Source organism: Glandiceps talaboti, chromosome 2 (genome assembly GCF_964340395.1).
Source record: "Glandiceps talaboti chromosome 2, keGlaTala1.1, whole genome shotgun sequence".
NCBI classification, from domain to species: domain Eukaryota; kingdom Metazoa; phylum Hemichordata; class Enteropneusta; family Spengelidae; genus Glandiceps; species Glandiceps talaboti.
Genome location: NC_135550.1, coordinates 31,835,305 through 31,907,393, shown reverse-complemented (window position 1 = coordinate 31,907,393; position 72,089 = coordinate 31,835,305). Strand labels below are relative to the sequence as shown.

The following is a 72,089-nucleotide window of genomic DNA, read 5'->3' as shown; positions in this document are numbered from 1 at the left end:
TGTTGGTTTAAAGTCAATAGTTGAAGCCCTCCCAAAACAACTAAACTCTGATATCAGAAGACATTTACAACTTCAACCTTATCAGAAGTATCTTATGTCACTAGCAAGGGGAATTCTGACCAACAAAAAGCTTGTCATCATCAGTGATTTCTATCCATCAACTGAAGCAAGCAGAACCCTGATTCGCAGTACTATTAAGGACAAGTTTGCCAACAGTACTGTGGTGTTTATCACCAGCAAACCATGTGCAGATCTAATGGTGGAGTTTGACAACATATATTGCCTTGTCAGAGGTGTCCTTCAGAAGCTTGGTTGATGGCAGTACTTCATTTTAGTGAGTGAACTCTATGCAAAGTGCCAATGCTTTTTTTGCCATGGTCCACATTGTTATTTTGACAATTTGGCAAATTAACCCTTTAAAGCCTGACGCCTTATATTTAGGGTGTAATTACATAGAGTTACAGAAACCAAGTCATTAAAACCTGATACCCTATATGTAGGGATAGAGTTACAGAAACCAAGACTTTAAAGCCTAACACCCAGGATGTAATTACAAAGTTACAGAAACAAGTCATTAAAGATTTTTAAGAAACCAGAAGTTCCAAATTATCATTATGAATGAAAAAACTAATTTTTTTTTACTATAAGTGATGTTCGATGTGCTAAGTTCTAAATAATCACATTTTTGGAAGATGCAAACTTTGGTTAAACATACATGCCATGTATATCTCTGTTTCCTGTATGAACATCACCATCAATCACCAAAGTAATTACCAACAAAGTTGCCACACAGTACACAGCTTTGTTTTCAAGATTAAACACTTCAAAACATATGTTAAACATCTCAAATAATTGAGATTATTTGTATTTCGAAGGCCATTTCTCATTTTTCAAATTTGACTGACCAATACTTAAACCACATATGGTTGACATTGGTGAAAAAAATGAAGATTTGGTTGAGGTTTTTTGTTACAATTAGTAGTACTTGCATGATGTATAAGACTGCTGATGATAAGTGCTGACTGTGCAATTTTTATGTCATTGGAGTCAACAATGCATACAATATTGGTTGTTTCTGAGATGCAAAAGTGATTCTTCATTCTGAAAAAAGTGCATACTTTACCATTGAATACTGTTTTCAATGAAAAGAGTATTCTTTTCAGTGGCTTTTATTTGTAATGGAAACAGAAATAGGTTATTTTGCCTGAACCTGATCTTTCTGACTTGGAAGGTATGCATGGTAACTCTTGAGTACAATGTGTTTTTTTCTTTGCTAACTTAACAAGATATGCATGGTAACTTTGAGTAAAATGTGTTTTTTCTTTGCTAACTTAACAAGATATGCATGGTAACTCTGAGTAAAAGGTGTTTTTGCTTTGCTAACTTAACAAGATATGCATGGTAACTCCAAGTAAAATGTGTTTTTTCTTTGCTAACTTAACAAGATATGCATGGTAACTCCAGTAAAAGGTGTTTTTTCTTTGCTAACTTAGCAAGAAATGCATGGTAACTACAAGTAAAAGGTGTTTTTTCTTTGCTAACTTAGCAAGATACACATAGTAACTTCAATTAAAAGGCACTTTTAGTAGGATTTCGTTTGAACAGGAAGAATATACTGAATGAAAATTGTTTAAATAATGAAAAGTGTGGTAAGATCATACCAAAGTGTGGCAAACGTAAATATTGTTTGAAATTGATAATACAGTGGTTTACACTGTTGTAGAACATGTTATGACATAGTTAATTGGATAACTACCAGTGTGCCCGTTAAGGTTTTTGAAGTTGCACAGATTCAACAATGAAGATTGCATGACAGCTAATGCTGACAATGGTGATACTGTCATGGGTAGTTCAGAAAAATGGAGGGTGTTGTTGTCTTTTTATAAAGTAATTTTCAAAATTATTAGTTAATTGATCAAAGAAGATGTCTACGTATGCATGTCCAAATCAAATAAAATTATTTTTTGGACCCTGAACCTTTATTTCTGAATTAGACATAATTTTATTACACTGACAAGGATTTCTTTGTACATAAATGTACAGTTTAATAAGTTCTACAAAACACCTATTGCAATAGTACATAATGTGCCCAAGATGGAACACTGTGCTAGGCACAGAGGATGTTATAACACCAGTATTTGGTTGTTGTTTTTTCTACTTATTGCATCATGTGCTTGAAATTGAATATTTAATATCAAAAAGTGATAAATCATTTACTTACAAAATGTGTGCTATCTACTTACTATGGACGTATCGTGTTCCCCTATGTGTGGAAAGTAACAATGTAGAGTTCAACCAAAGAAATGGTGTGTTAGATGTAATGAATCAGATAGTCTTTGATGTAGAATCAGATGTTATATGAAATGAATAATCCATAAAGGAACCAATGAAAGTGTTTTAGATGCAACACAAGCATGTTCTATAAAATTGTTTATTTGTATCAGAAGACCCAATGACAACATAACATAACATACAACAAAATATAATTTAGTTTGATGTTTTCTTTTATAACTGGTGTGACAATTATTGTTTTTGTAATATTTTAATATGATGACTGAAGTTCTGTGTAACTTTTTTATATCAATGTTGAAGGGCATTTGGCAATAAAATACAAGCTTCAGTGAATAACTTGTATTTTGTAAAGACTGTTCTATGTATAAAGATAGGCTGTACTCTGTGTGTAGTGGTACTGTTAGTTCTCTTCTTATTCCATATGCACCTCCATTCCATCTTCATGTATGCAGCCTGTCTTGACATGGCCAAATAAAAGTGCCCATGGCACCAAAGCAAAACTGATGAATAATTGTATTCCATGTCTACATGCAATGTTGAATTTGTTGGATGTACACATGAGTATGTACCAGTATATAAGTCATCATACCCACTTCACTTGCATAAAATAACTGTCTGTCACATGTATCTACTTGTCGCGTATCAAAGGTCAGGATTTAAACACTTTCCAAATGTCATATTTTGAGCCAAGTCTGATTTGTGATGAAAATGTAAGAGTCAAAATATAATATATGAAATGCATCTTCTACTGAAAAAGTCAAGTCATTGCAATAATGGAAGAAGTGAGGAAAGTTGAGCCCTTTCTTTTAGTTGAAGACTACAAAAATTATATCAAAATCATCTGGCAGAGAATGTTCTGACTGCAGATTTCCATAAATTATCCCATTTACACCTTTGTCAAACATGCTTTTATGTAAAAGTTTACCATTCATTGCAAATAGAGGTAACACACACACATACACACACAAAATAAATTTTGGAAAGCTTTAATGCCAATTTCTACATCTTAAATTAATAATAATGCATATAGTGTACTAAAGAAATGAGAATAGAACAAAGTTTGGCATGCTTGTTGTCTACTTTATTATATATACAAGTACTACGAATAGTAGCGTCACATACTAATATGTCATACATTGACACTTTCATCTATATACAACTCACAGGAATGTCATTGTCTTACTCAATTCTATCAAATAATACAATGTAACATTGTATTATGTTAGACTACAATACATCGCTTTGTTAACCTTATCAGGCTTGTCAAATCATAGCTGATAGTGTGGCATCACATGCAGTGTGCCCTCTAAGCCAATTTGATGTACCACTGACGCACACAATTTCTAGTGATGCACCAATATTTGGTGTTCCCCTATCTCTTACAATTTGGTGACTCACAAGAAATGCCGTTTTTTTCTCATTTTGACTCACAACAACAAAATATGGCTATCATTAGAGGACACACTGACACATGTCATACCTAACAGACTCTTCCAGTGTGAATACATAGACAACCCACCTTACTTTTTGGTCAATCTTACTTCTTGTGAGTGATTAATGGAGCTGTCACAATTTTATTACATAGGTGGCTTATTAGGCTTGCGTGTCCATAAGGTCACATGTACTGAATAGTGGGTCAATCTGTTGACAATGACTGAAGTGTGCAGTTGAAAATTTCAGGTAAAATGTTCAAAGTTGTGTTTGGAACAAAAGTTAGATTGAATACTATGCTTTACCAAGACAGATGAATTTCCATTTGAAGAAAAGATGTAGTCCTGCCTTACTGACAATAACAATGGATCTAGTTTATTATTTACAACTGTATCACTAAAAACTTGAAATATTCTAACACTTGGATGAAATATATTTCACTATACACAATAATGAAAACTCTCTGAACCTACCCTGACATTGTAAAACTTTTGTGGAGTACAATATATATGGAAACATTACAACTGATAACCAGCTAAACATACATAAAGACATTTTAGTTGATCTACAGTCATGTAACTGATAACCAGCTAAACATGAGTTAGTAATGATATTTTTAGTTGATTTAAAGTCATACAATTTATACCTAAAAAGTATCAGACACTTATGAATACAAAACGTATAATTATTAAACCTCGTCATACACTAGCTGATTCACATGGTTCCTTGATTTACAAAACTTGGCAGATACTATAGTATCTACTGTAGACACAACTCTATATGTTCTATCACTGGGACTGCTGCATCTACTGTAGACACAACTCTGTGTGTTCTACCACTGGGACTGCTGCATCTACCGTAGACACAACTCTGTGTGTTCTGTCACTGGGACTGCTGCATCTACTGTAGACACAACTCTGTGTGTTCTGTCACTGGGACTGCTGCATCTACTGTAGACACAACTCTGTGTGTTCTATTACTGGGACTGCTGCATCTACTGTAGACACAACTCTGTGTGTTCTATCACTGGGACTGCTGCATCTACTGTAGACACAACTCTGTGTGTTCTATCAATGGGACTGCTGCATCTACTGTAGACACAACTCTGTGTGTTCTATCAATGGGACAGCTGCATCTACTGTAGACACAACTCTGTGTGTTCTATCAATGGGACTGCTGCATCTACTGTAGACACAACTCTGTGTGTTCTATCAATGGGACTGCTGCATCTACTGTAGACACAACTCTGTGTGTTCTATCACTGGGACAGCTTCATCTGCTGTACACACAACTCTGTGTGTTCTATCACTGGGACAGCTGCATCTACTGTAGACACAACTCGGTGTGTTATATCACTGGGACTGCTGCATCTGCTGTAGACACAACTCTGTGTGTTCTATCACTGGGACAGCTTCATCTACTGTAGACACAACTCGGTGTGTTATATCACTGGGACTGCTGCATCTGCTGTAGACACAACTCTGTGTTCTATCACTGGGACAGCTGCATCTACTGTAGACACAACTCTGTGTGTTCTATCAATGAGACAGCTGCATCTACTGTAGACACAACTCGGTGTGTTATATCACTGGGACTGCTGCATCTGCTGTAGACACAACTCTGTGTGTTCTATCACTGGGACAGCTGCATCTACTGTAGACACAACTCTGTGTGTTCTATCACTGGGACAGCTTCATCTACTGTAGACACAACTCGGTGTGTTATATCACTGGGACTGCTGCATCTGCTGTAGACACAACTCTGTGTTCTATCACTGGGACAGCTGCATCTACTGTAGACACAACTTTGTGTGTTCTATCACTGGGACTGCTGCATCTACTGTAGACACAACTGTGTGTGTTCTATCACTGGGACTGCTGCATCTACTGTAGACACAACTCTGTGTGTTCTATCACTGGGACTGCTGCATCTACTGTAGATACAACTCTGTGTGTTCTATCAATGGGACTGCTGCATCTACTGTAGATACAACTCTGTGTGTTCTATCAATGGGACTGCTGCATCTACTGTAGATACAACTCTGTGTGTTCTATCAATGGGACTGCTGCATCTACTGTAGACACAACTCTGTGTGTTATATCACTGGGACTGTATCTGTACTAGTTATACCCTTAACTCATCATTTCTTAAATATAGTTGGTGCACATCGAAACATTTCATAGTCCAAAGTCAATACATTGTCAATTCATAGTTGTGTTGATTTACATTAAAGCACCCAGTTTTGTAACAATCAACTTGTAATTTATAAGTTGTTACACATCCTCTCTGGCAAACAAGTAACACTCACTGTTTCTACATTGTACAATTTAACAATAAATGATAAAAACTAGCCCTACCCTTAAAATTAAAAAAAAAAAAAAGTGGCAGTAGGGTAATTAGCATCTTTTCAGTAATCAAACATCAGTACATTGAGACAACAGATCCTATGAAATCTGTTCTTCAATCTTTGCTGCAATTTAACACCAATCCTTGGATGACTACATCAATGTCCTGTGTCATTTTATTTATGATGTAGACAAGACTTGAAGCTCTCACAAAACACTCCTACAGTCTAGTGGAAGAGAGTGGCTTTGTGGATAAAGATAATTCCTCCATACTAACTCAGCTGTGATATCCACAGTGCACTGACTACCTGAATGGACATCCATTTGCCCAATGGCCTCTCCTGCCTAGAAATGGAAAATATAAATGACAGTATTTATATTGATACTGAAGTCTGTCCAGTATTTTATAATATAGAGAATGTATGGTCCACAAATCATGGTAAAGTTAAAACTGCTGATATTTGATATGTTAGATATTTGACCTTGAAGTTCAAGGTCAAGTCTATTGATACCAGTGGATAGATCATATTTGATAACATGTGCTTGATGACACTTGCAACAAGACTCTACAATGTATGTATTATAGTTCCTTAGTTTTTGTGCAAGTTGACTTTTAACAACAAATAATAGTCTATATTCAACATTTTATTACTTACCACAGTTAAAACACCTTCCATGTCCGCCATAGTATGGTTCATCTTCCATCTCATCAGAGTCATCTTCCATCTCATCAGAGTCGTCACTATTTTCATCATCTACACTATCATCAGACTCCAAATCACTGGAGAGCTCAATGGGAATACCAAGATCATCATCTGAAACACTGTCATCAATAACAACTATGTGTGATCGTGTACGTGTTGCGGGACCTGTGATGTCATCAGCAGCATTAGATGTCCCTGCTCCTCCATCACCACCATCCTGTCTCCCTGTTCCTCTTCCTTGTTTCCTTGGAGATGTTCTCTTTCCTCCATTCCTTTCTGTGAGTTGCTCTGAATAACAAAAGAGACTTATCACCCACTAACCATAGTGAAAACACTAATCTTGTGAGGATACAACCCCATCCATGATGATGTGCCACATCCATTATTTGGAGACAAAGGGTACATTACTTTTAGCAAAATTGCAGTGTTAGCATCAGTGAAAGGAAAGTTAAAATTCCAGTGTTAACATCAGTGAAAGGAAGGTTAAAATTGCAGTGTTTTTATCACAATAATACTGAAAATCTTTCTTTCCTAGTTTTATCATTATGATTCCTTGTTATTGTTTTCTCTTTATGTATCTTTCATTCATGACGATATACATGTATCTTATAGTTACATGTATTCACCAACACTTGATGACTCACAATCACTCTATAGATATCACAATAAATACACAAGCAATACTAACAAACAATGAAACATAAATTCTAATATTGAAAAAATAAATAAATAAATAAATAAATAAATAAATAAATAAATAAAAGACAAACTTACTTTTCCGTTCTTCCACCAGTTCAACTCTCCTCTGTTTGAGTTCATCATTAAGATTCTCTACCATTTTGTCGATGTAACTATCAAGAACTATAGATTTATTTTTACTGGTAATTTGGGCTCTGCACACGGGACAATCTTTATGCTTTTTTCGCTCTGTCCATTCAGTGATGCACCAATAACAGAATGAGTGAGAGCAATTCAGTGTTGTAGCCTGAAAATAGGATAAATGTTGATAAGAACAGCCCATATGTACTTTTTGATGTCCATGTTGATGACAGAGTGAGAATCAACAACACTTTGATACATGTCCATGATTTGATTTTCTCTGACAAATGGTGCCAAATTTATGGAAAGAAGTGTGGAATAGGCAGACCACAACTAAGCTGTAAGTCAGGGGGTTCAACACAAAATAGAATCATCTTCATGAGTGAGAAACAGCTGATACTTTCAATAACCAGAAATGCACAATGATAACAACATTTGTACAGAAAACTTGTCCATGTAATTAATGTTTACATGTTACATGTAGGACATTGTACTGTCAATATACTCACTTCCATAATTCATCAACTTTACCTGTACAAAAAACTCATAATAAGTCATTGAGAATGACATAGTTCCCGCTATGATTGGGTTTTAAGAAACTGGCAGTTTATGTTGTCATTTTCTTGATACCACTACTCTGATCACGCAACAACACTTGTGAACCTAAATCAAACAGACTTAGATATGTTGTGTCTGCTCGTTGGACATGGAGTATGCCTACTCATGTTGTATCTCCTCGTTGGACATGGGACATCCCTACTCTTCAAGATGACGTGATGGAATAATACAATAAAGGATGGGTCGGGTATGGGGGGACCTGTTCAAGCATGTCTGAGTTATGGCGTTGGACATGGAAAATTCGCAAACAAAATGGCTGCCAGGCAGCCATATTGGATCGTATCACAACAAAAATGGATATGCACATGTATGTCATAGAACACTGTCCTAATGCCAGGCATCTCCAAGAAACAGCTCTGGACGGACACACAGACGCACGGACAGATGGAACCCAATCCATAAGTCCCCGTTCCGGATTTCGTCCGGCGGGGACTAACAAAGACTACATTATAATTCATCAACTTTACCTGTACAAATAACTCATAACAAAGACTACACTGTAATTCATCAACTTTACCTGTACAAATAACTCATAACAAAGACTACACTGTAATTCATCAACTTTACCTGTACAAATAACTTATAACAAAGATTACACTGTAATTCATCAACTTTACCTGTACAAATAACTCATAACAAAGACTACACTGTAATTCATCAACTTTACCTGTACAAATAACTCATAACAAAGACTACACTGTAATTCATCAACTTTACCTGTACAAATAACTCATAACAAAGACTACACTGTAATTCATCAACTTTACCTGTACAAATAACTCATAACAAAGACTACACTGTAATTCATCAACGTTACCTGTACAAATAACTCATAACAAAGACAACACTGTAATTCATCTTCCATGACCTCAGCTACATTCTGTATGGCTTCCTCTTTAGCTTTCTGTATGAAAATCTCTTGTTGTTCCCTTTCAATGTTACTTTCTTTTAACTGAAATGAACAATCAAGTTGACAGAAAAACATGATGTTACTTCTGAGTTTCTTTGTATGCAAAAGAATGAAAACAAAGCAACTGTGATATCTTGTATGATGATCAGATTTATCTTATAAGGCACAAAAGTGTTCAATATTTGCAAATGTACATGTAAATTATGGAAAGAAAGGGTGACTACTTTCAAGTACACGGCACAAAATACGAAAATGTCATTGCACCACAAAACATGAACTAATGTGATAGATCCTTCTCATCTGATACACATCATGTAAATAGTTTTATATATGGACACATGTCAAAATGCAACATGTATATTTTATTATACTTACCTCATTTTCTAGAGCACAGAACTCCAATTCTTTCTTACTAATTATGTCTTCCAACTTTTCCTTCTCTCTTTCCAACTCTGCCTGTAAGTTCTTGTCCTTCTCTTGTAGTTTAGTTTGTAATTCTTTCTGTAAACTTTCTTCAACTTTCTTTTTCTCACTTATGAGCGCTTCCTTTTGTTGTTTGAGTTCTGTTAACATTTTTTCTTCCTTCTCTCTCAATTGTTTCTCCATGAATTCTCTCATCTGTATTTGTAGAAGTTGCTTTTCGGCTTGCAATCTTTCCTGCTGCTTTTCCATTTCTTTCAACATTTGTTTTTCTTTCTGTTTTAACTGTTCTTCTAGGTGTTCCTTGACACACTCATTAGCAGCAAGTACTGTCTGCATGTCATCAAGTTGCTGCTGTGCTTCCTGGACTCTTATCTCTGCTAACTTTTCTTGTTCCTTTAACTTTTCTTTCAATTCATTCACTTGTTTGGCAGACAAATCTGGTTTTGGCAATACTGGTTTTTGAGGACTCCTTGAAATGCTACAAGTACTTTTTGTATCTGTTTCTCCTTCTGAAGGTCCAGCTTCTTGACTGTCATGAACCTTACATTTCTTAGTCTTTGGCTCGACTTTGATAGTGACTTTGCTTTTCTCACCTTCCTTATTTGAAATTCCTTCCTCTTTCACATATGGACTGTTTGTTTCACTGTGTTTCCTTTTCACTCCATTTTTCTGATTAGCAGGCCGTGTCCTTTTCTTTTTAGCAAATACTGCCTGGACCTCTTTCTCTGTGTGTTCTTCTTTTATCAATTTGAAAACAAATTCTGCAGGTGTGTTTTCATTGGGAGATATGCCAAGTTGAATGACATCACCTTCTTTCAGTTCATGCTGTCTGTTTGCTCTGATTTTCTTTGAATTCACATAGATTCCATTTGTACTCTGTCAAGACAAAGAAACTGGTTATGTGTTTGTATTGTATTTACTGTCAAAATCTACTATTGCAGAATGTGCTGCATACAAAATTGTATTTTGATATCCTATAAAAGAAGTTCTTAGTCTCTGGTACAGGTAAAACAAACATGCACACACACACACACACGCACACACACACACACATACATACATTTACATATGCATGCATGCATGTGCACACACACACACACACATGCATGCATACATACATACATACATACATACATGCATATATACATACATGATGCGTGCATGCAAGCATGCACGCATGTACACACACATACATACACAAATACATACATACATACATACATACATACATACATACATACATACATACATACATACATACATACATATGTATGTATGTATATGCGTACATACATACCTTGTGATCTTTCACTGTCCATGTATTCTCACTTGTTTCTTGGAAAGTTGCATGGGTCCTAGAAATCATTAATGGGTTACTTTCTGACAGTAGTTGGATATTTACATCTAAACCTCTACCCAAGGTTACCTAAAAGTGCAGAGAGGATAGAAATTGTACACTTACTACATTTGTAGTTTGGTATATGTCCAAAGTTTAAATTGTTCACTCTAATCTTATTACAAAGAAAACCCTTTGCACAATAATTTGAAACTGCAAACTTTAACAAGTTCAGCTATAAATCATAATGCATTACAGATTACACAGTAAATATTCACATGAACTGAAATACATTGTACAAATTGTAAGCTAACAAAATATATCATTCATACATGCAGCAAGGCTCGAGATTACATTACTAGAGAATACAACAAATAGAGAGAATTAAAAACCAGATATTTCTAGACTCTTATGAACACCTGGATCATAAACTCTTGAGTTCACTATGGGATCTATGTTTGGATTAAATATTGTTTTATTACCCACTAAGTATAGGAGTTGGATTAAATGAAAAGTGCTCAGCCTCTTTTTGACTTAGTATGTTGCTTACTTACATGCATCAGCCCACACAAACTTTTTTTTCTATTATTTCACAGGTTCACATTTCCAAACAAAATTTCCCAAATTTTGCTTTCACAGAATTAATAACAGATACCACAATTTATACCATGGACAAGCCAAGTTGAACAAAAAGTATGGAATTTATACCATGGGCGTTCTACAGCATGACAACGCTTATCTATGTCACTGGACTGGTTCTGCTATGTTTGGATTATGAGTCAAAACCTTCAGAATTGTCATTATTTTCCATGATTTTTCATTGATATCACTGGCGCTGGTATAATTATGTTATTCTCCAATATTTTTCTTCATTCTGCTGGAAAATACTTGTGACCTAAGGGTTGACACTTCTTGTGTAGCGACTCGTAGTGTCAAAGGCCCCTTAGGTCACTCATATTTTCCTAGGCTGAATGAAGATAAACATTGAGGAATAACATCTAATTATTTATCAAACCTACACTTTAAAATTCACTAGAACTTGTCTCCATATCAGTATATGGCCTATCGTCCTCCAAATAAAATAGTAAAACCATCAATTGTGATGTATGGATATTGGCACATAATGTGCCATTAGACATAGATCTGCTTGCAGCTGGAGTATTGTCCCTCTACCCTCTCCTTTGTGTGAGGGGCACTGTAGTGACACCCCTACCTACCCCACCTACTCTAAAATTGAACGTAATCAGAACCATACACTCTCCCCTAATACATCCATGGCCTAACTAAGGCAAGGAATGTCATTTTTATGATCTACTGTATATAACCTCTCATACTTGCTGAGAGCATAGAGTCACAGACTGCACTGCCCCCAGATGCAGATTGTAAAGTGAAAGTTAGTGTTGATTTTGAGTTTTTTCTCTTTTTTGAGCTGTTTTTTCGTACATTAGTTTTGCATTTAAAGCCCAGAACGGAAAAAAATAAGAAAATCAAAATCAAAACAAATGCTACAATTATTCAGCTACGTAGGGACACTTTCTTATACTATTACTAACTCAGATCAGAAAGTTAGCCTCCCTGTAGTAGTAGACTTGAGAACCTGTGCTACACTATCATGACTATTCCGCTAGCCTGACATTTTTGAATTTCCGCTACGTTCGAGGGAAATGTAGCTGAAATTAAAAAATTCAAAATACAATAGGATAGCGGAATAGTGTTACTGTGTGGCAATAGCCGTTCTCAAGTCTACATGTAGGCTCTCAGAAAGTTTGACTCTGAGGACCTTTCTAAAACCGTGAAACTTCTATAGTTCTAGCACAGTAAGGTCTTTACTGCAATGATCAGTCACAACACATATCTCGAAGAAATCTATGCCAAAAATAAAACATTTTCGAACTGTTCGATTATCAAGAAAATGGTACATGGTGTCATATCACAGACAACTCAGTTCTACAAGACTGTATATTGTATCTCACTGATCTGAGACTCTAGTCTAGTTCTCAGTGACCTGGGATTGAACTGAGGCGCCCATGCCACCAGCCACTGCTCCCTTTCATGCGCATAATACAATTCATTACAGTTTTAGAACGACATGTACAATTTAGTTCGAGGACTTACCTCTCGCCCTGTTGACAACGGTATGTGTTGCAGAGCGCAAACTTTGTCATCGGAACGTTTCAAACACCAAAAACTGGCCGCCATTTTGGCGAACATACATTTGTTATGACGTCACTATTCTATGTGTATACACACATGTGTAACAGTTGTCATCGTTTTCGGCTGGTTTTCGACACTGCGGACATATGTGGAGAGGCTACTAAAACATAACATATTTACAAAAGTTCTAAGTTGGAGAAGCTTACAAACAATAAGACAACAATAGATATGCAAACGAAATTCTGTGGAAGCATGCAGAGCATGCTCTGGAAGCATGGATCTATTAGGGGAGAACCATTTGATTTCTGGGGGGGGGGGTATGGAGGAAGTAGGTATGGGAGCAATTTTTTTTCCAGTCAGAATGACAGCAATTTTTTTTTCTACTGTCAGTCCTGCATCAATTTTTTTTTACAAATGGAGTAGTAGTGCAAATTTTTTTTTAAATTAGTCATTAAGTTTGTAATCTCCCACCTATACCACGTCACAATGGTTCACAACTGTACCTCTAAATAACTTGTTCTGCGCAAGTAGAAGAATTAGTAGTTAGTATGAAAGACGTCTGTCTACCGACCATACTTCTGCTACTTAAATTTGTATGTACCAAAGATGACTGGTAAAATATCCCTGTCTTGTTTTTTAAATTGTCTTAATTTACAGAAGCCAAATAGTCCCCTTCAGATATTGACTGTGTCATTGAGATATTACAACAAAAATCCTGAAATATGTTTTCTTGGGTCAGAAAAGGAAAGGAAAACTTTGTGTGCAGAGCTATATAGTGCATGCTTTAATGATAAGTGCTGGAAAAAAAACAGGAATTTATACTTGTATTAAAAACATTTGCGCCGCCTATGGCGACGCGCTGCCAAAGAATACATGAGAATAAGGTTTCCAAATTTGCTCATTTCTGGTGCATTGTGACAATTTTTTTTTTCACTTCTGTCTGTTATGACAATTTTTTTTCTCAAGCCATTACAGGATCAAATCTTTTTTTTCTGGTTCACCTGGAAACAAATTTTCTTTTCTCAAAATCCTCCATAACCCCCCCCCCCCAGAAATCAAATGGTTCTCCCCTTATCATAGATCATTGGTGGAAGCGTCATGCTTTGTTTCTTTTCGTTATATTTGTGTTGTTGTTTACCTTTCTGTATTCTCTGATGATGCAGTTGTGTATAAATTTGTTATTATTTAATACATGCCCCAAAGTGTACCATACATAACCTGTGGAGGAGGGGGCCCGAGGAGGGGACAACCAACATATTTGCACGTACATCACTAGTGCTGTAGATGTTATGATGAACATTTCAACCTCAGCTTGAATAAAGACAGTCTTAAGTCAAAAGTATGGTTGTTGTTGTTGTTTTCTGGGGAGTGGGGGCTATTGAGCAGCCAAAGCTCAAAACCCAGCAATCACAGAAATGTGAAATTACCCCAAAAAGCTCAGAGCTCAGACATTTATGGGTCTCAATTGACTGATAAGCAGGGGTGATGTTGACCATAGCATGACACCATAGACTATTTGTGGGTGGAGGGTTTCTGGTGACACTTAAGTAAAATTCAATCCAGGGCCAATGAGTTGAGCAACAGTGTGTAACCATGGTAACAGAGTATTTATAACTGCTTAAATCTCAGACAACTTTTTTGTCCAAGTTTGAATGAATAACCCCTGTCAACTAGTCTAGTTCCCGACGACATTGTTCCTTTTTTACACTACGTTATCTTTGGGAAGATGATGTAGTGTGAAATCAGAACACAGTCGTCAGGAACTAGACTACCGGTCAATAGTGATGCATCATCAATACTATGAAATAACCACAGGTCAATATGTGATGTATCATCAATGCTACACCTTGTTACATCATAGCCTCTGGAGTTCAGAAGTCTCGTAGAGTCTTGGTGTTAATGACAGTATGATTGTGAATGTCAAGTCAGGACAAATAAAAGACCAAAACAGGACCACTAGTCACAAATAATGCAGTTCTTCAAATTCTTAGCACTGAAGTGTTTGTTAACTGATTGAGAGATACCAGTACATTTCACACAATCATTTTTATCATAGTGTTGTTTATTCAAACCTGTACATACAATTGACATGGAGTCAGATTATGATACATTGCTTCATTCAAAGTATTGTCTTCAACTTTACAGATATTGTTAGATAATTCTTGTTTTGACAAATATTGCAAATTTCAAAATAATATCAGTTCTTGAACTGAAGAATGTATCCAGCTATGTGGAAAGTTCTTTCAGTGTAACTGTTACAAATCACTCTACTAAAAACCCATGCAAAACAAGACAGTCCACTTTATCTTGCCACTGGTATTGGTCTTCAAAACAGACTTACTGCACCCCTCCATGTATTAGCTGATTATATTTCATTACACTTCACTCTCAGTTCATAACTATTTCTCCTAGTGTCATTAACCGGACCAGAGTTTTCAGAAGAATTCAAGTCACTTTCCATCAATAAAAATATTTCACACAATATGAAAACTCTGTATTTGAAATTTGCTAGCCTTATAGTTTCAACATTTAGCCAGTTTAAATTGTCATACTTGTGGTACTTTTAAGATGGTAATGTTTTGTATGTTGAATCAGTATCCTACCAAGTAATCATACACAGACCACATTCTTTGAACCCTTCCACAAACCATTACTTGCGTTGAAATGTACATGTATGTAATATCTTTGACACTCATTACAATGTAAGATTTTGTCAAAACATACAGAAGTCAATTTGGCTACCCTGTAATATCAGTATGTAGCTGTTGTGTATATATACACTAAGAATACCTTGTATATATGATAATGAGAAACTTATCTATTAGTATTACCTGTATATATTTTGTAGCCATCATTTTCTGATTAGTCCACAATGAACTTGTGCTTGTACAGGTGTTATACTTCACATTTAAAACACTGGATCAGAAAGGAGCAAAACGTTTACCCCTTATAATTCTCAAAATTTCTGAAACATTTTCTGTTACAAAGAACTCAACTTACTGCAGGTTTATGACTCGGGGGAAAACTTAACTCTTGAAACAAAAGTTCTATATCACTATGTAAAAAAAAAAGCAAATATGGTTGCCGAATATGTATGACATTAAGTTGTAAATTTCAGGTCAGATTACTATTGCTATCTCTACACATAACTTTCAAACCTTTCATACAACAAGTTGACTATCTGTTTTCCAATTCATCATTTCTTGAGAACTCATCAGTCTCGACCTAGCTGTCAGAGAACTTTTTTTCCGTCAATTCAAATTCAAACACAGAGAAGGACATTCTTGTTTTCATTCTGTGAGTAAATCATGACAAAAGTCTGGTTCCAATGATGACATCACAGAAGTTTTAAAAGTACTAAAATTGGTCATATGAAGGGAATATAGCAATGTATTCATGTATGATTGCATTTATCTCATCTTGGAGGCAACGTAGGTGTATCGTAAATTTTGTCATACTACAGCATAACTTATTGGTGCTTAAAATTATTAATAAAGTGTCCACTCCAGTGTTTTTAGTTTAGGCAAACAATCAAATATATCTATCTTATAGTTCACATGGATAAACAATGTCTTCTTCTCCATCATAAAGTGGATTTGCTGTATTTGAAACATATCTAATTGATTACAAAAACAAGTCTGTGATTTTAATAAAGTTTGTCACGGGAAATGAAAAACTGAATGTCTGCTTAAACCTTGTTCCCTAAGAGATGGACTTTTCAGAAAATTACCCCACCAACCTACGTCTAAGATTTCTAGATTTTGCCTTATGCATATAACTGGATAAAACTTTGTGGTAAATGTCTCTTGTTAATTAAAATGTATATAATATAAATAGCAGCAAAAGATTGTGAAAGTGATAAAATCTTCTGTCATGTGCGACAAAGTTCTCAGTAATCATTTCGATAAAGCTCTCTCACACGCTCTCACACTTCAATGAAGGAACCTGATGCTCATCTTCTGTTCAACATCTGTTCTTTCCATTGCCTACAAGATACAGACAAGAAAAATAATTTGATGTTTTTCTATTTAAAAATCCTATTCGATCACAATATTTTCCTTCTGTTCATTTACCACAAAAGAGGAGAACTTTCCTTGCTGACAGTCACAAGGTCCTAAAGAAATTAAGACAGGTTATTTATCTAACAAGTCTACTTTACCAAGCATATATCCGTATCAAAGACCAAACTCCGGTTTCCTTGCCAATCTTCTGGTTTGTAACTAATAAATGAATGACATGATTACATATACCAGATCAAATTAGTGAAGCATAACGCCCAGAAAAATAGCGTCTGTAGGTTTCAGACTACTCAATGAATGAATTGAATTGAATTGAATTGTTTATTCACCAGATATAAAACAGGATAACATTTTTATGTACATTTCAAAAAGGAGGTTGATTTGATAATATATCTGGTGAGGGCCACAGATATACTTCGATCTGAACTAGTCTAGTCTGTGACCCTGACAAAATAAATATAGAAGAGAAGAAAAAAATGAATGATGGTATGAAGAATCCCCTACTTCTCACAATCTATAATAAATTGACTCAATTACATGAATGTATGGCTATATAAAGTATACATATCAACTTACAGTCATGAACTCTTCAAAAGAAATAAGTCCATCATTGTCGACATCAGCTTCTTGTATAGTTCTATCTGCAATACAGCCAAGTTGTTCTTCAGAAATATTAGCACCAACCATCATCTGTAACACCAGTAACAACTCATCTTTTGAAATTTTATCATTGCCATCCACATCATACATCTTGAATGCAACTGCAAAGAGTAAAACAGAATAACAATACTGTAAGATTTACATTTTGTCAATCACAATGTAGTGTGACTCTAGAAGTCTTGTGTCTTTTCCTTCACGAACACATCTCATCTACAGAAGAGTCAACTTTCATGACCTTTGTTTACATGTATGAAATTTTAGATGTGAAGTGTTTCACTTGACCATAGCCTTAAATTTCTTATACTTACCTCTACAGTTCCTGCTTTATAACACTTTACTTGATAAAGAATCAAGTACTAGTAAGAGTGAAAACAAAACAATTCTGTAATGTCATACTAGTATTAGAGTATAATGTTGTCCATCATTCATGTTGCCTTTTGACTTTAAGTTGTTTACACACCCGCATGCACACACACATCCAGACACTTTTCCATGCCTATAGCACTACTGAACCAGTTCAGTTGTGGTTAAAATCAATCAAAACTGTATTTCTGATATAAAACTGAAAGGTCCATACAGCATACATGTACGTTGCACATTCTTCACTAAAATTTGTATAAAATTATTCCACTTCTGAATTTACACTTTACCTACATTTTAGTTTTTCTTCTCTGCTATTCAATCTATTGTCACTGCCATCTTGGACTGGTCTGAAAGTTGCAAGTGCTTTAACAAACTGCTTAAAGTTTAGAGTTTGATCATGACTCTCTCCAAAGAAAGCATGAATGATTCTGTCACCCAGTGGGTTAATTGCCAATTCTGGTATTCTTAGAAAGTCTTCTCGACTGCAAAAATGAGAACAAAATTGTTCTTAATGAAAATATGGAAAATTCTGTGTTATAGAGGATATTAGCATGGGATTTCAGAAGGCTTTACAGTGCAACAGGACGGAACCACATAGCTTTTACTAACTGAACTAAACACACAGTGTTAGATTTTAACTGTGTATCTTCAATTCTAATAAGTTCTAACAAGGAATAGCAAATCAGACATACATGTATACACAGATGCAAAGTGAAAAAAGCGAAACACTTCTACATGTATACTGAACACTCACCTCAAAAAACCATTGTTACCCTTATCAAGACTATTGAACCGGTGATACAGTCTTATTATTTGGTTGTGTGAAACTGTAAATAGATAATACAAGAATACAATCAGATTTTTTGACATGTGCAAATATTGGAAATACATGTAGTTTGAACATAAACCATGAAGTGAATGAAGGGCATGGTATTGAAACACAACAGAACTTTAATCCCACAACATGTTACTACATTTATACCGATTCACTGGACACCAAGCAACAGTAAATGGTCCAGTTTTAAACAGTTTTCATTTTCATTTGAAAAGTTAAGAAAAAAATGTTTACAAGTGCATGCTTACATACTTTAAACAAATGGCCACGGACAAAATACTGAAATTCTGATTACGATTAAAGTTTCAAATACATAATGGAAGACAAAATTCATTGAGTCAATGTACATACAGTAAAACACAGATCTGACTTGATGGCAACAGTAGTAATACACCACAACATTTTCAAACAGGTAGTATGAGTATGTCTATGATGTTGACATCTTGCTCACATTGTCAGCGTGATCTCTCTGTACTACCCATCATACTACCCATTTGAAAATGTTGTGGTGTGCTGCTACTGTGGCCATTTTTGACAGAATTTGAACATTTCTTGGGTCTTGAAGTCTCCATTTATTGTTGGAGTTTGGAAATGTCCGATTTTTTGGCTGGAAAGGCTTTAATTTAGCCAAAAACTCCACCCAACTTTGTGAGGCATAGATGCAGTACTGTAGTGGTTTCGCTACATCACTTTTGGTCCTATGCTATAAACCCATAAAAAAAACATAAAAACGAAAAATGGTGAGTAAATAAAAACAAAGCTACAATTGTTGCAGCTATGTGAGGCAGATCTGTATTGCACCGTGATCTATTTGAATAAACCCAGCAGAAATTGTAGCGTTTGTTTCACGGTAAAACGATGGAACAAAAAAAGCTCAAAAACGTACAGAAGGAAAAACAACTCAAAACCAAATCTAATGCTACAATTATTGCTAGATTATATCATCATCATCATCATTATCATCATGGCCATCTACATGTTACATGTTAGATACCGCTAGTCTAGTGATTACCTACCCTGGTGAGGATTACAGATAGAATACAGTATTAGTATTTGGCCATTTTGGAATGACTATGAAGTTTCTGATTTTGTGCCTTTATGCCGTTATGGTAAAGCCTGCCGACAACAAGAAACACTTCGAGTCGAATGTATCATTATTGTACCCTATCTTAGAATGACTAGTCAGCAGCGGCTCACTTGGTCACATTTACAACTACCTAATACCATCTCCCCTTATACCTCCATGCTAATACCTATTCACATCGTCATGTCCACGACCAATGACCGGGTTACATGCATACGTGGAAGGACGTAGACGGAAATCTACCGTCAACATTTCACAGTATAAAATCGCCATGACGTAACGAACAACAGTAACAGTGTAACACTCGGGTCAACGCAAGCAAATATTCGAAACGAATACGTACATCCAGTGTTTTTTCGTATTTGTTCAATTTCTTCGTCCCTTAGGAGGATAGAGGATCTAGAACCCATGATGAAGTAAAGATGTTGGGCCAAACAAAAGGCCGTGAACAGCTTCTACGAAAAAGAAATTTGTGAATGTCTTTCAGACCTTCCGTTCCATATCACTTTTGAAACGTACGACACTTCCTGTTTGAAAGTATACCTTTGACCCCTGCTCCTCTAGCTTGATAATTATTATATCAGTAAATTTGTCTGGTTGTACAGAATATTTTGTGTAATATACCCTGAAGGCAAATTACATTGGAAGTTTAGATGTGTTAATATTTTATTTATTAATATACGAGAAATATTGTCAAATGTGATGAATCTTTTCCATCTAATCAATATAATCTTAGGGAGACTTGTTTGCACTGCACTATGGGATGGGGCCTCCTAGCCCATTATGGTCACACTTTAGCAGCATGATGCACAGGTAAAATCAAAGCTCAAAACTTGTTTGGTGATCGTGATCCAGGCTTCACTAGCCTGCTTCATTGGTTATGCCATAGACGTTGGAGACAGCTCTCCAACGTCTTTGGTTATGCACAATTTTATCATGAACATAATTTATTGGCTATGTCAGTTTCTTGTAACTAGCTACTAGTAGTAGTACTATAGTACTAACTTAGTATGAAACCAGTGGGACTACTACTAGAAGTACTACCAGTGTATGTATGTGTACTGCATTGACATACATGTGCAATCGTGTCATCATTCTTTTGCAGGAATGATGGTTACTTTTGTTACTGTTTTTAACAGTAGATGTGTTGTTGTTAGCATTTTTATTGTTGTTGTTTTTTACCATACTGTATCCAAAGGTATAGTACTATTATTAGTGTAATACTTAGTAATAAAGTATTATTCAATCATTTCAATCTTTATTACGTTACACACACTACCAGAGAGTGTGCCACAAATGTGTATGTGTTGTACAAATTTTGAAAAACAAAATGAAATATAAAAGGTTCACAATTGATAAAAAGTATAGTCATAAATCTCATTCCTCAACTTTTTAGTCTGATGTGTACTCTTGACCAGGAATGGTATATTTTGTTGTTATAGATTTATTATACATTAGCACAAAAGTGAAGAGCTATGTGTTAATAATTATTCATGTAAATGTTTTCATTGATGAAATGTTTTGGTATTAACTGCTTACAATTTGACCTCCATTTTGTGCTAAATGTGAGTGCTATGCAACAACAACCACTTCTGTTGTATTAAATTGCACTGAAATCTCAGAGGTTTAGGCTAGACATTGGCCTATGTAGTGATATGTGTATCATACACAGTATTATTAAATTGGAGAGAACAACAATGAATTGAGTCCAATGATAATTATCAAATCATATTTTTTTTCCTGCAGGAATGTACAGGTGTGAAATGGTGCTTATGAACTGAATAAATCAAAGTGGTAGTAAATCAAATTTTTAACACGCATCTCCTTAAAACTGATCGTGAATTTCCCATTGCTTAGCTTAGCTTTAAAAAAATTATCAGGGCGTCAGACATCAAAATGCTTGCTGCACGTATCTGCAGGATTGCAAGGACTCGGTCCTGTCTAGTTCGACAGTTATTCAATGTTAATGTGAAGTCGACAGTCATCCCATGTGCTCACAAGTCAGACTTCTCAAATCTGGGTGTGCAGTTAGACAAGCTATGGAAGGAAATGGTGGTAAAATTAAAATCACCAGAATTAGGACTTATAACAAATCGATACAGAACTCTGTGGAAATTTGAAGACCAAGAAAGTTTGAGTACATTCGTTGTGGCTACTGACAAGGATCAAGGTGGGAAAAGCACAGCTGAGTTCACTCTTAGTAAGAACAATAAAGGTCTCTTTCATGGAGTTTTGTGCACCGAAGTACCAAGAGATGGCGAAACTGAGTATAGTGGTTATTGCACCATTAAATCAAAACAGTTGTATGTAAGTATAGATATGAAACATCATAAATGTACTAGCATCTTTATGATGGCCAGTGGGAAATAAACCCAGACCTGCGAGCCTCATATTACTATTAGGGAGTGTGATTTGATATGAAGAAGGTTCAGTAGATTGAAAATTGTATAAAAACAGGTATCTCCCTCAGCTGTGTTTTCTGTACTCTTTGTTTTATTGAGACTTTCAAAGCAAGATTTTTACATACAAAAAATGAAGACGTTAGACATACACTAATTGTAGGAATAAAGAAGCTTTTATAGTTGTTAAGACTTCACTTTCATCATAAACATAATTACATTCTTTTCTCAAGTAAATGGCTTTGAACAATGTTGATATTAATGAAGATATGAAAATGTACTTTTAACATTGTAGTACAATGACATACATATACTCCTCCAGTAGTGTGGTAACCACATGATCCCCAGGCCCCTTTATCAAATACTGTCAAAATAACATGTGCATATGCAGAGGGAACTCTTTCTTTCATGATTTATGTGCAGGGCTGCAATATTTTTGGTTATGAGGGAACATTTTAGGTATGTACCATAGAGTCAGTGACATAAATTAGATTGCTCCATTAATTCTGACATGGTTCAATTTCTTATACTGTATTCTTTCTTGCAGCGATCATTTGATAGGAAGATACAGCTGGATCTGTCACCATTCAACATCTTGAGGATGAGAGTCCGAGGCGATGGCAGGTCATATATGATAAATCTTATCACTGAGAGTTTCTTCAGCGACAACAAAGATGACATGTGGAATTTTTTCCTTTTTACCAAAGGTGGACCTTATTGGCAGGATGTCAAAGTAAGTCACACATCGCATGATTGGCTATGGGCAACTGATTGCTATGTAGTTTTAAAATGAAGTCCTACATGTGAGAATAGACTTATACAGGAGAAACTTTTTTTTTCTTCTTTAAATAAATTTTTGTGCTGGGAATTACTCCCAGCGATTTCCTGTTAATGTTATCCAGACAAAAACACACAAACACACAAATGCTACTGAGATCCATTCAGGTTTGGTACTATATATCATGTTGCTGTGGAACTGTCAAGGCTTTCCCAGTCATTTCACAGGCTATCCAAGAGTCACCCAGGCCCGGCAAGCATAGCACCTGCGGGCGCTGTGTGAAGGAGAAACTTGTGTATCAACAGATGGTTTAGAAAATTCAGTGGTGACTTGTCACCAGCCCTTGATATCAGACGATGTAATGTGTGTGTGTGTATTTGTAAAAAATGAAAGAATACGAGTCTGTTATTTCAGTTTTAATAACAGACACGTCTTCTTTCATTTTTACGTATGTATTGTGCTCCCCCAGCTGATTGAGCACTCTACTTGGTGAAAGAAGAATGAAAATGTGTGTGTGTGTGTGTGTGTGTGTGTGTCCTTACAGTGAGACAATCAAGGCATTATTAAGATTTTTCACTTTTCACTTTTGTGACAAAATTTTTAGGTAACCATTTTCTGAAAATTTGCACTGCCCAATCCAAAATATGTCATGCATAATGTTCCTTTTATCCATTTTTTTCAGATACCATTTTCAAAGTTCTTTCTTACACATAAGGGTCGTATTCAAGACAGGCAAGTGTATGCAGACTTAGAGAGAGTGAATGCCATTTCCTTTACAATTGCTGATGCTATAGATGGTGAATTTGCTTTGGAAATTGACCACATAAGTGTAGACTTTGATCCTGTGCATCAAGAGGAATTTGCATATGAACTCTATCAACGCAATCCAAAAGCAAAGCGTAAAGGACTCTAATTTTTTTGAAAATGTACAAGCTGTGGTAAAGGAGAAACTAGAATAATTGTAATGCTTTACCCAATCATATTTGCATAATCATGTGTTGTATGGGTAATGCTTTAGCCATTGTTCTACTATTGCACCCACCCTCCTACAGGATATTATCATTTTATACTTTAGGGTTTGAAGATCTCATAATATGAACTTGCTGTAATAAGTGACAACATTGTCTCCCAACAAGTGTGCCCTCTACGCCAATTTGACGTGCCACTGACACACATAATTTCTAGTAACGCACCAAAATTTGGTGTTCTCCTATCTCTTACTATGTGCTGACTCACAAGAAATCCCAGTTTTTCTCAATTTGATTCAAAACAACCAAATTTGGCTATCATCAGAGGGCACACTGCCCCAACTATTTCTTTGACCAATTAATTGAAGCATCCTTTGAAAGGATGAATTCACTTAGGAGTGTTGGTATGATAGAAAACATACATTTTATTGAACTGAACATAGGTTTAGATTTTGGAGTGTTCACTTTCAATACATATGACTGTGATTGCAAAATCTAATGTATGTAGATTCAAGATGGATATTTGACATTTCTAATGGTTTTAATAAAATTGCATGTTTTGACATGAGTAATTCAACCTCTCTCCTTCAACAAGACACATTATACACACATACAAATAATTTCTTGAAAAGTGTCGCATGTCATATTACTGAAATGAATAAGGTGAATTTATTCAAAAATAGTTAAAAACTTTACATTTGAAATGATATATTGAAAATACTGACTAACAATTTATTGCACCGTAACAATTCTTGTATGTGCCCTTTTTGATTGTTGTTAGAGGCTATGGAATGTGAAACCTGAAATTCCCAGCACTTGATATATCTGCCTGCACAGTAAAATGTGCCTGTATGGAAGACTGACTTTAAATTACTGTAAAATTTGTATCCTATAAAGTGTTTTGGTGGAATGATAGTCTTGCAGAGGTATATCAGTGTTGAATCAACTAGTGACAATTTGAGTCGATACTTAATATGAATGCAAAGTACTAGAAATTTGGATATTTATGTACAATAGTAATCCCATGGCATACTTTCAATTTTCATAACAATACAACATAATTCCATGTCTTGCAAAACAAGAAAGGCTCCATGTATATGTAGGTACAAATATACTTCAATATGCAGGACATCATTTCTTTCATCAAACTCAAGTGTATCTGAAATTTGGAGCCCAGAAAGATTGGCACATTTGTACCTGGTCTACATTCCATAATATCACACATTTAAAATACAATGACAAGATTAAAGAAATGTTAAGAGAGTGGATCATTGGCGGTATTTTTTAATTAAACTTGTTGTGCAACATGAATTCTAGTTAGTGGAAAGAATATTATTTTAAAATAAATTATTTCTTAGCGTGTGTAGACTTGGGTAAATACTGTTGAGATTCTGTACATCTGTTGAACTGGTCAGGCTCATAACATGAAGTTAATAGGATAATCTTATTTGAATGCCAAAGTTAGAATTATTTGTAAGTTGCAACCACACCAAAATAAATGCATAATTAATGATTTCATATGTTGAAAATAAAAGAATATGTTTTAAGAAAATACAATTTTGCTTAATATTAATATGCTGAATGATTGACTTAATTTAATAATGTTAATAAAATTATATTTAAAATATTCTAAAAAAAAAGTAAGACATTCATTAAAACTTTTTTGTAATGTCAATATTAGAAAATATGCTTCTGGAAACAACACTTCAAAGAGTCGGGTCTGAAGCTCATTAAATATTAGGAAAATCAAAGTTTGTACAGTATTATTGTCTGCACCATGTAACAACTGCCCTTTGAGTTTATATTATAGACATCATTGCTGACATGATGAAGAGTAATGAATTGGATAGCCACATGATTATAATATTGTTAGTCTGATGTCATACACTTTGATGAGAGGATAATTGACCACAGTATACAAGAATCATATATGCATATTTGAACACTACAGTGTTGTTATTGGTAGCACTATGTGATTGTGTACCATTCACAGGGAATAAATATTGGATGCTGATGTTAATATGTACATGTATAGATACAAAATCTATTGGATTTCATTGATTGATTTATACACCAGTCTTGTGTCAACATGTAAAAGTTGCAGTAAAATACATTCCATACATTCACACAATCAAGATGTTCTGCATTGGAAAATAAGCAATGAATGTGATACCAAATCCACCACAGCTTGCAAAAGCAGTGTAACATGTCATTCCCTTGGAAAATCAAGAGATAATATATGACAAGTGTCCCTGTCTACTATGGTCTATTGGAAATCATACATTCACAGATAGAGATGCCTGTCCTTTCAGAACATCATAGATCCAAAACACACAGTATCTATATTTTTAATTATTTTCGACTCAGAATCAAAATTAATTGCAGTGTCCATTATCATCATATCCAGACTTCTTAGAACATTGTCAATATGTCTTCTTCTCAACATTAGCCAACCAATTCTTGTGAGATATTTTGACAGCACCAGATTTACGTTATATTTGTACATTTGTATTCCTCTTTTTAAAATCTGTATTGCATAAAGCTCTCTGGGTCCACTTTAAAACCAAATTTTTCATAAAAAGCAATGTTCTCTGGCTTGCATGTAAGTGAGCACTTGTAGCAGTCAATTTCGTTGGCAAGGAGAAAGAGTGTCTCGAATAATCTAGAAAAATGAAAAGTCATCAAAATACATTTTTATGTAATAGTTATTGATACAGTTGAACTTAAGGTTAACATATAAATTTAACAAGTCATTGAGAGTGACACAGTCCCCGCTATGATTGGGTTTTAAGGAATTATCACTACTCTGATCACGCAACAACACTTGTGAACCTAAATCAAACAAACTTAGATATGTTGTGTCTGCTTGTTGGACATGGAACATGCCTACAACAATAAAGGATGGGTCGGGTATGGGGATCGTATCACGATGAAAATGGATATGCACATGTATGTCATAGAACACTGTCCTAATACCAACTTTGAATGAGATCTGTTCAAGCATGTCTGAATTGTGGCTTTGGACATAGAAAAATCGCAAACAAAATGGCTGCCAGGCGGCCATATTGGATCATATCACAACAACAATGAATATGCACATGTATGTCATAGAACACTGTCCTAATACCAACTTTAAATGAGATCTGTTCAAGCATGTCCGAGTTATGGCTTTGGACATGGAAAATTCACAAACAAAATGGCTGCTAGGCGGCCATATTGGATCGTATCATAACAACAATGAATGTGCATATGTATGTCATAGAACACTGTCCTAATACAAACTTTGAATGAGATCTGCTCAAGCATGTATGAGTTATGGCTTTAGACAGGGAAAATTTGCAAACAAAATGGCTGCTAGGCGGCCATATTGGATCGTATCATGAAACAAATTGACGTGCATATGTATGCCATTGTATGTTGTCCCTGTACCAAGTTTGAAAAAAAATCGGTCCAGGCATCTCCAAGAAACGGCTGCGGACGGACGGACGCATGGACGCACGGACAGACGGAACCCAATCCATAAGTCCCCGCCCCGGACTTCGTCCGGCGGGGACTCACAAATTGCAACAAAAGAAATAAGAAGATAGCAAGAATGATTCACTATCAAGACATGAAAGGGTTATGTGGGGCCCAATCTTGTGATTCACTATCAAGACACGAAAGATTTGCATGGGGTCTCATCTTCAAAGCATGTCAAATATGTTGATATTGTGAAACAAACTAAGCAAAATCTACACCATAACCATATCTCCAAAATTTTGAAATGGGATTCTAAGGTGGTGACAATAAATCCTGAAATTACACTTTTGAAACATTTTGCAAAGTCCGAGATTTGTCTGACAAACCTTTCATTAAGGGGTTTCATTTTTATAAGAATCAGGAACAAGCTTTCATATGGTAAAGTAAGAGAGATTTTAAGAACTTTGAGTTACAGGGAAGTTGGTCCCCAAGGCACATGCTGCCATAAGTTGATCCCCAAGGCACATTCTGCCATAAGATCACTGATTTCAACACCATGTTATTTGATTTTCAGGGAAGTTGGTCCCCAAGGCACATGCTGCCATAAGATCACTGATTTCAACACCATGTTATTTGATTTACTTACAATTTTCCAAGTTGTTTTCCCCTGTATGCACTATCCACAACAAATTCCTCCATTTTGCCCCTCTAAAACAAAGCAAAATAAAATATAACAGTTACTATCATAATGCTATTGCTTCAAGGGGACGGCCTTTATTAACTGATTGGCCGTTATTTATATTCCTGGAATGTGGAGATGACTTTAGCTAGACCTCGGGTGTGCCATCCTTCATGAAGATTGCATCGGAAGAAAACTCAAGGTCTAGCAGCTAGACTACTAAATATTACATGTAATTTCACAAATATTGTAAAAGTTTATGTGCCTGATGAATTTACAATATTTTGGACTGGCAAGTAGTTGTAAAAAAATTACTTTAAAAAAGTGAAAAATACAGAGTCTGACAATACGAAAAGGTCAATGTTACTAAGGCTATCACTGAAACACCACACTGAAATCTCACTCTTTCTGTGCCAACCAACAGCATAACAATGTTTACAGTGTGGATAGATGTTAAAGAGTTGTGGCAATTCTAACTCTCTATCCATGCAATCCTAAAGTGGTACAGAAAATGCCAGTTTCCTGTGTAATTTCTAAAGCTGTTTTTGTCATGGAAAAACTACATACCGCTCCACATGCCCTGATGAATTTTTGTTCTTTGATAACACTTCCTGTTCCAACAATCTTTCCTGTTGATGTGTCTTCTATAACAACAATATAGTATGTATCTGGACAGGCCTTCATTTGATTATACCTAGCTGTAGAACACAAGAAAGGTCATCAAGAAGCCATTTTACCACATGGAATATCACTTGGGAACCTGCATGTGTCATGTTACATATACTACACTAACTTAGTGTGGTCACATGATGAAGATCACGCTGACATGTAATATGGCTACCAGTAGTTATGACATCATTTGCCAAGAATTTCAATATTCTATAGTGTACAATATTGAATTTGAAAATGAAGCACTGCATTTTCTGAAGTTTCAGTGAATTCAACAGTTATTCAAGGCATTCCAATGACACTTTCATCAATTGATTTATGTGTGAATATCATTTCATAATGAGACTGTTGGATCAAACAATAAATTCTCAATTTTTTTTTTTACTTTGGACACTTTTGGATCAGGCAAGATAGTTGTTTTTGTTCATTTACTTTTAGTTGAGGCAAGAAGCACAAACATCCCAACTTGATACTGCATACACTCATCATAATTCACTTATGATAACTTTAATACAAGATCCACCTTGGGTTTTACATACATGTTTCCTTTAGAAATACACCAATTATTCTATGTTGTACCATCAAATGCAAAGAATCAAAATAACAACAACTTACCTAAGAATTGTTCTCTTGAGACATCACCAACTACTGTCAGTTGTGTAAGTAAAGTCATAAACCCTGCAACATAACATGTAACCTTTAAGTATGGATATATGCATGTTTTTACATAATATTGACCAGTGTGATTAAAATCTGATGTGGAGAATACAGTTCCATTTCTTTATTTACCTATATTTCCTTCATTTAGTGTCGTTTGTTTTTTATTTTGTTGTTCCTTGAGTGATTGTCACAATCCCAATGACAGTAAGCAAACTTGATTGCTTAATAAAATCAAGTTGACTAATCTAAACTAGTAATCAAGAAACAACTACTACTTGTGGATTATTAGTAATCAAGTAACATAGTGACACATCTACCACTTGTAGATTAGTAATCAAGTAACATGGTGACATAACTACCACTTGTAGACTAGTAATCAAGTAACATGGTGACACAACTACCACTTGTAGACTCGTAATCAAGTAACATGGTGACATACATGTAACTACCACTTGTAGATTGAGGTACCTTTAGACAATTGTATGTGTCTGCCAATAGTCAACACCTATGATTGGTCAACTCACCTTTATCAAAGTCTGCAGGACATAGTGGTCTCATTACCAAATCTTCTCCAGGATTGGTAGGTGATACAGGTGGCTTGAATTTGGCATGGACTTTACTGAAATCAATCTCCTTCAGGAGACCTGGTCTAAAAAGTGGTGTTTCATCCAGTGGACCATTCTACCATAATAAAATATTACAGACAATGTTATGAAGAATGAACAAAAGATGTTGTATGGGTTAACCCTCCACCACTGTAAGAAAGTTACCACAGTAAACCTTATCACCAGCTATGGCATCAGACTAACGGTAATGGATGTTACATGTCTCCAATACTGCAATGTCATCACACAAATGTACATATATGGGGCTCACATCAATTGCTACTTTTACATTTGGTCAGAAGTTGAAACAACAACATATTCAATAAATAACTGTACAAACTTTAATGTTGAACATCAACACTGGAATCATGGTGACCGATACAAATGAGAAAACTTAATTTAGATGCATGAACTTCCACCAGACAACAGAAGACATTGAAATTGTTGAATGTTTCATAATTTTGCACCAGTAACTATCAAACACATTTATATAATGAGAAGTATATGTATGCTGATGAACTTGACAACTGACGAATAGCATTATGCAAACTTGTCAATGATCTAAATGCAATTATACTGGCAAAAAATATACATGACCACTACTCAATAAAGAAATCGAATGGAGTTCATGTTCTTTATGTTTGATATACACTGTGTGATAGCATGAATTTGACAATGAGTCTGATCACTAGTATAATATGTTATTATTAAAACTACTAGTATACTTTTATATGCAATTTACGCAGAGACAGAGACGTGATGATAATATCAAATTAACATGTAATTGCACACATAGTCTATTGCAGATAAGAAAGTACCATAAGTTGACTGTTTCCAACTGCTGCCTTTGGTAACCAGCGGTTACCGATTTGAACCCACTTGCTTTTATCTGATGACTTAAAAGAATAATTTTAATAATCACATATTATTTAAAAATTCATTTTCACCTTTACAAAATAATAACTAATATTATTTTAATAGCAGTTGAACATTTTTCCATTGACATCACCTGTAAAAAAACGTGCTATCATCAAAATTTATTAGCATAAAAGAAAATCAACATAATTTTTATTTCTACAATTTAAATACTAATTGTTTCATCTGTGTTGATTTTTATAGAAATGCTTCAGAATTTTGGAAAGAAGGCAATGTGTTATCATATTGATTTAGTTTTGAGTTAGGGGTTTGATCAAATAAGTAAAATGGTGAGAACAATGGGAATAGTTTACATATGACAAAGAATCAATAGTACAAATCTAACAATGGTATCTGTTTCTATTAGGTAAAATACCTAGCATACTGAGATACCAATAAATTCAAAACATGATAACATACCACTCGTTTGCAATTCCATGAAATACCTGCAATCTGTTTTAGGTTGTCAGTAGGTTGTAGTTAAAAATTAGTCAGATACACAAAGAAACTTTGTTCACAACTTCAGGAATACCCATTTGTGAATGTCCAAAAATTCTTTTTTATTCTAATATGTATTTTTTCAGATTCCTGATTATCTAGAAATAATTTGACGTAGACTACTGCTAACTTGCTCATCCAAGCAAGGTCTCAAATACATACTGGCATGTTTGATTTGGACATTATATTATATATATATTATTATATTATATTAGAAATGTAATATTTTCTAAACGGTTGAAATAAAGTTTTATCTTATCTTATCTTATCTTATATGCCTCACACTATATAGTATAGTTGTTACACTATTTCATCATTCATTTTTTCAATTTAATACACGGTGGCAGTCCAGCTCTAATATGGTTGGCAGGTCAACAAAGTCCATAGATGCTTTTATGTAACTGGAAATCACGTTGTTGACATTACATAATTTTCATTCTCACTTTCGTAGTGATGGTCATTGTGGTGGTACGGGGGGGGGGGTTACAACATACTTTCGTATATACATATATTTACAACAGTTTGACCCAAGTACATGTGTGATGTTAGACTGACGTCGAACGTTTCACCAGTGACACATTTACACATGTAAAATACAACGTATTGTGTAGAGCTTCAAATAATTGATCTGAAAAGTTCTTTACACAGTGACACATGCCACGTAAACAAGTCGGTGTTTATATTACTACGGGACCCAATATTTATATGTAAAGATGTCATGAAGAAGCTTGTGTTCAGAATCCTGTAGACTGAGGGTGGAATTATATTTTCCCGAATATCAAAACACTAGCATATAGATAAGAGGAATGTTTAAATTACTCTTACCTCCATTCTGTCCCCAGTTCTGTCATTCACATGCACACCAGACGAAAAGTTTCAGTGTAATGACATACGATGTCGTCACTTCCGGGTTGAGAATACATCCTCACTCACAAGTGTGGTCATATACGTTTCTTCTTTTTGTATAGATTTGATATTTATAAATTAATTGGTAATTTCAGTGATTCATAAAATATATAATTTATGATTATTTTATGAGAGAGCTTATATTTTACGAAACATTAAACGTATTCTAGCATTCATGACATTTATTCTTGTGACCAGTTGATGCAAGGGTATTTAAAATGGCGACTTCCATGTGAATCATGCACGCGCGATTGCTCAACGGTGCAGTTCGTTTTACAAGGGGTTCAGGGCTACTTCTGTCCTGTATAACCAGTGAGAACATTATTCCGAATACTGACGCAACTTTTCACAAGAAATGTAGATCTTATTATACGAGTATTGTGGGCTACAGAGCCAAGGGACCTAGATCTTACCAGACGAGGAAGTCGCCCCGGTGCGGTTCTGGTGCGCATCATAACACATCTTTGATTTCTGGCCATTTTCCATGGAAAATCTGCCCTAATATTTCGGATTCGCAACAGTGTAGAAACTATGTCAGCACACTTACAGATTGTCTGTCAAGGAGACACTTACCAGGAGAACTTTTCCATCCTGCCACTACTGTGTTTATATCAAGAGATAAAAGCACCAAGCACCATAAGAGGCAGACAAGTTCAAACACAATTTTACAATTCAAAAACACTAAAACTAAAAGAGCGAAAAAGAAAATTGTGAAAGCACAAGAACGAATGAAAGAAAAGTATGAAGAAATAGAAGAAAGGGTTAGGCTTAAAGCAGAGGAAATAGAAGACAGAGTGAAAGAAATGGTGAGTCCATAATATCAAGGGAAAGTCAAATAAAAGCAGAAGTACTTATGATAATGTGTATACCAGACCATAGACCCTCCACCCAGTGGGTGAAGGGTCTATGACCAGACCAACTAATATACCAGCAGTCGGGAAGTTCCATACAAATCTTGTATGAAATCTAAGTAATGCAGTTTGACTATTGGAGAAAATGTATGAAATAGATAGTGAGCTACCATGTGGTAAATTATCATCAATAAGTTTATTAGTCCGAGGAGGCTCTGACTTGGGCACAAAGTCAGATATATTTGGTCAGTATAACTCCATTCTCAGACAGAGAACATAGTCATACCGACCAAATATATCTGACTCCTTGATCAAATCAGAGCTTCCTCAGACTATAAGTTTATATGCACATGCTTGCTAATATGGCTCATGTTCCTTTTGAGAAACAGATAATAAGTTTTCATGTTTGTATTTATTAATAAACATACCGGTAACTCTTTCTGTTGTTCTTACAGAAAGAGAACATCTTCACAATCCCAAATTTTCTGACAACTGGTCGTATTGTAACATCACCTGTTCTGGGATACTTGGTCATCCATGAATATTTTGGTTCAGCAACATTGCTATTTGCTGTTGCAGGAATCACTGATCTGGTAAGTTCTTCATTAATAATATTCATTTGTTCAAAAAGAAAGCATGGTTTGAAAGTGACCCAGGTCCTCGTTCTATGTAGTTTATAGCAAAACCAAATGATTACTATTATCAGTAAAATCATCTTATTTACTATGGTTGTCAACAGAATGATCCTTTGAGGAAGCAACTTGATTCAAAAAATGTCCCGAGTCACAATATTTGTGTGATTTCACCCTTGCTTTATCTAATTATAATGCAACAAAGACACAAACTTATTCATCAGCAAATACCTGTATAGTCTAGTCCTATACCTGTCAACACTTTCTATGATCATGATCCTGCTGACTCCACATATAGTCAAACCTACAAATTTCACCGAAATCTGACTAAACTGCCTGCAGGGGCAAGGATAAACAGTGCATGTCAGTAGTAATCAATCGCAAAGTGACAGGCAGTTGTAAGTGGTTACATTCAGGCAATTGCTCATTAATATTCAATTATTATAGCTGTTTTGATGTGGCCCTAATATTTCGGGTTTGCAACAGTGTAGAAACTGTCAGCACTCTAATACCATTAAATTTAATAAACTATTGATGTCTGAGATGAGATTGTGCCCTTGTACTAGAGTAACCAGTTTGACTATATGATGGAGATGATCGTAGTGATCGTAATGTATATGGGATACTAGACTAATACCTGTATGTCAGTTGATGCAGTTGTCTTTCATACTACCAGTATTTGTTAGTGCATACAAGTTTTAAATGATGCATTGGCAGAAGGACATATCATCCATAATACTGTAGTATTGACTCTCCTCAGGTAACATTATTATGTACATGTACTTGTAAAGTGGCACTGGTGGTTAAATACCCCATCTCAGAAAAGTAGAACAGTTTGTATGAATAAATGAATCATCTAGGGAATATTCAATTTACAGTTAGATGGCTACATCGCCCGTAATTATCCAAATCAGCTGTCAGTCCTTGGCAGTATACTGGATCCTTTAGCAGATAAAGTATTGGTTGGTGTATTGACCATTACACTCACCATGGTTGGACTCATTCCAAGTAAGTTTAGTGACTTAGTGTCTCATAATCAGACTTCTCCATTTCTTGCACATAAATTGATGATATACAGGAGATGTTCAAATTGCCAGCCATAAAGTGCACCACCCTATAAATGGAAGGGTATAGCCACAGTACCTTTTATTTCGTATTTGCATTTTTTTTATTGCTCCATGTCAAGCCTAGACAGACCAATGAACAAGTGCAAACAAACAAATTACTGAAAACTGTTGTAACCAATTTCACACAATATGGAACCAATATCAGGAGCTTTTGACTAGCACCTCTTGGCTTGTTAACTCGCTGCCACTAGATGATATCATTGTAGGTTGGAGTGCATATACTGTATATTGACTTTGATAGATGTGACATATAAAGGTGTGGCATGTGAACCACTGCAATACTTGCTAATGAGCTATTTATGAGTGAAGAAATTTGTTTCAGAAATTCAAGTACATATATGTTAGTAGTATCGTGTGCATGACTTGAAATATGAAAGTTAGCAATTTGTAAGAATTGATTAATTCTAACTTTGACTTTCTGACATCAATATGCCACAAAGGTGTATAAACTTGAAATTTTTCTCATAACCATGTTACTCATTTTTTTCCAGTTCCTTTGACTGTGTTGATAGTAGCAAGGGATATATTGTTACTTGGAGCAGCCTTTGTTCTACGATACAAGTCACTGCCATCCCCATTTACCCTCAGAAGATACTTTGATCTAACTCATGCCACAGTGAAACTGAAACCTCTACTCATCAGTAAGGTAAATAGCAATGTGTTTGCGATGTGAATTGATTTAAAACCCAATTTTGCTCACTGCAAATGAAATCTCCATTTTCTTGAGTAGATGTGTGCTTTCAGAAATTAGCCTACTGCTCAGTTTGTGTTACTGAACAACTTAGATAAAAAAATATGGCACTGCAAAGCTAGTACTAGTATTAGTCAATATTATAAAATTGCAAATGTGAAATCCCTATGAATGCATTGCTGATGTCTTTTGTTTCTCTTTATTTATTGCAGGTGAACACTAATGTACAATTGGTCATGGTTGCAGCATCACTAGCTGCACCAGTGTTTGGCTATGTAGATCATCCATATCTCCATGCTCTCTGGTAAATACTCATATATTCATCTCACCTTACCTGTTCAATAACTTGTTGATGTACTCATTGGCAACTACAAACTTTTTATGTAGAAAACCTATAGAGATTCACTGTTATTATCATTTCTGACAAATGTTTTAGATGGTATTTGTGTCGTATGTTAATAATCATAAATGTGCATATGTTTGTTTCACAGGTATCTAACAGCTGGGACTACCTTCATATCAGGATTGACCTATGTGTTTGCCAAGGATACATTTAAAATTCTCAGCAAAAGGAAATAGTCCACAAACTGAAATATAAAAACTGTATAAATCTCAATTTTGCAATGCATGAGCCAAATTAAGAAAACAGCAACTGCCAATTTGATTTGCTGAAGTTGAATATTCAGGATTAATAATACATTTGTGAGAGTTCAAACTTTATTTCTCAACAAAATGAAATAAAAGCTTTTGAAAAAAGAATGACAAAGGCAAAGAATTAATATAATATTACTTTAAAGATTTTAGACAACATGACAAACATGAAGAGTTATATTTTTTTCCCATTTGTAAGAAATTGAATATTCATTGTTATCAGATATCAGATACTGGGTTGTGTTGGGTTGATATATGTGAAGCATAACCACTAATCTGTAAGGTATGACATTCATGTTATGTTATCAGATATCAAAGTTTCCTCAGTGTTACATAGGCACATCACTTGTCATGTACATGTATGATCAGAAAGACAGTTTTGTAATCTTACTGTAACATTGCCATGATACAGGTTGCTATGGACCAAAGTATCATTTTGAACATACCTGGATGTACTATTCTAAGTCTTATAAGTGCATGACTCTAGCTAGATGTAAAACTGACCTCAAGAAAACTCATATATGATATTTATTTATTATTTCCCCAGTTTTTTCTTTGTTCAGCCAAAGAAAGAATATATGACCTATGGGGCCTTGTCACTATGAGTCGAATGAAGACAAATATTGGGGAATAACATGATTTTAGCTGTGCAAGCATATTTACTAAGAATATAGAAAAATATCAGTAATTTTGAACACTGACTTATGACTGTAGTTTGAGCACTACAGAAAGACACGTATTGTTATGGCAGAGAACAATGCAGTGTAGCTATAAATCACATATTTTTTGTTCAGATGCATTCAAGTTGGCTTGTGTGAGGTATATTGTGTATTACCTCCTGTATTGTAGTGAACACATATTGCCTGGCCATGAGGGCTATAGCACCCGTTTATTACACCCGAGGGACTGTGAGTTACCAGAATCACATGCTATTTCCCGAGGCCAAAGGCCGAGGGAAATAGCATGTGATTCTGGTAACTCACAGTCACGAGGGGGTAATGAACGGGTGCTATAGCCCGAATATAGGCCAGGCAATATGTGTTTTATAATATACCTCATGCTGTGAACTTGCAGTGGCAGACGACATCGTCAGAAGCTGCCATTTTGACCTGCTGTGAACGCGCGGTGGTAACGTGACCATGTAAAAGTTGATGGGACTATTTCCCTAGGGAAATAGTCATTCTATTTTCTTATCACGTGACTGATTCTAGCGAATCATGGCACAGCATTATCACTAGGTATATTATAATTTTTCTTATTATATCTATGGAGGATTATGTTACTATGCTAAACATTGAATAGCCTTAGATGTCACCCACAGATAAACAGTCCTTGGTAAATAATAAACTATCATTTAACAGAAAAGTTGAAATGTTAGGTACCTTACGGGTATTATGTCATTGTATTATTTACAATTTATTTTATGTTAGTCTTGATAATTTAGATTACTAATATTAGGAACAATTAGTGCTACTGTGTCTTTGAATATAAAGTAACAATCCCAATTTGTTACTGTGTAAGCCACTTGGGCATAGCATTCTTGAAACTTGCTGTAGTTTTAGATTTCTGCTTTGATAACAATTTTAATCTTTTAGTTTGAGTTGAAGGTTCTTTTTATCTTGCTATTTGTTCAGCATGTGATTGCTTTTCTTATATCTGTTCATACTGTATTCATTATATCATAACTAGGCAAAGCCCATAAGCTCATGCAGGGTAGATTCACTTGTGACCGGCTGCCTCACGATGATATTGTAGATAGCACCCTCCATGTGGAGAATGCGCATAGTACATTTGTATATAGAACACGCATGCATAGTCATTGGGCTGCAATGCATCCTTGGGTAAAACCACCAAAAAAAAAGTAATGAAGCTGCTACATGAGCTATTAGGATTGCCTTAGTACTTAGATTTGTAAATAAACTCACAACCATTGCAAATGCTTGTAATACACAACATGTTTTGATAGCTAATCAGATTTTCTTATGATGTACAATGCCGTACATTAGATCTATATTTGATCTGTGATCTCGCAGTAAAGCATCACTTTTTGGTGGCTATTTCAAAGGATATTTAGATTGTTAGAATATGTTACTATCAGATGACTTGGAAACCTTTCTAAGGGTTTACTTCTTTAATTTTGAAAAAAAAAAAAAATACGTATCAGCATTATGAGAGGTATTGGGAAACTGTTTGTGGGCTCGATTTTTGGAAGTACTGACTACCAACAAATTTACAGCAGTCATCCATTTTAATGGACCACAATTCCTCTATAGACTGACTGTGAGTGAATAGACAATTGCAAAATACAAATAACAGTTTTCAGAAATTCATGGAATACTATCCACTGTCATGCAGTTGAAAATTCTGAAATAAACATGGTGATTCCACAATCTTAAACCAAGAAGAGACCAAAGTGTTACCATGGGATATTTAGTTATGTTATAAATACACATGTAGTTAAGTTATTATGACATCACTTTGTATTAGTTAAGTACAAAACAAGCTGACATTGAATGATTTCACCATACATGTGATATAATGTTATATACATGGTTTTACTGAAATAATACAACATTGTTTTGTTGATTCAATAAAATATGTTTTAATAATATAATATAATGTTTTGTTGATTCAATCAACTAGTATGTTTTCTCATATATTTTGTACTGTAAGGTTCACCAACAGTGTGTTTGTACATTTTGTTTACATTAATATTGTCCAACTGATAGCAGTAGAATTTGCATTACCAAGGATACCTTTGCAAAAAATCAACTTTTCTTCTTTTCTTAGACTATACAAATGACTTTCGGGGTGGGGTGGTGGGAGGGGGTAATAAAAGAGGGAGGTGAAAGACTCTACTCTACTCTACTCTACTCTACTCTACTCTACTCTACTCTACTCTACTCTACTCTACTCTACTCTACTCTACTCTACTCTACTCTACTCTACTCTACTCTACTCTACTCTACTCTACTCTACTCTACTCTACTCTACTCTACTCTACTCTACTCTACTCTACTCTACTCTACTCTACTCTACTCTACTCTACTCTACTCTACTCTACTCTACTCTACTCTACTCTACTCTACTCTACTCTACTCTACTCTACTCTACTCTACTCTACTCTACTCTACTCTACTCTACTCTACTCTACTCTACTCTACTCTACTCTACTCTACTCTACTCTACTCTACTCTACTCTACTCTACTCTACTCTACTCTACTCTACTCTACTCTACTCTACTCTACTCTACTCTACTCTACTCTACTCTACTCTACTCTACTCTACTCTACTCTACTCTACTCTACTCTACTCTACTCTACTCTACTCTACTCTACTCTACTCTACTCTACTCTACTCTACTCTACTCTACTCTACTCTACTCTACTCTACTCTACTCTACTCTACTCTACTCTACTCTACTCTACTCTACTCTACTCTACTCTACTCTACTCTACTCTACTCTACTCTACTCTACTCTACTCTACTCTACTCTACTCTACTCTACTCTACTCTACTCTACTCTACTCTACTCTACTCTACTCTACTCTACTCTACTCTACTCTACTCTACTCTACTCTACTCTACTCTACTCTACTCTACTCTACTCTACTCTACTCTACTCTACTCTACTCTACTCTACTCTACTCTACTCTACTCTACTCTACTCTACTCTACTCTACTCTACTCTACTCTACTCTACTCTACTCTACTCTACTCTACTCTACTCTACTCTACTCTACTCTACTCTACTCTACTCTACTCTACTCTACTCTACTCTACTCTACTCTACTCTACTCTACTCTACTCTACTCTACTCTACTCTACTCTACTCTACTCTACTCTACTCTACTCTACTCTACTCTACTCTACTCTACTCTACTCTACTCTACTCTACTCTACTCTACTCTACTCTACTCTACTCTACTCTACTCTACTCTACTCTACTCTACTCTACTCTACTCTACTCTACTCTACTCTACTCTACTCTACTCTACTCTACTCTACTCTACTCTACTCTACTCTACTCTACTCTACTCTACTCTACTCTACTCTACTCTACTCTACTCTACTCTACTCTACTCTACTCTACTCTACTCTACTCTACTCTACTCTACTCTACTCTACTCTACTCTACTCTACTCTACTCTACTCTACTCTACTCTACTCTACTCTACTCTACTCTACTCTACTCTACTCTACTCTACTCTACTCTACTCTACTCTACTCTACTCTACTCTACTCTACTCTACTCTACTCTACTCTACTCTACTCTACTCTACTCTACTCTACTCTACTCTACTCTACTCTACTCTACTCTACTCTACTCTACTCTACTCTACTCTACTCTACTCTACTCTACTCTACTCTACTCTACTCTACTCTACTCTACTCTACTCTACTCTACTCTACTCTACTCTACTCTACTCTACTCTACTCTACTCTACTCTACTCTACTCTACTCTACTCTACTCTACTCTACTCTACTCTACTCTACTCTACTCTACTCTACTCTACTCTACTCTACTCTACTCTACTCTACTCTACTCTACTCTACTCTACTCTACTCTACTCTACTCTACTCTACTCTACTCTACTCTACTCTACTCTACTCTACTCTACTCTACTCTACTCTACTCTACTCTACTGGGGGGGTGTTGTTGTTGTTGTTGTTGTTGTATCGTGTCTTTATGCTAACTCAAAGTATGCTACAAATGAAACTACCTCTTCTAGGAATAGAACCAGAAACCTTAATCTTTGAGGTATAGAACTTTAACCACTACTCTATTATACTGAGCTTGTGATTACCTATGTTATTTTAACCATATATCACTTTCAAATAAAGAGATCTCACTAAAAAAAAATTGATCCGTTCTGGGAATCGATCTTGAGCACACGATACAATGTTAGACTTAGAAGTCGTCAACTTTAACCACTACTCCACCTGTATCTTGTGATCACATTTGAAAAAGCTTATAATATATTTTAATATCTGTAATAAAGGTAAGCAAAAGTGATAGAGTGTTAGATTTTGAAAACTTTCACTACGGTTTGACATTTGCTAATTTGAATATGGACCAATCGTTATAAAAACGTTTCACATTGTATGTGTTCGCCGTAACTAGACCACATGAACGGGCAATATTACTGAAAATTTTGTGCATTAAGAACAAAACATAAAGAGAATACCTTTATTTGCAAACATTATGATTATTGTTTACTATCGAAATATGACGGGCGTAATGTATATAGCGCCCCGTTACGATAGAAAAGAGAGAGGATGTGAACGTTTTCACAAAATGTACGCATGCGCCGTCGTGGTTCTAACTTTAGGACGTTGTACTGTAGTTTGTAAATAACAAGGAAAGTTTTGTGTAAGTGTACTTATCGTGGCAGCATCGAGGGACTTGGTACGCTTGTTCAACACCTCAATTTGTGTGTCGTGATCGTGCCTATTATATGACTTTTCTAAAGTTTTTTCCCATGGTTGTTGTCAATCGGTGACCCGAGGTCAATATGTAGTGCCTTCGCACAGAATGACATGCTTAAATTCTGCAAATCACAAAATATAGTAGTGACTGCTTACAGATCTTTGGGTTGCCCTGATAGGCCAAGGTAATCACTGTAACAATTTTACTTTATACCACTGGTAGATTACCTGTCGTTAGACTACCTGTCTATCCCCACCAGTACCACTATCAGATCTCTCTCTCTCTCTCTCTCTCTCTCTCTCTCTCTCTCTCTCTCTCTCTCTCTCTCTCTCTCTCTCTCTCTCTCTCTCTCTCTCTCTCTCTCTCTCTCTCTCTCTCTCTCTCTCTCTCTCTCTCTCTCTCTCTCTTGTTCCCTCCCTATCTATCTCTCTATCCCTCCCTCTCTTAGCGTTTTTTATATATTAAAACAATCCAATGAAAGATTAGTTGTACGTTCTCTGGACTTCTCTGTACTGTAATAGCATTCTTTCGTATATTCAATTTAGAGAGTTACTGCTTGGAAACTCAACACTTTGCTGGGACTGTGAATACTACATTGCTTTGAACATAACTTGGCATTCATGAACAATGACGATCTTATCCATGAGTTGTGCATGTATGTATGTATGTGTGTGTGTGTGTGTGTGTGTGTGTGTGTGTGTGTGTGTGTGTGTGTATTGCAGTGCCAACAGTGTGTTCCAAGTCTGCGCTTTGATACAACACAAATGAGACTTTACAATAAACATTACCAGTAGTTTTATTTTCCATAACCAGCCATCAGTAATTTTATAGGTTTAAGCATAGTTTTTTTCATACAGGCAGATTCGCTGTACAAGTGTTGTATTTTGTTATTTAGAGATAAATGAGACAAAGTAAAACCTTTGACGTGTGTGTGAGTTCTTTCTTATTTCTCCAGTAGCTGTGTCCCTCCTCCATCTGGTACTTGGAAAAACTTGGCTTTCATGACAATATGGTAATATAGTACCATGCATGCAGCACAGTAAATTTAATATAGCACAGCACAGAACAGTGTAGTGTAGTATATTGTAAAGTACAGTGCCTGTTCCAGAAAATATTAAACATGAGGTTTCTAAGCCTTGGCTTCCACATTTCTAATTAGTGATGTTGGGGAGAGCAAAGATGTTATTCCGTTCAGTAATTGCATTGTGGGAATTTATTGGTATTTGAGATATAAACAAGTAGAGAAGAAATAAACACAAACATGCACAATGCAAAAAAAAGTACTTTCATTCTCTCCATTGAGATGTTGAATGGGCATATCAGACTGGTTTATTTGTAAGTCTGATAGGTACTCAGCTGGTAGAAATATATTCAATTATCAGCATAAAACAATACACAATCCTTTGTAAAGATTGTCTCTTCTAAAATAGTTTCCATCTTTTAACTTCGACAAGGCAGAACTGTGTGTTGATTCCTCTTTTTAGCTCCCGTGTGGGAGCTGATGTCATGGTGCTGTATGTCTGCAGAATTCCACTACAGAATTTCCACTGATGTCTCAAAAAGCACTGAAGCAAATGTTCTGCAACTTACTATGTGGCATTGTCTGGCAGTAACTTGGCACTGATTAGGTTTTGGTGGGAATGGATTCAAAAATTAACACTGATTTGCATAATGATTTATGCATAATTATGATAAATGGGGCTATACATGCAGAAGAAATTCAATGAAACTTGCTACATCTACAGATCATACAAAGATATAAAAGAGTTGTCAAGCTAATTTGCATAATAAATGCATGTTTGTAACTCCAGTTATGCATCTAGAAGGGCTTTATCAAATTTGATGAAACTTGCCGCAGATATTGATCATACAGAGATATGATAGTTCTTAATGAAATTTAGTGCTGTCAATTTGGTTGAATTAATTAATGAATGTTGTCAGTTAGGGCCTAAACCGAGATTACACCAAATTTGATTAAACTTCCTAAATATATTGACCAAGCAAATATTTGATGTTATTGAGTCAATCAATTGCTAATTTGTATATAGTTGATGAACTTTTGGAACATGGGATATATTTCTCTGAATGGGAGCATGTTCAGTTTATTGTTGGTTGATATGTGTTGTGTTATTGATCAGTACAGAACAAGGGGCAGCAAGACTACATCTTTCACCAATTCCTACCCCAGTTGATGACATTTTCCTCTAGGACATCCTGAATACTGTAACAATTATATACTTCCATCTTGGATTCTAAGGCATAGATAATTCAGTAGAAGCATGCAAAACTTATTTGAAAGCAATGATGCTCACATCTTTGTTAAATAATTGACCCAGGGAGCACAATTTTAAGTGGAAAAACAATAAGTTACTTGTAAGAAAAATAAATGTTTGATTTTATAATAATGCACTGCCTCTACCCACACAGTGTTAAATTCAATGAATTAATTCTTTCGATGGTAAATGAAAAATTACAGTTAATGTTGTGATTATTAAGCCTTATATGTACCAACTTCATGGGGATAGGTAAATAATGCAATAAAGCACATCAATTCATACAAACTGTATATACCTATAATTGTATTTGATACTTATTAGAAAATGTAACGAACATCACAATGATTGAATAGCGGTCTCTGTATCTTGTAATTATCCTTTACAATTTACGGCTTTTAAAACACAGTGATACGTTATGATAGCTATAGAGGGCGCTAATTTGTTGGTACTTCCGGGACGCGAAATAAACGCGTGGATGTTGCTATAGTTAAGCATAAAATATCGTGATCGCGGGATGTAAAGCATTTTATTCATCGTAAGCATGGGGGTCAAGACACTCTGGTCGGTATTTGATGGAGTTAAACAGCCAACACCGGCCAGCGAGTTAAAGGGACAAACGATCGCCGTCGATCTTAGTGCTTGGGTTTGCGAAAGTCTTGCAGCTGTACATGCTCTCAGGCCGTATCTCAGGTATAAACCCCAATCTGATTAAAATCCGATATGGTGAAAGCGGCTAGATGTCCTTATTTACCTCTATTCATCGTGTTGTGACGTTTGTTTTGTTCGGAGTGATCGCCGCCTTCCCGGGAAGGCGGCGATCACTCCGAACAAAACAAACGTCACAACACGATGAATAGAGGTAAATAACGACATCTAGCAGCTTTCACCACATCGGATTTTAATCAGATTGGTATAAACCCCATCTTGTTATCCATCCTGTGTATTGTCATCTTCATTTGCATCGACAACTACACATCTGTCAAAATTTATAGCATCAACTTTTAACGACGTTTGCGATAAAAGTATACTTTATCAGAATGTACAGATAGCGCAGCTTCGCAATCATTGGTTTGCATTTCATTCCAAGGAATTTCCCATGTTGTGATTTTTGCCGAGTAATACAAAATCTTCGAAAGTGAAACAAATCTTTGAAAGACAGCTGTTGACAATTATGAAGTTCTACCGGCCATGGTCAAATCACACAAGCCTTAATTCATAAATCACACAATACTGAGAGGCTGTAATGTCATCAATGTGTCTATTTTTCAGGACTCTTTTTTACAGAGCTGTAAATTTATCACGTCTTGAAATCAAACTGGTGTTTGTAATTGAAGGTAAAGCACCAGCTATAAAATGGAAGACTATGGCAAACAGACCACCCATACCAAGAAGTTCTGGACAGTCAAGAGAAAAAAGGAAAAATGTAGGACGGTTTGATGGATCTCGAGCCCATTTTAAAGCACTTTTAGCAGAGGTGGGCATATAACACGATCTCAGTATTTGAAGGAGAAAAAAGTCAGAAAGTTATAGAGAGTTGTGAATCTACTGACTATGGCCCAAGTGGTAACAGTCGTTGCAGGTGTAAAGTAATGCAACATTTTTTTGGGTTTGCAATACATGAAAAAAACTCACCATAAAGTAATTTTTGAATTTGTTATAAATGAGGAAAGAAAAGTGACACACGTAACCCATGTCCCCTAAACACCAGTCACACTAGACCTAAAGGATCTATATAAATAGATTCACAGGTCTCCATGCCAACTTAGGAATCTTTTCTTTCCTCATTTATAAATGCAAATGACAAGCAATTCTAATGTTTGTCATTTTGTGAGAATTTCTTAAACACTATACATACATGTGACTGAAATATTAATAAAGTTGCCAGCTTAGTTGTTTTGTTGTGAAAAAAAGTAAAGCCATAGACCTTATTGATTTTGAAACAAGTACAGTTGAAAAATTACAATGATTTCATTACCATTGGATGTGCAATATAAATTATTGAAGTGAGTTTTCAATATATATTAATGACTTATTTCCCCATATCCAGCATTTCACTTGCAATCAAAAACTATTTTTGTGTTTGTATTTAGTGTTGTGACCTTCTAGACACAATGGGTTTGCCATACTTACAGAGTGCTGGGGAAGGAGAAGCATTGTGTGCTGTACTCAACAGAGAAGGGGTATGTAGTTTTCATTGACACACTCTATTATTAGTCTGAACAACTTATTGTTTTGTCAAATATTTCAACTATATGTTTTACATTAATGGATAGTGCCCTTTATGTATTTAGTAATGAAATGTCAAAGACTAGGTTTATATTTTGTAACAGTTTATGAACTAACTCATGTATTTTTATTATATTCCCTGACAAGTAATACTGGAGTCTGTAGTATTTGTTTGTATTTGTCTGCATAACAGAAAATCACTGGGAGGAATTCCAAGCACAAAAATTAAAAAAAAAAATACTGGAGTCTTTTGATTATTCTAATATAAGATTGAGAGCACTGTAATACCTGAAAGGATGAACAAAGTTGTATTGTTATGTAAAATATTGTATTGTTGTCAACTTATGTAAAGTATTGTATTGTATTGTATTGTATTGTATCATTACCATATCATATTGTATCAGGGTATCATTACGGTATATGATATTGCATAATATGGTATGTATTGTTGTGTTACTTAGAATGTACTTTTTACCTACACAACGATTACTGTGACACACCATGAACATCTATTCCATAAATGTTGCCATATTTGTTACTGAAACACTTTCAATTGCACCCTGATGTGGCATTGCAAGTAACATCTTGTTGACACTGTTTGTTTTCTTCTCTTTGTAGTTGGTTGATGGTATATTTACAGAAGATAGTGATGCATTTTTGTATGGTGCTCGCACTGTGTATAGAAACTTAGTGGCCTCATCCAAAGTAAGCTACTTCATGAATGTTTGGCCATCATTGAATGGGAACAGCTTGAGGGAGGGGGGGGGGGGGGGGGGCTATAAATCTCAATGGTTTTGTCTTCCCTTTGGTCTGCTTTGGATTACATTCTTGAGCACAGTGACTTTAACATATGTAGTCCTAGAATTTCTAGATTGGTGGTCGTGTCTTCATTTAAGTTTAGTAGTCAGTCACATTATTGGTATACCATGTGAATTCAGCTGGTGAACAACAAAACCCACATAAACATGAAACCTTGTTCTCACCATGAAAGACTCAATGGCAGATTTTACTAGGCTCAAAATATAAAATACAATATACATGTACTAGTATACATGTATTATGAATTGTTAACAAATTGAATTTTTTGGGGAAATCGTTAACAAATTGAATTTCTTTGGAAACACTAACAAACTGAAATTTGTGGGGAAACGCTATTTTTCTTTGATAGGAGTGTAGTGTGGATGCCTATAGAATGCAGGACATAGAGGAAACTCTAGGTTTGAATCGTAACAAGTTGATTGGTATGTCTCTTCTGATTGGATGTGACTATAAACCAGATGGGGTGCCACAAGTTGGTAAAAAGAAAGCTCTGGCATTGATGAAAATATTTGGAAACATTGATGTTTTAGAAAGGTACATGTGATATATCTGGTCTATTCTGATAAGAGATTTTTGATGCTGTTATTACAAATATTGTGCAAAAAAAGTGTGTTACTTTTGCTCTGTACAGATTCTTAGTTCTACAAAAAGTCCCTTGACAAAATAGAAATTTTGCCTACCAGTATGGTTTCAGTCTATCGTACAACCATGTTATGATTTTGATATCAGATTAAAAACATAAAATAACTTCCATATTGTCCATTATAATAATTACTTATATCTCATCCCTTTTCAATTTTCATAGATTTCATTCATGGAGAAACGCATCAAACAAAGACAGCAAACCAAAGTCATTAGGTATGAATCGTATAACTGTATGATGTTAATGTCTAGTATTAAAATACTTCAAGTGATTAGCAGACATCATTATCATGATTGCAGTACCATAACCTTTTCAGAAGTTGTTCCATGTTGAGTTCAGAAATCTTCTACCAAATGCTATGCTGCAATCTTCAGAAATCTTCCAAATGGTATGATGCAATTTATAAGTTTATCACACACTGTAAAGTTCAAGCTGTGGATTGTGTTTTATCAAGAAATATTTTGTACCAATTAGCCATCCAGTGTCATGGAAGAGAACATGTGTTTGTACTTGAATTGTCACATCTATCTGGACTGTAGCCTAACCTGTCTTCAGAATAAGGACTTGAAATTCCTTATGGTCTATGATCTCTAAGATAACAATATAGAAGTGACTAGCTGTGATCAATTACCTTGATTGATTGATGGATGGATGGATGGATTGATTTGATGGATGGATGGATGGATGGATTGATTTGATGGATGGATGGATGGATGGATGGATGGATTGATTTGATGGATGGATGGATGGATGGATGGATGGATTGATTTGATGGATGGATGGATGGATGGATGGATTGATTTGATGGATGGATGGATGGGTGGGTGGATGGATGGACGGATGGATGGATGGATTTAGATGTGATTGTAAGATGATTCTGAAAAGAACTGATGAAGACTCACCATATGGTTTTGTTGATCACAGATGATGGAGATTATGTTGATGATGAGGATGATGATGATATGTCAGAGGATGAAGATTTGCCAAAGAAAAAGAAATTAAAGAAGAACAAAGTAAAACAAAGTTTAGAAGACAAGATAAAATGGTAAATATTGTGTGCAACATTTTGTATCAGCATATCTTTGGTATTCGTTTTATGTATAATCTTGAACCCCATAACATTCAAATTAAGTGTGTTTGTTGGTGCTAGGGTCACATTTATACTCCACATTCTACCTGTCCAGTTAAGAACAGATGAAATGAACAATAGATAATAAAGGCCCATGAATGGGAGAAAACTCAGAACAACTTATTCTAAAATTTACATTTTTATTTTGTGTTTACATTATCTATGTATAAAATCATGTACTTCAAATGTTTATTACAGTAAAGCTATGCTTGTAACAGATTTTCCAAACCAGAGAGTGATAGATGAGTTTATGAAATCAAAAGAGATGGTACCATCTGAGGGTTTCAAGTGGTCAATGCCTCAACTTATACCAATGATGGTGAGTTTCATCTCTAACTTGTAACTCATTCTCTACTATTGACCCCATCCTTTCTTAAAGACCAGGGTTTCAATCCCAGGTTCTTGCATTAGTGTTATCTTAACGGTGGAGTCATGAGGATTACTTAGGATTATTTTTTTGGTTCTGAGCCAGCTTTTTCTCTAGCTTTGTGAGACAACTATTTTTCACATCAAATATTCAGTCCCTTTTTTTCTAAGCGAGCCTCTTAAAATACCCATCCTCATGTAGAGGTTTAACTAAACATCTTAATTGCTTGTTCATTTGAAACATATATTATGCTTTATTTCTTGAGATTGATGTTTGCATTGCATTGTGCACATCTAGCTGTGTCTTATGTTTGTATGATATTCTGTAACATTGCTTGCCTAGAAATTGTTAAAATCAACTGTGAAGTGGTCATTTGAGAAGACAGTGGAGAAAGCCTTGAAAATGATGACAGCTATGACAATGAGAGATCTCATTGCAGAGACGTTATCAAGACAACAGGTAGTAATACAGCCAATTGAGATCCTCAGCACCTGTAGGAAACAATGGGTTCAGTGCTTTGACATTCAGTGGAATGTTCCAGGTTAGTGTGTGCATGCACACTCATATGTGTGCACATGTGTGCGTGCATGTGTGCATGCATGCTTACATTTGTGTGTGTGTATGTGTGTGTGCGCATGCTCATGCGTGTGTGTGTGTGTGTGTGTGTGTGTGTGTGTGTGTGTGTGTGTGTGTGTGTGTGTGTGTGTGTGTGTGTGTGTGTGTGCTTGGTCTGTTTAATGACTTTTTCATCCAGCAACATTGAATGGTCCAATATTGTGCAATTTTGGATTCTGATGCTTATGATGATAGATTGTTTGTTTGTTTTAGTTAATTACTATGATAAACATTGGTTTATTTTAAAGTTCATTATGTGTCTCAGATCATTTCATCACATTAATCCATGACTATATGCAGACTGTATTATATTTTTGTAATACATTTTATGTTATTGACTAAATACGTCAATTTAAGAAATGTAGTCCCAAGAAATTATGAAGAATTAGTGACTAATATATAAGTGCATGCAGGCTTATATTCACTCAAAATCTAACCAATACTAAACAGCCAGCACCAATATATGTGTTCCATCTTTCAAATCAATAAAGCCAACAGTTCTTGAGATATTGGTAACAAAGAGACAGACAGCAAACAGATAGACAGACAGACAGACAGACACACACACACACACACACACACACACACACACACACACACACACACACACACACACACACACACACACACACACAACTGAACATTGGCATTCCTATTGAAACTGAAAATGGGACTCGTTTATTTTCCCCCAAGATACATATAGTTTGTTTGCATGTTTATTTGTGTTAGCACATGTATGTTTTGTCTACATGTACGTGTGCATTAGTATTTTGTTAATTCTTCCATAGCTTTTGTTAGTTACAACATTTCTTAAGTCAATTCATATACATCTCAATAACATTGGTTCTTTCAGAGTGTACACATTTCAAGATGCCGTCTGAGATTTTCCAGACAACTGAACCTGTGGAGATGTTCAGTGCTGCTTATCCACAACTCTCAAAGGCTTTCTATGATAAAATTGCAGCTGAAAAAGAAGAGAAAGAAGGTCAGGATACTGAAAAACCTATTGTAGTGCCATTCCCCCACTACAGTGTACTCATTACAAACCAAAAACCTATTGTAGTGCCATTCCCCCACTACAGTGTACTCATTACAAACCAAAAACCTATTGTAGTGCCATTCCTCCACTACAGTGTACTCATTACAAACCAAAAACCTATTATAGTGCCATTCCCCCACTCCAGTGTACTCATTACAAACCAAAGCAGTCGGAATACACCATCAGGAATGAACCATTTATTAATAAACATTACATATAATTTCATTTAGAAACATAATTACATTCAGCATTCATCATCATGCAAATATTGAGAAACAAATTGAGAATGCTATCATTCATAAAATTATTGAAATTATTTCTAATTCTGTCTTTTTCAGCTGCTAAGAAATCCCCAAAGAGAACAGTGAAACTTTCAGCAAAGAACTCCAGAATGTTACAACTTATAAGAAAAGCAATATCTGCACTCCAGGATGTGAAAGGTTCAAGTATCGAAGATATCCAAAATTACATCATCTCAACAGAAGGTTCAGTCGGTGATGTCAAATTAGATATCACTCGTGGACTGAATTTTGGATTGAAGAATGGTTCACTGAAAGAATACGAAAATGGTCGATATAGGATATCTAAATGTGTTGTCATGATGGAGAAAATGATGATGCAGAAAACAGATTTGTCTAAAAAGGATGAACTTGGCAGCGAGATGTTGTGTGAAGGTCTAGTCAGACGAGGCAGTGATGATGTTGTAGAAGTTCCTGATGTAGGCGAGATCACAGAAACATCACTAAGTGGAGGACACAAAAGTCTTCTCAAGAACAAACAAATGCTGATTACTGATGTATTTAACAAAAGTAAGCAGACTTCACCACAGAGCAGTTCTAGTCTTTTGGCTCGAGAACAAGGGACAAGTAAATGTATTTAGAGATAAACAATGAAGAATTCACCAAGTAGTTCTGCTGATAAACAACAAGGGTAGAACGGATGTACTTGAAGATAGACAAGTTCTGAGAAGACTTCACCCAGGAGTAGCTTTATAGGTACAAGATGGTCAAAGCTAAGTGGAAAGCTAAATTGATGGTGAGTGAGAAGACTTCACCCAGGAGTAGCTTTATAGGTACAAGATGGTCAAAGCTAAGTGGAAAGCTAAATTGATGGCGAGTGAGGAGACTTCACCCAGGAGTAGCTTTATAGGTACAAGATGGTCAAAGCTAAGTGGAAAGCTAAATTGATGTGAGTGAGAAGACTTCACCCAGGAGTAGCTTTATAGGTACAAGATGGTCAAAGCTAAGTGGAAAGCTAAATTGATGGCGAGTGAGAAGACTTCACCCAGGAGTAGCTTTATAGGTACAAGATGGTCAAAGCAAAGTGGAAAATTAAATTGATGGCGAGTGAGAAGACTTCACCCAGGAGTAGCTTATAGCTACAAGATGGTCAAAGCTAGATATTCCAGGATGTCATTTACCATTGTATTGATGATTTGAAGTTCTTTGTTGTACTTGGTGCAAATAAGTGAAATGTATACATTAATTTTAAATTTAGTGCTTTTTTAAACAACTAGTAGCAAATAGTGTTTTAAATTTCATGAGAGATCATATCCCAGGGATTTGATCAAAATGACACACTTAAATGTTTTTTCTCACGTGCCACACCACATCTTTGGAACAAATTACTACCAGAGCTTTGACGGACACGAACCTTAAAACATACTTATTTGTGAAAGTTTTCAATATATAACTGTACAGCGCCTCTGAACTCTACTTCGTATTGAATACAGGTGCTGTACAAATTTTCTGATTGATTGATTGATTGATTGGATTGATTGATTGACTGAAATGTTGTATACATGGCAGTATACAAAGAAGAGACAAGATGCAGTTGACTTGAATTCTTACATTTTAAATGTATTGACACTGGTAGTACTAAGTGGGCTGTGGTATATAACCTCATAGGTGTCATAATAATGTATTGAAACTTTGGACATGTATATATGTATTAAATCACATGGCAACACATTTTACTATTTGTACATCTTTATTGGACTTGTACATCTTTGCATACATAAAAGCACACAGCTTAGAGCTTAGCAATGCATTGGAATTACATAATCTATCTGTACGTACTCTGTGAACCTATATCAAGGTGAAAGAAGTCTATAACATTATACACTACATATATCAATAGTATTTACTATTATAATTTTTTATCATTCTAAAGTAGCATACATTGTGTACATTTTATTCTGGATATTATATCTCTATTAAATACTTTGTTGTGTCTTTCTGTCAAGAGACATCAAATCTATATTTGTAACTGATTGTGTTAATATTCCAACACGCTGTATATTATTGACTACATCTGGAAACACAAAGTAGCATTCTTATTATAATATTACCAACTGGTTGAAAACATTCCACAATATCAGTTGGTTATCTCTTATTTGTTTGGTTTCCAAATGAAGCCAAATTGTTTAAACATCATCATAAAGCAAGAAATGTCTTCCCCTATGCTGAACATAGGTCAAAGGTCAACTATGCTGATCATAGGTTGTAGGTCAAGTTCATTGTTCATTCCATACAGATGTCTTTGAAGAGCTGATAACAGTAAGTAGAATCCCTTGCCAAAGGTACTAATTACCATGTACATGTTACATTTATCTTAAATGCCAATATCTATTTCATCGTGTCATTTAGCTAAGCTTACATGGCTGCAAGCTACCTACAGATTCTCACAATTCTGTGCAGCCTTTCTCTTAAGTTACAAATACTTCAAAAACATGCAGAGTACAGACAAGTGTAAATCAGAAATGTTGCATTTTCAGCCTCAAAAATATTCCTGTATTAGTTGGCTAATGTTTAGGTGAGGAGTTGCAAAGTTTCACACACAATACAGACCACACAGTGACACGCACACACATACACAAAGTGGCAAATTGTGAGTCTTCTGAAACAAAATAAGAGTTATCCTTGAGAACAATATTGCACTTTTGCACTGTTTTGAAAATGTCTGTCAATTGCTATGCCAGCTAGCTAAATCCCATCTACAAACATGACGTGTAAAGCCAGTAGGCTGTACCTTGATGACTGCTTCAATACACCAACATACTGTTGGAGAGATTCTTTTAAAATGTGGCAAAAATCCCTTCAATTAAAATTATTAAAAAAATGATGGATTCACTCTGGAAAGACATTTTCAGATGGCCAAAATTTTACAATTCATAAAATAAGATTAAAATAATATATCTTGTTCTGTGTCATCTGTGATATTTTGCTTAACAACAACAATACAATACATTGCAGCCTTGTCTTTTATAATGATAGACATGTCTACCAGGTCATGTCTGTCTTGAATGAAAATGTGAGAAAATGTGAACTGTTCATGATTGTAAGATTTAAATCCTATGGTCAGCAACTGTCTGGTTGTAGAATACAATCGATGTCAAATACAGTATGGCTGAATATGTAGAAGTTTGAATAAATTATGAACTATTTATCAATTCTGTCAGTCTCCTCTAACTACCCTTTTGACAGAAATGTTGATACCTTTCCACCTTTGAGTCAGGAATTGTATTACAAGAATGCTAACAGGTATGTGTTACAGTATATAAAAGGGATAACAGAGTCTAACCAATTGTTCTTCAATAATGTCAGAAAAAATTAGTTTTTTCTGGACTGTTTAGTGATATAATAATAGTTGATATTGCTAACTCAATGACAAAAGCAGTTTGATCTTTCAAACAGCTATCAAAATAATTTTGATGATTCATCAGTGACACCTGTACTGTCATGAACTGATCAATATAACCAATACTTGGCTTGTCACAAATTATCAAAACTGAAAATACTCAAACATGTATCCAAAATTCTTGGATATCTATGGCAGGAATTCAATATACCAGTAATAGCAGAGGTTGACCTTGTCCATGGTGAGGTCATTTGGAACTGGCACCTGTCTAAGATGGCGATTCACATTTTTCACCTGTACATATTTTTTGAGGTTACTAATATCTAATAAAATGTCACAGCAAAGTTCAACTGAAGACAAAGGAAGTGAAGCACAGTTGTCCTGTTAGGACCATGTGTGTCTATATTATTGATATATGAGAATAAACAACTGACAGTGAAATATATAGTTATGTTATCAAGATGAAAAGTTATGCTATGATTTGGAGAAGGAATACAGTAGAATCCACTACCCCTTACTTAACGCTAATTTATAAACATTTGCTACTTCTATCCTTGCTTTGTTGAGTGAAGTAGACTTTAATGACATACTACCAATAACTGTACCCACCCACCACTGCCCCCAATATGGCCCAATCTATTCACTGACAATGCTTGGATACTGTTCATGATTGGCCCAGAGATTGGTACTGCACTGAAGTTGTCCGTGTCAGGATGAATGTCACCTATTGTTTGGGTACCACCAATCACATTTTCCGTGTCAGGATGAATGCTATCTTCTACTGTTTGGGTACCACCAATCACATTGTCTGTGTCAGGATGAATGTCACCTATTGCTTGGGTACCACCAATCCTATTGTCCATGTCAGGATGAATGTCACCTCCTATTGCCCACATCATCAAATGTTTGGTTCAATTTTCATAGATATACCTCATTATACAAGATAAAAGTATATTTATCATTCTCAACATTTTTTCTGTTTTCTGCTAAGCAAAATTACAACACTAGAAGGTAGTCTCACTCCTCTTGGTCATTGCAACATGGTGTGTTGTTTTTAATCTCATTCCCACATATCTAGATGGAACAATGAAATGTAATGATGAACAGATCTCTGAATACTACAAAGTCATCCTGTATTAAAAGTAGAGTTAAACAATACCAACTCTATAGTAACCATATTATTTAAATCATTCTAAGTCAAAAATAAGGAAGAAAAAGATTTGTATTATGTTAAAAACTTATCACTTTAAACTTTCATTATTGAATGTCTTCATTTTTTCTAACATTCTATGTGAGATGACATTATGTATTCTTTGATGTTAATTCTTTTTCTGTTGTTGTTGGTGAATCTATACCTAACTGTTGTTTTATCAATTCTAAACGCTCTTTGACAAAATTATAGAATTCATATTCAAGACTGAGACGTGATTTCATAATCGTTAAAGCAATTGATGATGTTTCTATTTTAGTTGATGATCTATACTTGATAAATTTATGTTTGACATGTTTATAAGTTCGGAACATCCCACTAAAGAACTGTGGAAACATTCTTTCCAAAATTATCAAGGTGCTATTAAAATCTTCGAGAACACCAACAAAGGCAAATTTTTCCAAAACATTCATTTGTGCTCTTTCTAGTGCCCAACGGCTTGGTTTTTGGCAGGCAGGTTCATGGCCACAGAAGTATGGTATGATTAAAAATCCACCCTCCACAGAACATTCAGGATGGTCTGACAATACACAATCATCAAAAGATCTGTTGACATCCTCTTCAGTTCCGTTAAACCCCATTCTTGGACCACTTCGAAACTCATCTCCATACCTCTTGAAATAATACCTAGAAACCAACCGTGGAAGAGGCTCTCGTATCATATTAATCCATGAAGGAGCTGACACCCCAAACATTTCAAAATCCATGTAGTGAACATGTCTGTCATAAATGAAAGGTGATGTCAATGAAAGAATTTCAGTTACAAAATCTCTCTGCTCTTGTAATGTTAGGTTTGGTTTTAGCCACTCTGTGCTTTGGTTGTGAATGAAACCGTTCACATCTCTTAGTCTTCTAAAAGTGTACAGTAAGCTGCGACTCCCACTTTTATCCACTCGATTGTAAATAACACGAGTTTCATTCCATGTTCTACTGAGATTTAGAGGCAGACCTGTACTTGGTGACAAAAATCCACTGCTTATGTTCACTTTTTTGTTATTTACATTTTCTAAAACAAGATCAATGTCAAGTAATGTACCATCAATTTTACGTACAGGAGATTTTTTCAAGGAGAACAGGATATCTTTCCTGAGGTTCACATGTCCTTTACCAGTGGTGAAAAGGATAGCAGTGGAAAGTATAAGACATACAAGCAATAGCAACAATATTACTACCCGTCGTTTCTTGAACAGTTTCCTAAAACATGAGGTTCTCAATGATCTCAGCATAGCTCTTCTCATAGACCCTCCACCAAGGGTCTATGCTCTTCTCCACAATCAACAGCTAAATCCCTGAGTGAAGATATGTCTCCAGGAATAAGCATTTCAAACACTAGTTTCCATGTTCCTCTGGGGAGAAAAATGAATATGTGTTAGAAAATAAAAAAAAAATTATCTAGCCTTTCACAAACTGTAGAATTCTCCCTAAGGTGGCCTTTAGTACTTATTTCTATGTTTCTAATTGTAACACCATAAAAGAGGATGGGTTGGTCTGTCAGTTGGTTAAATTTTTAAAGTGTGTATATGTTGGTTATGCTTTCAATTCATAATCTTACTTTAACAGTCAAGATGACTTAGAAATGACATTCAAGTCAGAATGAAACTATGAAGCATTTGTTTTATAAAGTCCTAAATTTCATCAATGAACAATAATTTTTGCCCAGACACAAACTTGTGGGATTGTCATGTGACCATCATGTGACATGTCATGTGATCATGTGACATGTATTTTTGGTTAATCCTGCCATAGAGGACATACATTTTCTATATTTTTGCTGGATGTAAGAAATATTGGGTCAATGTGGTCATGAGAAACCGAGAAATAAGTAAGGCTGTCCTTATCACTGATAGGTTATTCTATTCTCCACTTATATCAATGTCACTTTGTACCTTAAATAGATTATACAAAGTGAAAATCTTATTCTCACCAAAATATCTTATATATCTCTTACAATAAACATAAATTGTGAGTAAATCTCGGACTTCTGTTTTCCTTTGAATAGTTTGGAAATAAAATGTTCCGTGTGATAAACAGCCTTGGTAAACAAAAACAGGAAGAACTCCATGACTTCCTGCATCCTTCTCTACACAAAAAATCCCTGAAAAATCTATCACATTCTCACATCCTTTCAACAAATTTTGGAGTCAACATTTCCTGCCTAAATACTTAAAATGTTATTGTCTACAATGTGTCATGATTTCTACGTTATGAGAAGGGTTGTGTAATATACTCATAATACTGCAATTCTGAATTTACAATAAACTCTATCTTTATGTCTTTAATCTGCTGCATAAATTATTGACAAAAAGCAACAATTGGAAGTCAGTCATGTCCAATTAATTTTCTGCTCAAATTATACTCCAAACTGTAGCTATTATATATAAAAACCTATTTTTGTCTAATTTTGTTGGTGAAAATGTGCTTATGCCCTAGTTCTGGAAATATGTGCTGAGAGAACTCCAACACATCTCAATTCCCTGTAGTTTAGTGGCTATCCTTGGCTTTGAAGAGTAGATGATTAGATAGCCTCTACACTACATCTCCCTTCGCCATGATTCCTCCAACAGGGAAACTGCAAAGTCTGCAAAGATATTTCCTGTACATGGTTTTCATGTACAAAAAACTGCCAAGACCCATTCTGATGTCAATAAGAAATAAAAGTGACTAAATTGTGTTATATCTTGTTCAAATGTTCATTTTTTACTTGAAAACTGTGAACCTGGGATATTTCTTGAAAACTGTGAACCTGGGATATTTCTTGAACATGAACCAATGCCAAGATCCACTTTAATATCCATAAGATTTAAACCAAACATATTTAAAGTAATTACACTAAACACTTATCTTCTTTTTTTATCAAAACTGTACACAGGAAATAACTTTGCAGTCTTGCAGTTTCCCAATAGGAAGAACCATAGCGAAAGGGACAGAGACATGTCAGAGTTCTCAGAGTGTAAAGACATGTCAGAGTTCTCAGAGTGTAGAGACATGTCAGAGTTCTCAGAGTGTAGAGACATGTCAGAGTTCTCAGAGTGTAGAGACATGTCAGAGTTCTCAGAGTGTAGAGACATGTCAGAGTTCTCAGAGTGTAGAGACATGTCAGAGTTCTCAGAGTGTAAAGACATGTCAGAGTTCTCAGAGTGTAGAGACATGTCAGAGTTCTTGGAGTGTAGAGACATGTCAGAGTTCTCAGAGTGCATATTTCAGAGCTGCTTACGTGCTATACTGTTAAAGTCGTCTGATTAGTAAATAATTTCTCTGTACATTAATATCCAATATGTTATTGAGAGAGTAAACAGTTTACTAGTACTACGTATCAAACTTTGCAAACTGGACTGATCATTTACCCCCCCCCCCCCCATGCAGTGCTTGTCACATCATATCATTCGATTCCAAATATTTTTGTTACTTTACCCATATTTCTGAAACTGATTAAAAGTATGAAATTGAAAGTATTTTCTATCACATTAATAATCCATTGTATGTGAAATGTATTACTATCATTTAATAGTTCTTATAATTTCAGATAATATAGAAATTACATACATGCTAAATACAGTTATTTATATAGTGATTACCCCTTGATTCTGACAATATATCCCATTCCAATGAATCTAGTCTCGTAGTCTGTCTGCAGGCAGGACTAAGCCGTTTATAGAGTTCCATAGGAAGCCATTTGCAAGCCTGGATCGACCACATACAACGTAATTATATGTCAATGAATGGATACTGAAATGTTAAAACTGATTTTCGACAATCACTTCAGTACTTTCCACAATAAACAATCACATGCATAAAGTTACAGAATAAGCTTACTTACTTATACGTTGGTGTTAAGTTCACGAGAACAGTTGATGGTTAAGAATAGCAATGTAAATGCAATATTCTGGATATGCGTGAATACATGCAGATTGAGACTCTATCACTTTGTCTGTTATTCCTTTCAGAGGTCAAAGGTTATTGTTTCAGACTACTTAACTTACTCTTATTTTTTTCAATTGTCATTCGTATACATTTTGTGAGAAGAAACCATCTAATATGGCATGGCATGGAGGTAACTACCTTCTTTTGCTTCTCAAAATGTAAATAAAACACGTGTGTGTGTGTGTGTGTGTGTGTGTGCGTGTGCGTGCGTGCGTGCGTGCGTGCGTACTTCCGACGGCATTTGTTTCCAGGACCCTGGTAAAGCCTAAAGGATCTTGTTTACGTCGCCACCTCATGTGTGTTTTGCATGTTGCATGCCATACCACGATCATACGGGATTCAAGAAACTGTAAGTCTGGTCAGTACTAGTATTCTCAGTAATTTGGTTTGACGGTACCTAGTGTTTTGTATGTGTATGGTTTGATATTTTATGCCTCTAAATCGCTTACTACACCCAATACTATATGACTTTCTGTTTTTTAAAGAAAAGATTTCCACCCTTGGAGGCGACATACAATTTATCCATCTCCTTTGCTTTGGCAGAGTTTGCCAAACAGTCAGCGCACTATCGGACAAAGGAAAACTATCTTTGAACTTGTAAGACTGTGTTAAAGCAACGTTATCATTCAACATTGCCTACCTTCCTACTTTGATATTCATAGGGGAATATACAGACCGACATTTTATGAAAATATTCGCCTCATATATTATAAGAGACGAATATTTTCATACAATAGTTTTGTGAATAAAGTAATTAAAATAGATAAAGGTAACTAGATTAGCTAAAACTTATGGTCCGAGCCCTTGACTACTAAAATACAAGTGAACGATATATTTATGTTAGGGGCGAAATCAATAGTTCAACCTAGGATTTAAAAAAACAACTAAAACTAAATTCTTTTCAGGGGGGGGGGAGTTGAACCATTTTAGTTCTCATCCTACAAAAACGATTTTACTTTTAATGGATCTGTTTTGAACCCCTAAATACAAATAATTCTAAAAAATGTCAACTTGAGAAATGGAAGAATTTTCGTTATAGTAAATGCCTGGCACTAAAATACAGTAAAGTGTCAACAAAGAACAGTATAATTGTCCTCACTACATAATACTGACTTTGTATTCACAGTATAACATACTACTACATACTGATTTGAAATTGATTGTTCTGTCTGAAACAATTTTCAATTTTAGCCAAGTAGTTAGAAGGGTGGGTGGGGGGATTTGAGGCCAAACATTAAACTATTGATCTTGCCTCTTATTTTGTGGCACACATAGTGAACGATATCGTGTATAAAGTGCTAGCACCGGTGACGGTATTTTTTGAATATTCATAAATACCTAGTAACGCCATTATTCTGTATCATGATTAGCGTGACGAGCGCCACCACGTGACCATTGGGGTTTGTAACTTTTTCGCTATCCGACTTGAAAAAAATCATGGGAAGAAGCCACAGAGTAAAAAAAACTTGCAACTACTATCACTATTCGTGTTTTTATACGAATAATGATAATATGTAATTTGTACTTAAAAATAGAATACCAATGATTGAAAAACTATGTGAGTACCATCGATAAAATATTAGTCATTGAGAGTTCTATCATATCTATGCTAATTGAACTTGAAAACTGTTTAAAAAAACATCTGTTAAAATTTTTAAAACTGACATGATCGACCAGTGATACCAACTTGTATGTAAATTGATTCCGAGATGTGCTAAATGTCAAATAAGTTTATAGCTTTCAATTTGATACATACATTTTTGTGAATGCATTTTACTCATATGTTTGTATAGCTTCCTAAATCAGTGAAATTTGGGTCCGAAAAGAAAACAGCCAATATCGCTTTTCAGTAAAAATGAGGTTGAGAATTAAATCGATAACAGTATAACCATGGCTTGTAACATTCTGTGTAGTCTTTTGACAATGACAATGTTAACAATCATTAGACTGTCTGTTGGGGAGGAGATCAGAACAGTTTTGTTTCAACTTTTTAAAATTGGTTAGATTTACTTAAAAAGGACTGTCGTATTCTATTGTGCTATTTGCTATTTCGGTATTTATAGAGTTTGTAGATATTTGTAGATAATTCACAATATGCATAATTGAACTTTACTTGTAACCACTGTTTTGATCCTACAAATATAGGGTACATAGTTGCTTCAATGAGTGTTGTGTGTTCCCTAAATGTATGACATGCAAACACAACGATGTACCGCAATGAATCACTTGTATTTCGAAAGGAGAAAAGTGGGACAAGCCCTCGCTGAAAGAAAGTTGTGTTGACACCGCCCTCTGCGGACATTTAGTGATAACCGCGATGAAATCGTTCGTGAATGTGAATGATGATGGCGACGTATCACCATACATCGTTGACTGTTCTCTGCATGATAATTCAATAATTTGCGAGTGTTCGACGAACTTGTCTTCTCTTCTTGTGTTTGAAACTCATGTATTTTATGCCTTTGTCATTGCTCAGTTGATAGTAAACATCCATACGTCGAGTTAGTTGTCATTCATACATGTCATTGCTCGATGGATAGTAAAGTCTAAAGATCCGTACATCCAGTTAGCTGTCAGTCATATATATGTCATTGCTCGATTGATACATCCAGTTTAATAATAGCCGTCAATCATACATAATGGCATCTCAACATATATATATACATAACAATGTTTGATATATGTTTTGGTGACGGTCAAGTTCAAAATGAGCGTACAGTAAGTAAGAGCACATGATGACAATGATTTGAATTTCCGACTCCTTTCGTACCTCAGGGGCAGGCAGACCTTTCTAAAGAAGACTGCTTTGACCTTCAATATTTACATGAATACTTACATGTAATAACTTGATTTGAAACAGTACTAGTGGACTTCAAAATTCCCTTTTCCGAAAAGTGACTATCAGATTGATGTTCAATCTGGCAAATTGGATGTAAAATTGAAGGGTCTTTTACATTCTTTGTTCAGATCTACCCATCCCCCTTTTCGTTAAATGCAAAACATGCACATAAATATATCATAACCGAACGTGAAAATATATAGCGATCATATTTTTTGGTAGACAGAAGGTCCTGGGTTCGAATCCTACTAGAGGAGACAAGGATTTTTTCTGTAGTAAAGATCTCGCCACATAGTTTTAAACGCATTTGTCGTTTCCCACTATTGCCACCACAGTGAGTGTGTGATTGTATTAAATCAATGCCTGTGGCTGAGCTGAAAGCCAGAACTCCCAAAGACTAGATGGGCGAACAGGTGACAACCTCTGGAACGGGGTCAACATCTACACTCCACCACATTATCCACAACTTACTTGTCACGCTGTTGACCCGTTAATACTGTAAGACCCACTGCTCTCCTCACATTACAACTAACAGTAAATTCACTGCATTTCATTGAAATATGTTATAATATGTTATAATATTACTTTACAATGGTGGCAGTGGTTGGATGTGGCAACAGTAGGAGTTGGAACTGGTGGCAGCGGTGGGATCATGCAAGAATCACACAATAATGCAAAGTTAGATTCACAAAATGAGTCAAAGTAAAATGTGACACTCCTTAACTCCAATCTTCTAAAATATGGCCCTCCCCCGATGACCGATTTGTAAAATATGATCCACCCCTAATCCCCCCCCCCCTGCAATTACTGAAGGCTCCCTTAGTATAAGATTAATTACGATTCAACATGGAACGCGTCGAAAATCATGATAGCTAAGATGATGAGTTCGATTAGGCCATAGACCCTCCACTCTGGGTGGAGGGTCTATGATTAGGCACACGAGAACTTGAATGGCATATACAAAGTAACACACAATCGTAACATCTGATGATATATTGTCACAAAAGGCAATAGAAAGGTTACTGAAAATGTAGATCACCTATTGTATATAGGTGCTTCCCTACAAAGTGTGTGTGTGTGTGTGTGTGTGTGTGTGTGTGTGTGCGCGCGCGCGCGTGTGTATGTTTGAGTGTGTCTGTCTGTGTGTGTCCGTCTGTGTGTGTATGTGTGAGTGTGTCTGTCTGTCTGTCTGTCTGTCTGTCTGTCTGTCTGTGTGTATGTGTGTGTGTCTGTCTGTCTCTGTGTGTGTGTGTGTGTGTGTGTGTGTGTGTGTGTGTGTGCTGTTGTTTTTTGGGTCGTGTCAAATTTCCATTAAAGCTTATCTCCCATTGTATATAATAATCGACTTGTAAATAAACTTTACAAAATCAAAACATGGACTAATGTTTTAGACAGATAGTAAAGGCTTAGTTCGGATTAGGATTAAAACTTAGGTGTGAAAGAGTAAAGCTCAGTTTAAAAAATCATACAACACAACAAAAAATTCATTTTGATAGAGCTATAGATAAAGTTGGTACTGAACAAATGAATTGGCCCATGTAACTGCTATGGCTCCATTGATCATTGATAGCACTAATGCAAAAACCTGGGATTGTATTATGGGCCTTTTAAGACTAAATTCAGTCGAAATAGATAATAAGTAAACTGAAACTTTATTCTTTGAAAATGGAAAAAATCTGGTAATAATTACTTCAAATCAAAATATAGCTACTTTCACATTCTGAATTGATTTGATTTGTATTATCAATCTAATATAAGGTGGTTTTACACTTCTTATGGAAGAATAACATCTGAATCATATGTGTTCTCAGATTGATGGCGAATCATTCGTCATCATTGCAGCATCCCGAATAGAATGTATCAGTCTCATCTACTTGTAACCCGCCAATCATTAATATAATACCCTGAACTTTTTAACCTAAACTTGGAACATTTTTATTTTTTTGTAATAAACTATCACGATTTACCAATTTTTGTTCGAGGTAAATATACGTAGTTCATTTCAGCCACGTGACAATCTTATAGCAAAACACGTTGTCAGACTAAGGATAAGGTGATGGGATTATTACAGTCTTGCCATTTTTAAAGTTCGCCCCCTTCCTCACACTGAGATCTTTTAAACGACACACTTAGCTTCTTTATGACAATGCAATATACTTTCACAGAAATTCATGCGACATTGAATTATAGTGTAATATGTCGTTACATGACAAGCTAGAAGTGGGTCATGACATGCTTTTATTGGTATGTTCTCTTGAAGTTTTGTTAAATGATAAATGATAAATGGCATGTTAGTTCATTTTTTAAATTATCTTTGAATCCTTTAACTTACAAACCGTAGCAAACTTAGATTTTCCCCAATGTATATTTCACTTCATGCTGACATCATACCTTATTAAATCCCGCCATTACTACTTAGCTCATATCTATCTCCACGACTATAGTCTCGGTGTCAAACAAGTCAAAATGTCAACGTTAACTTCACACTTTCCTAAATCCACGTCAGACTCTTCTGTTACCTTTAGAATTTATAACATCACCTTAATTTTGAATTCTTGTGGCCCTAGCTAGAACTGTATCAATATTTCATAAGTACTTTCATTCTTGAAGGTAAGGTCACTATTTTGTAAGTTCGACACTGTTATTGCTTAGTATACATTCGGAATCGAAGTTCAATGCCTGAAATTAGGGATATTAATCAACGAATGACACTTGATCATGCGAAACACATATGCATACTATAATGGTCTGAGACTGTTGTCTATATTTATCAGCAGGCAAAATAGTAAGTGAACGAGCAGAATGTACTGAGGGGGCTGAGGAGGCTGAGGAGAAGGTAAAAAAAAAATAGCAGCCCCCCCCCCTCCCCCACTTCGCATCCTCAACAAATTTCATGCCCCCAACAAATTTCATGCCCCCTTAATGAAAATGTTCGTGCCACCTCGAAGGCTACACATGTCTTTATGTGGCAATTATACGGTACTCCCCACCTGCCGCCCCGCCGCATTCTTGAGATGTACAATTGTATAATAATAGTGGCAATCGACTTCAGCATCCTTAAATAATAAAATATTTCTTATACATTTGGGCTTTGCAACGAGATTTCTCATACTGGGCTTTAACCTATGCTTGGAGATACTTAGCAAGCATGGCTTCCCCTTCAATATTGATTTGGGGGAGAAACAGCATCACCATGATCGCTGGTGAGCAAGTTTTGGAAAATAAGAGCATGTAGGGGGACTTTTAGAGGCTTAACATTTCAATCCAAACCCAGTATTAAAGGCCATAGAATATTGTACCCCAAATTTACCCACGGTACATTATTATATGACTATATTGTCTACCCTTTAACCTATAAAGATGTATTAAAGTAGATACACACATCAAATATCCATTCTTTCTCTCTCTCTCTAATATGGTATTTAATTTCCTGTGATATATATCACATGAGCGAGCGAGCGAGCGAGAGAGAGAGAGAGAGAGAGAGAGAGAGAGAGAGAGAGAGAGAGAGAGAGAGAGAGAGAGAGAGAGAGAGAGAGGGAGAGAGAGAGGGAGAGAAAGAGAGATAGATAGATAGATAGAGAGTAGAGAGAGAGAGAGAGAGAGAGAGAGAGAGAGAAGGGGGGAGGTCGTCGATAGTTAGAGATAGAGATTGAGGCATATAATACTCAAACACATTCTCATGACAGTCAGCCGCCTCATAATGAAGTCTAGGGTTAAGAATTTAGCGCGCAAGAAAGTTTTGCAATTATACGCGGTAAACAACCGCTCCTAAAGATTAATTTGGTTCAAATCATGAGTAAAATATTTGATGCCCCCATCCCTTTCATACCCCATTTATTTTTGTCCCCACCCCATTTTCTCCTCACGCCCCCCCCCCGCCGTAAATTCTGCTCATTCCCTATAGCTTGTTTTCTAAGATTTGAAGCGACTTCCTTCCGACAAGGTTGTTTCCGGTTGATTTTCGCTGACAAAATGTGTGGCTGAACTACCTTGGTTAGAGAATTAATTCAAACTCGCGTTTCCTGACCATTTTCCGCTGTTCTTCATTCTGCTGGCAATCCTTGAACATGGGATGAGTCATACAGTGAGTGGTCTTCTGAGACTTCAAGATACACGTCTATATCATCATACAGTGAACTTGTTGTCTGCGAGTTGTTTTCAGTATGCTCTATTCTGGTTTCCGTCAAAATTTGATATTATCTCGAAGTTAATTCATTGGGAATATGTTCGGAGAATTTGAAATTCCCTGACGAGAGTGGTCGATAGTGGTGATTGAACGATGGCCTGTGACCTTATATAAGAGCAATATATATTATAATAATGTGCCAGTCTAAGCTGTTCTTAAAAGTGTATAATTTCTTGTCAATAGGTTTCCATCCGTTAGGATTTCATCATAATGTTATTTGATACATCAACAATACCAACACATCAGTTTCGAGATGAAGGTTAGAAATTTGAAAAAATCTGTTCGGTTGGCAAAATTTAGGTATGTTGATGACATTCGACCTGTCTTGTTCGTTTCATGACGCGCCGCAATAAAAACTGTCCGTTTCATACTACATGATGTGATGGTTGTTAAATGTAATATTTGTACAATTTACACGTTGCTTAGTTCCCATGTGATAACATCCTGTCTGCATCTCAGTATGGTCAGGTACCCATCTCACAAATCGAACCATAATCAGCTAGAACTCTTTTTCCGCTCCATAAACCTTTCAATTTGCTTGTCAAGCGAACAAAAAAGGATGCGCGGCAGAGTTTACACGCTTCGCTAAATTTGTTTCAATCTCCGTTGCGGGAGGACAGGTCGAATCAGCAGTTGTTAACGGCGCGGTGGCACACAACTCGTCAGTGGAAACACTTATGGAAATGCGTGTGCCCCGTCCTGACTCCACGACACAGACACAAACGCCGAGTGACAGCGTCATTACGACACGCCGTTGAGAAATCATACCGAAGACCCTTAGACTTGTAAATTTCATAACATCTATCACTGTAAATTTTGCAAATAATATTAGGAGGAAAGTTTATTATTGTGAACAGCGATCTATTCTTGAGAGCTGGGATCAAGTTGATGAAGCTGTAAATAAATAATGCCACTTCAATGGCTTGCCTCTCAGGCGTACATAAATTGAATGTCCTCAGTGAGAATTTGTTTTTCACATTTGAGTAAACACTGAATTAACCCCACGTCCTTTGTTCCCCCCGAAATACCACATACCTCAATTTCTAACTACAAAATGTATATTAATTTTGGTTTGGTTGGTTCCTTACACACATGGGTGGCAACGGTTATCAATTTATAGAAGAGAAAAATATATCCCCTTTTTGCACAGCATACTTCTTTCGAACAGACCTTTTTAGAATGTAGGATATCACGAGTACATTTTTCTATAATATTTACTTTGCAATTGTGATGGTTTGTGACACAAGATTTTTATAAGAATAATTAATATTATTAGAGTCTAGAAAAATTATGTCAAAAAGTTACAAAAGTGCAAGAAATTTGTTTGAAAAGGTTTGGGCGGGAAAGTAGAATAATATTGATATGTTTGGGACAAATTTACGTTCGCGTATCTTTTAAACTATTATAACAGGAGGGTGTATATTGAATAAATGGGGACATGAACAAACGAATACAGTATCACTGAGTACGGAAAGGGTATTCTAATTTATTTTTTTCTTCACTTTTTTCAATAATCAGACACTTACATACAGGGCGCCTACTGTCAGTCTATTTCAAGATGATATAAAAACCGACATAATGTGAAGTGTTCTTGATATGGACGCTGCTTTTACTCAGTCTTGGTATTGTACAATATGGGTTCTTTCTCCCAGGTATTGCGTGCTTTGCTTTCAAACTCAAAAACAGCGTCAGTCTAGCTGCGACAAGAACGTCTTTTACATGTATCTTTTATATTAGCAATGTCGAGATGATGGCAAAGTCCTTTGAACATATCTGAAGAGCCATCGGTGTTCGAATCATAAAGCCTATCCGCTAACATTCATCCGTCTAACACGGTATTTTGACACAGTGTTGGGAGTTTCGAGAGACATACTTCAGCCAGTAGAGCTGTGTTCAGCTTTTCATTTTGGTGTCCGTTGGGATTCTAAATGGAGTCGTGTTAGCTTTTTCATAGTGTTTAGCGTTTCGATGGACACATGTGCACGCGGGGATAGTATATATATATTTTACATCCATAAACATGTACTTTTCGTATCAACGATTGCGTTTCAATTGAAAAACCGCGTTGTCATACATTTTAACGCCGATATATTACTTAGATAGCGTAAAAGTGCACCAGTTTAGTGTGTAAGTTTTTAAAAGGTTACCCTCTATCAATATGTAAAGTGACTTATAAATTTGGTATTCGTTGAGTGCGACTCTTTCAAATGATTTCGCAATGTGTATAATGAATTTGAAATTGTCACTTTGTGAAAGGTGACTATTATAGAATTAATACCAAGTTATTTATCCAAGTGAGATGGCGATATAAATATGATAATATCATGACTTACAAGGACGCCAGGATTTAGTTGTTAATAACTTACAATGCAAATTTGTTGGAGATATATATCTGACTACTTGTTAAAACTCCTTATTTCAAAGAGACGACATGTTTGGCGTAATAAATCAAAGTTTATTAACACGTTTAGGATAACTTGCATGAATATGTGAACCTAAAGTTACTTATAGTGAAAATATTTACTTCTCCTCTATAAGTTAATATTTACTCAGCTGTATTATCCAATTATTTAATGTGTTGTACTTCAGGGCAAACAAAAATTAAAAAAAAATTACACTGTGGAAGGTGACTTTTATCAAGACCGAAATAATTTGATAATGTTCATCCAATACGACCCACGTATACTATATAGCTAAATCTTTATGCCTCTGTCTGTCTGTCTGTCTGTCTGTCTGTCTGTCTGTCTGTCTGTCTGTCTGTCTGTCTGTCTGTCTGTCTGTCTGTCTGTCTGTCTGTCTGTCTGTCTGTCTTTGTCTCTGTCTCTGTCTGTCTCCCTCCCTCTCCCTGTCTCTCTCTCTGTCTCTGTCTCTGTCTCTCTGTCTCTGTCTCTGTCTCCGTCTCTCTCTCTCTCTCTCTCTCTCTCTCTCTCTCTCTCTCTCTCTCTCTCTCTCTCTCTCTCTCTCTCTCTCTCTCTCTCTCTCATGTGTTGACACCATTAGCATATTTGGTGTTCGAATATCACCTGAAGTCAGTCGTAGTCAGTTATAAACGAAACGAAATAAAAGCATTGGAAACAAGCAATAAATGTCTGAGCTGAGTGTACGTCTTAATTTGGTGACAAATGATTGCTGTGGTATAATTGTTCAACATCCAAGAAAAATACAGTTATGGGGGGAGCACTATGTCAACACACAACTCGATGTCATTGGAGAGAAATTAATTTCTTGTCTGTTTATTGACAAAGGCAACGAGTTCCTGTTGCCATAGGCAACTAGAATTTCTACAAGTAAGACTTTACAGCTACTGAGTGAAAATGTCAAATTGTTATGAAGTGAAAACACTATTAATAGTGAATTCATAGGTTGGGCTGTAAGTTTACACATACTAGTATAATGGATTGCATTCAGAAGGCAACGAAGCACATCAAAACCAATTCATTCTGAGTGGAAAATATTAAGAATTGAATTCCTTCGGTCTGTAAGCCATATCGTATGGTTGGGAACACTTCGTTACAATCAACACACTGAGTATATATATCTTTCATCTTTTTTGAGAGAATTTCTTTTTCAGGTCACCTCGGCGGTACAAGACTTATACATATATATATTGAGTTGTTTACATTGACGTAGAATCATTATGATACTTCGTAGAACTTCCATTTAATTGAATTGGTCCTAACTTGATTGATTCAACCTCAGAACACTTTCACTATAATAGTGGTGGTCTCTGAAATTCAGTGACATATAAACATGGATGCGATGCCCACGCTCAATCGTGTCAAAGACTAGAGTCACTCACTTTATACACTGTTGTACCATATATAGACAAGATATGGTTGTACCACTGACATCGTAGTGAAATGAGTGACGGAAAATGGCAATGAGGTAGTAAAGCGCGACACAAAATTGTGTCAAAAGACGGTCAGAAGAATGCACACGTAACGTACGATAGGCATAAAATGATACACAAATTAAAGTCAAGTTGACACTTATTTATACCACGGCTATTCGACCATTCACGAAAAATACATTGACAAACCTACCAGTTCATATAAATACACATGAAATAGAAGTAAAATATTTCACCCCATCCCCTCTCCCCCCCCCCCCGAATAAATTAATTACCATCATTAGTAATCTAAATTCACAATCAGCGTAACCATGGTAATGAAAGAAATCAAATTGCAATAGAATATTAAAGTCTATCTGGTGATTGAAACATACATCCCTCGGTGAAATAGAGTCATTATGGCGTCCCATCGCTGTAATATTGGGACATCATTCGGTTGGTCTAATCAGTTTTGCGGATGTGAAGGAAAGTGACATGAGGTTCTGTAATCAACGTAACAATCACAAAACAGTGGTTTAACACCTGATCAAACTGAAGCCCAGGTGGAATGACCACATGGCTTAATTTATTGAGTTTGCCAAGGTCTGAATTGTTTACAACTTGTGCAATTTAAAACATATACCTTGCATCATTAGTGAACAGTGACGGAGGACATTGTAGAAACATTCCAGGCCAGCAAGGTTAACGCCAATGTAACCAAATGTTATATGAACTTAAAACAAGATTTCAGAGAATCGTATCACTGTCACTTTGAAAACGATTGAACATATGTTCACTCGTGTATCATTAGATGTTAAAGGAACATAATTCATAATTGTTTACATGGATTTAGTTTTAACGTAACGGCTGTTCTTAATGTCAATCACATGTATATCTATGTTAAGTCTGTGAATGTAACATGATTGCTATAGCACATATTGATGGCATGAACTGGATAGGAAATAGGTCGTAATAAATTGCACCCATCGACCATCTCATCTCCAGTTCCGTCTATTCTCAAAGTAGATCAAGATGACTGATAAAATTGAAGTTGTGTGCATCTGTTATAAACTTCAGATTATAATTATCTTTCAAGTGCAAAAGTACTCAGGTTTTCCGAAACCCTTTCTGTAAAATCAACAGTAACGAATAATGTTCCCTTAATAATTGCTTGTTTTCCTTTGAACGATTATTCAGTATGTCAATCGGAATGCACCGCTATTTGAAAGTAAACTTAAAATACGCCAACATCGTCTGATATAGACACCGGGTCTTCTCTCAAGTCAGTTTCATCATATGTTATATACATAACCATGTTTCAATAGTTCCATGTACTACTTCACAAATGTGAATAACAGTTAATGTTTGATTGGCAGTTCTTTTTTTACGTTTGATACTGAAGTACTGGTGCCGTCAGGTTATGGTGCGTAGAGA

At 35.6% G+C, this 72,089-nt stretch overlaps 9 protein-coding genes across 9 annotated transcripts in view; 4 read left to right on the top strand and 5 right to left on the bottom strand.

Moving 5' to 3' along the window:
• LOC144446672 (ATP-binding cassette sub-family C member 4-like) overlaps window positions 1–1,107 on the top strand; it is a 4,457-nt gene extending 3,350 nt beyond the window's left edge. Inside the window, exon 1 of the mRNA XM_078136492.1 lies at window positions 1–1,107. This exon is cut by the window's left edge and continues 3,350 nt beyond it. Within this exon, the coding sequence (XP_077992618.1) occupies window positions 1–316 (316 nt within the window). The 3' untranslated portion in view covers window positions 317–1,107.
• A 4,994-nt stretch (window positions 1,108–6,101) lies between these two features.
• LOC144453592 (E3 ubiquitin-protein ligase RNF8-like) lies at window positions 6,102–13,077 on the bottom strand. The gene is made up of 7 exons (XM_078144916.1): window positions 12,994–13,077; window positions 10,840–10,968; window positions 9,495–10,418; window positions 9,027–9,161; window positions 7,547–7,757; window positions 6,721–7,060; window positions 6,102–6,409 (listed from the first exon to the last, which is right to left on the bottom strand). The coding sequence occupies exons 1-7, from the start codon at window positions 13,075–13,077 to the stop codon at window positions 6,373–6,375; spliced, it is 1,860 nt and encodes a 619-aa protein (XP_078001042.1). The 3' UTR covers window positions 6,102–6,372.
• Window positions 13,078–15,090: 2,013 nt separating this feature from the next.
• Window positions 15,091–20,516, bottom strand: LOC144451553 (calcineurin B homologous protein 1-like). The gene is made up of 5 exons (XM_078142434.1): window positions 20,337–20,516; window positions 18,829–18,901; window positions 18,366–18,556; window positions 17,628–17,812; window positions 15,091–17,018 (listed from the first exon to the last, which is right to left on the bottom strand). Exons 1-5 carry the CDS (start codon window positions 20,401–20,403, stop codon window positions 16,965–16,967), a joined length of 570 nt encoding a protein of 189 aa, XP_077998560.1. The 5' UTR covers window positions 20,404–20,516; the 3' UTR covers window positions 15,091–16,964.
• Window positions 20,517–20,757: 241 nt separating this feature from the next.
• LOC144447929 (complex I intermediate-associated protein 30, mitochondrial-like) lies at window positions 20,758–25,635 on the top strand. The gene is made up of 4 exons (XM_078138033.1): window positions 20,758–20,806; window positions 21,740–22,300; window positions 22,940–23,125; window positions 23,853–25,635. The coding sequence occupies exons 2-4, from the start codon at window positions 21,890–21,892 to the stop codon at window positions 24,081–24,083; spliced, it is 828 nt and encodes a 275-aa protein (XP_077994159.1). The 5' UTR covers window positions 20,758–20,806; window positions 21,740–21,889; the 3' UTR covers window positions 24,084–25,635.
• On the bottom strand, window positions 24,807–32,497 carry LOC144447938 (glucosamine 6-phosphate N-acetyltransferase-like). Its single transcript, XM_078138046.1, has 6 exons — window positions 32,449–32,497; window positions 30,130–30,286; window positions 29,561–29,623; window positions 28,844–28,974; window positions 28,244–28,305; window positions 24,807–26,800 (listed from the first exon to the last, which is right to left on the bottom strand). The coding sequence occupies exons 1-6, from the start codon at window positions 32,452–32,454 to the stop codon at window positions 26,659–26,661; spliced, it is 561 nt and encodes a 186-aa protein (XP_077994172.1). The 5' UTR covers window positions 32,455–32,497; the 3' UTR covers window positions 24,807–26,658.
• A 271-nt stretch (window positions 32,498–32,768) lies between these two features.
• Window positions 32,769–36,409, top strand: LOC144446663 (putative cardiolipin synthase (CMP-forming)). Its single transcript, XM_078136483.1, has 6 exons — window positions 32,769–33,290; window positions 33,836–33,973; window positions 34,891–35,020; window positions 35,631–35,785; window positions 36,043–36,134; window positions 36,322–36,409. The coding sequence occupies exons 1-6, from the start codon at window positions 32,769–32,771 to the stop codon at window positions 36,407–36,409; spliced, it is 1,125 nt and encodes a 374-aa protein (XP_077992609.1).
• An 8,322-nt stretch (window positions 36,410–44,731) lies between these two features.
• On the top strand, window positions 44,732–52,932 carry LOC144446653 (flap endonuclease GEN homolog 1-like). The gene is made up of 11 exons (XM_078136471.1): window positions 44,732–44,880; window positions 45,460–45,664; window positions 46,281–46,370; window positions 47,035–47,121; window positions 47,585–47,769; window positions 48,041–48,093; window positions 48,803–48,923; window positions 49,206–49,326; window positions 49,717–49,915; window positions 50,843–50,974; window positions 51,367–52,932. Exons 1-11 carry the CDS (start codon window positions 44,732–44,734, stop codon window positions 51,906–51,908), a joined length of 1,884 nt encoding a protein of 627 aa, XP_077992597.1. The 3' UTR covers window positions 51,909–52,932.
• Window positions 52,933–55,969: 3,037 nt separating this feature from the next.
• On the bottom strand, window positions 55,970–57,115 carry LOC144446644 (uronyl 2-sulfotransferase-like). Its single transcript, XM_078136460.1, has one exon. The coding sequence runs from the start codon at window positions 57,113–57,115 to the stop codon at window positions 55,970–55,972; it is 1,146 nt and encodes a 381-aa protein (XP_077992586.1).
• A 14,924-nt stretch (window positions 57,116–72,039) lies between these two features.
• Window positions 72,040–72,089, bottom strand: part of LOC144453660 (homeobox protein unc-42-like) — a 17,827-nt gene continuing 17,777 nt past the window's right edge. The window contains exon 3 of the mRNA XM_078144989.1: window positions 72,040–72,089. This exon is cut by the window's right edge and continues 316 nt beyond it. Coding sequence (XP_078001115.1) covers window positions 72,040–72,089 — 50 coding nt within the window.

Bases quoted from the DNA above. Each gene is read 5' to 3' on its own strand.
- LOC144447929 (XM_078138033.1), top strand. From the start codon at position 21,890: ATGCTTGCTGCACGTATCTGCAGGATTGCAAGGACTCGGTCCTGTCTA. The intron at 22,301-22,939 runs GTAAGTATAGAT...TCTTTCTTGCAG, and splicing joins TTAAATCAAAACAGTTGTAT to CGATCATTTGATAGGAAGAT. The intron at 23,126-23,852 runs GTAAGTCACACA...CATTTTTTTCAG, and splicing joins CTTATTGGCAGGATGTCAAA to ATACCATTTTCAAAGTTCTT.
- LOC144446663 (XM_078136483.1), top strand. From the start codon at position 32,769: ATGCACGCGCGATTGCTCAACGGTGCAGTTCGTTTTACAAGGGGTTCA. The intron at 35,021-35,630 runs GTAAGTTTAGTG...ATTTTTTTCCAG, and splicing joins CATGGTTGGACTCATTCCAA to TTCCTTTGACTGTGTTGATA. The intron at 36,135-36,321 runs GTAAATACTCAT...TTTGTTTCACAG, and splicing joins CCATATCTCCATGCTCTCTG to GTATCTAACAGCTGGGACTA.
- LOC144446644 (XM_078136460.1), bottom strand. From the start codon at position 57,115: ATGAGAAGAGCTATGCTGAGATCATTGAGAACCTCATGTTTTAGGAAA.
- LOC144446653 (XM_078136471.1), top strand. From the start codon at position 44,732: ATGGGGGTCAAGACACTCTGGTCGGTATTTGATGGAGTTAAACAGCCA. The intron at 49,327-49,716 runs GTGAGTTTCATC...TTGCTTGCCTAG, and splicing joins CTCAACTTATACCAATGATG to AAATTGTTAAAATCAACTGT. The intron at 49,916-50,842 runs GTTAGTGTGTGC...TGGTTCTTTCAG, and splicing joins CATTCAGTGGAATGTTCCAG to AGTGTACACATTTCAAGATG.
- LOC144451553 (XM_078142434.1), bottom strand. From the start codon at position 20,403: ATGGGTTCTAGATCCTCTATCCTCCTAAGGGACGAAGAAATTGAACAA. The intron at 18,902-20,336 runs GTACGTATTCGT...ATCTATTTACAG, and splicing joins AATACGAAAAAACACTGGAT to TTTCACACAACCAAATAATA. The intron at 17,019-17,627 runs GTAAGTTGATAT...TGTATCTTGTAG, and splicing joins CTTTTGAAGAGTTCATGACT to GCAATGGAAAGAACAGATGT.
- LOC144447938 (XM_078138046.1), bottom strand. The intron at 28,975-29,560 runs GTAAGTTGTTGT...TGTGTTCTACAG, and splicing joins CTCAAGAGAACAATTCTTAG to CTAGGTATAATCAAATGAAG. The intron at 28,306-28,843 runs GTATGTAGTTTT...GCTTTGTTTTAG, and splicing joins TCATCAGGGCATGTGGAGCG to AGGGGCAAAATGGAGGAATT.
- LOC144453592 (XM_078144916.1), bottom strand. From the start codon at position 13,077: ATGGCGGCCAGTTTTTGGTGTTTGAAACGTTCCGATGACAAAGTTTGC. The intron at 10,969-12,993 runs GTAAGTCCTCGA...CTGCACTTTTAG, and splicing joins CGTTGTCAACAGGGCGAGAG to GTAACCTTGGGTAGAGGTTT. The intron at 7,758-9,026 runs GTAACGTTGATG...TCCTATTTTCAG, and splicing joins GTTATGAGTTATTTGTACAG to GCTACAACACTGAATTGCTC.